Here is a 71,653-nt window from a genome sequence, read left to right as displayed (position 1 = left end):
TAATTTAGAACATCCAGGATTTTGATGTGTACGTAAGATGTGTATCCTCACTGTGGAAGTGAGGATCAGGTCACCTACCAGGCGACCGTCTTAACGTGAGACACCCCCCATGGTAGCACAGATACGCGTCCTGCTGCTGTTTATTATTCCCAGATGGTGTTGAGTTGCTCAGCAGCAGAAGGAGGTGACGTTCATGGCATCAACGAATTAATTGTAGACTTCAGCCAGTTCAGTCCTTCAATGTTCGCGCAACAAAACCACCAAGAAGAAGCTAAGGGACAACCGATAAAGAGAAGGCGAGCACTGACCGGCAGGTCCCTGGACTGGCCGTGAACTCAATGAACAGCAGCCAAGCCAACAATCAATCCGAGAAGATGCCAAGTTGTTATATTTGCTTCAAATGGTGCAGTTTTCTTGGTTGAACAGAACTGCTTCTTAGTTCTTCTTCCACCCGGTACCTAAGAAAATTCAAGAGTTATTTTATAAGACACTTCATAAAAGATCTTGTGCTTTTCTTAAAAAAAATTAAGAAAATCCGTATTGCAGATGCGACGTGGATACATGGTGAACATTGATTCCATCCACAAAAAAGATCGATGGGTTAATTTCTTTTCTCAAACAGAAGAAATGCCACAGTGAGCAGTCGGAACCATGTTTTAGGCCTTTCAATATTAATTCCACAATCACTCGACCAAATCATTGCTGTCATAATGGCAAAATTTAAATTTGCATGTATAATTGATCATGGCGGTTGTTTTCTTGAACCCCACATCATTGGTAATAGGAATAGAACAAGTCAGGCAAGAATTAACAGCTACTGATCACGGTGGTGGTGGTGACTGCCGGCTGCCGCACTCACTGCTGTTGGTGCCTTTGATTTGAGCAGGAGCTATTACCGCTGCGTGCATCACACATGCAACGTGAAGAAGCAAGTTCAGCGCCTCACGAGGGACACCAGCATCGTCGTCACGACGTATGAAGGAGTTCACAACCACCCCTCCGAGCAACTCATGGAGACCCTCAACCCCCTTCTCAAGCAAATGCAATTGCTCTCAAGGTTTTATGCTTGAAAGTAGTTCAGTAAATGTATATGTGTGTGTGTGTGTTGCGTGCGTGCGTGCCTGTGCGTGCATGTAAGCGTGCACCCTCCAGCTAAAGCATCTGCTGTGAACGTCCGTTGATGAATCGCAGCAGAGCTGTGGTGGCACCGTTCAAGACAACGGTGACGAACGTTCACGGAAAACACAAAAAAAAAAAGTTGTTGATAATTCGGAAAAGAATGTATTTGCAAGAGTGCTTTTGTGATCAGAGACACTTTATGATCTTCTTCAAGAACGAAGAATTGTATATTATTTATGTTCATGCTAATAGCAGGATTCTGTTGATTGTTAATAAATCGAGCTGCAGGGACGTGGTTTGGCTGTTGATCGATCCAGACCATAGGCTAAAAAAAACCAACCCACATTCGGGATTATTTTGAGGGTTTGGGGATTTTTTTCCTGAAACATACAGATGTGTAAGAACAAATGAAATTTAATAACGGATGCCAGTTCTAGGGTTGGGCATCCGGTCTGCCAGGCCAGTGCCCGCCCAGCTTGATTTTAGTAAGAAAAATATTTAAAATACATAAATTTAATATATGTATATCCTATATATATATATATATATATATATATATATATATATATATATATATATATATATATATATATATATATATATATATATATATATATATAGGATAATTTTTTTATATATACTGCTGGGCTCGAGTAAGGCCCAGCCCAAAAAAGTTGCCTGGCCGTTTTTCTAATGCCCGTGCCTGGCCCGAGTAGCTCTTTTACGTGTCTTTTATCACTCTAATTTTCTCTTTGTTCCCTTTTAACATGTCTCCCGAGTCTCTAATTCTCTCTTCACTTGATGTGATTAAATAGGGACCAGAAAATGAGGAGAGTGACAGAGATTGAAGTTAAGCTACGTCTTTAATATTTAGAAAAATCAAGGACGTTATGTACTAATTGTTAAGAAATTTAAAGTAATCACTTGTTGATTATTTAATGATTATGATCATAATGTCAGCAGTGATAATGTTAGCATTCATGAGTCATATCCAGCTAGCCGGAGGAGTGGAGGACTATGTGAACCAAGTGTAATGAACTAAGCAAATATGAGAACTAAGTTGACTGATTGCATACCTCAAGGGGTTGTAGCACACTGGCGTGGGGGAAGTGCTCTATCCGCTAAAAACCTGGGTCGAATCTTTGGGCATCACCTGCCCGCTCCAGACGTGACGAGAGGGGGGCATGTGGCCTCTCTTAGGGCGGTGGAATGAACCACTCACCCTAAAAAAAAAAAGTTGACTGATTGCATATTATTTAATTAATTTCATTTATGTCTTAACGAGATGTCGTGGGTAAAAATTCATTTATGTCTCACGAGATGTCGTGGGTAAAAATTCTTTCCCAAGATAATTAAAGTACCGCTTACCATTTGCCTTTTTGGAAAGGGAATTTTATACGAAGCGACTTGCGAACCATTTTTGATGAGACATAATCAATGTATATACTGTAATGCCCCAAAATAACTTCTAAATTAATTGTTCTTTTCTAAATACAGTACTGGATACAAATTCAAATTGGCATTTTGATAGGATTGCATTCCTCGATATAATATACAAAACCAATTTTAAACATGCGTAGCTAATTCGTAAACAACCTTTGATTTCAGGGTACTACATACAAACACTTGGTCTCAAGTGATCTCCACGCAGAAAAAGCAATCTTAGCTTTAAATTGATTTAAATTGTATCATGGTCATCAAGATTTCGTCCCAGACAAGACGCATGCAATGGGTGGCGCTCTCTCCCTTGGTCAGTTCCTGAAAATAATTTGTTAATGAATGGAATAGCCCCTTGTATCGTAGACAATGTAGAACAAAAGATTAGATAAAGTATACAACCGCAGTACTCAACAAAATATGTATATCTCCATGGCAGTCAAGAAAAGATTTCAATAATATAATTATTTGAATTTCTTGGAATTTATGAGCAATAAAACAATCAATAATTTGGTCCAAGATTTGCCAAAGTTTTGGAAAAAATCATATAATTGTTTGAAGCACATAAACGGGCACCTAAGGTATACAAATGATCAGGAAGCCCCCACAAGATGGGCAAAATTATATATAGTGAGCTCCCCATACCCCTTGAGGCATCTAGGTTTAGGGGACCACAGAGAAGCGATGCTTTCTTAATTTCTCTCCTAATAGGCATACAATAATAATGTCCACACGTAAGAAAATAGTTTGCAAACCTTTTAATGCTTAATTAGTATATGATACCATTGTTCTATTGTGTTTACTCTATCTTCTTTTTATGTCAAGGATGCTCGAACCAAAAAGACATTCGCTGAGGGTGTTCACAAAGGAGATATGTATGCTATTGAAGAATCTCCAAAAGTGACTGAGTCATGTGTTCCAAATTTACCTTTTTTCAGTCATAATAAAGTCAATTTAACATAGTATGATAAATCATCCATTTGGCATGGTCGTTTAGCACATTGTAGTCGGTCTTTCATTGAAAATCGTGTTGCAGATGGATTATTACATAAGTCTAGTCTGAGTCTTGTCAATAAGTCTAACATGTGCTCAAGCTATCATATTTGTAAGAGTCATACCTTACCTTTTCAGTCAATAAATAAGTGAACTTTGAAGTTATTTGATATCATATACTCTGATGTTTGGGGGTATGTTCCTATTTCTTATTCTAAGAGAGCAGATATTATATTATTTTTGTTAATTTTTATTCACACTATACATGGATCCACTTCATGAAGAGCAAATCACAGGTTTTTTTATTGTTCACTCAATTCTATGCCTCAGTCCAAAATAATACTCTTGTAATATTGTGCATTTTCAATATGATGGTGGGGAAAAATTCATTTCTAATGAATTTGTTGAGTATTTACTTATTTATCATTATCACTAGATAGATTTTCTGCCCTCACACAGTACATCAGAATGATATTGCTAAAAGAAAGCATAGACACATAATTGAAAGTGCATTAAGTATGATACATAAACAGAAATGTTACTATGAACCTATGGACTATGCTTACCGTACTATTATTTATGTCATTAATTGACTGTCATTATCTCTACTTGAAAGGAAATCTTCATTTTTTATTTTACACCAAGAACAAGCAAATTATGATCAATTACGTGTTTTTTGATGTGTCTGTTATGTCCATGTTTGATGTTTCCTTAAAACATAAGTTTCAAGATCGAGTTGTCATGTGCAAATTTGTGGGTTAAGTAGAAAACTATAAGGGCTATAGATGTTACAATATAAAAAATGGGCATATGCCTATTTCACGACATATTGTTTTTGATGAGCTGGGGTTGAAGGACCTAAATTAGTAACATGAAACATTTAATGCAAGGGATAAGACATATGATCCATAGTTGAATGCTGAAATATTAGGCCAAGGAGCTAATGTATGCCAAGCACACAATGACAAGTCTATTGATGAATTCGAGGTAGCCTCAGAACCTCAGATGGACAGCACGTCTCTACCTAATCATTTTTCAGTGATGATATATGCTCGACGATCAGTTACAACGACCGCTCCAAAAACTATCATTACTTGTCCACGAAGATTAGAACGTGTGCAACACCCCATTGATAGGTAGATAAGTTATGACAACTTTTCTTTAGATTTTCAGCTTTTTATGATAGGCTTGAACAAAAATGTAGAGCCAAAATGTTAAGAACACGCATGCAAGAACAAATATTGGATTGAGGCTATGAATGAAGAATGACTGCTTTAAATGAGTGTCAAACTTGAGAGATTGTTATTCATCCAAGTGATAAGAATGTAGTGGGTTCGAAATGTCTTTACAAACTCAAATATAAAACGATGGAAGTATTGATAGATAGAAAAAGTATACATGAAACAATCTCTACGTTATGCTACCAACGATCCAACTCCGTGAGTGTCTAAGTTACAAAAATCATTGTATGGACTTAAACAAACATCTCGCTTATGGTTCGATAGGTTTTCTTTCCATGTCCAACAAGCAGGTTTTCTCAAAAGTTCACTTGATCATTTCCTATTCATGTACTCAAAAGTTCACTTGATCATTTCCTATTCATGTAGTATACAGGTGAAATCACAACTTGGCTACTCATATATGTAGATAACATAATTCTTACAAAAAAAATTTCACGTCATATGTCTCATGTCAAGGAAGTGTTGATGCAACAATTCAAGATGAAGTCAGATATTTTTTGGGTATCCAAGTTGATAGAAAGGATGATGTGTTAACTCTTAGTAGCACAAATATACTCTTGCTATATTGGACAGAGCATGTATGACAAATTACAAGCTCATTTATACTCATAGTATTCTCAACTTAGGGAACTCTCCCTTCCCATTGCCCAATCGTTTCTATTTTGTGATAACCAAGTGTCATCAAAATTGCTTTCAATCTTATCTTGCATAATCACCAACATTTCATACGCCAAAAGGTTGAGGAAAGCTAAATTGTTCCTACTTATATACCTACATCTCAACAAGTGGCTGATCTATTTACCAAACAGGGCATCATTTATGGGAACTACAAAACAAGTTGTACATGATCACCTCATGCACAACTTGAGGGGGGTTGTTAAGTTATGGTTTGATTCAAATCAAACCCAGACCCAATCCATTTACAACACGCCTAAAGCACATGGGCGGTTTCAAACTTGTAATATGTATTGTTATTTTGTGTATTTCATTTGTAACTACTAATGTGATTAAGCTTTAAGTAATGAAAGGGGCGGGTGCTAACCCTCGGGCCCTTTCTTTCCTCCCTCTCTCTTCTCGTCCAGACTTGTTCTCTCCTCTTCCTCTTGTGTCTTTTTTAAAAGACTCCATTTAAAAGACTCCATTCGGTGGTGATCTGACAGAACTCAAATACCACATCATTATCTCCCACAAACCTTTTAGACCAAAAGCAACTCTTTTTAAATTTGTGGAACAATATGTCATTCAGCTTGAAAAAATTTCACTGAGATTTTTTGAAATTTGCGGAACATGTAGGATGTCATTCAGCTTGAACAAATTTATATCATGAGTAATAAGAGCTAATCCAATATTAACAATAGGTAAAGAGGAACCGTTATCTGTTTGAATCCCATCCATCCCTTCATAGGAAGACTGCATAGACATGTTGCTAAGACTGTGAAGTGATAAGGTGCCCGAATCCAAGTACCAGTTCTCTTCACCAGAGAATAACGTTGAAGTAGAGGAAGCCTTGGCCGACCCATCTGAATTCAATAAATGAGATGAACTCTGGATTGATATTCTCTGCAGATCCTTTATCATTTTTTTCTGGAAATGGCTTCGAGACATCAACAAAGGCTGTTAGCCCGTACAAACTGATAATGTGAGTAAATTGCAATTCACACAACAAATAATTTTCAGACGTGATTTTATAAAAGAAAGTACTGCGATGTATTAGGGGCTTGAAAGAGACCAGGAAAGACCACGCCTGATTCAAAAAGCTTCAAGCCACTTGGCCTTGATCCAGCCACGAGAAAATCCATGATAGCACAGATGGATTCCAGACAATGGCAACATGCCACAATGCCGGAAACACACAAAGGATGAGCACGAGTGGCAGAATACAAGCAGCAAACGTTACAGCCTCCGGATTTGATACCATAACAAGATTTGAAGAAGAATGTAAAAACATTCAGCTCACCAGTCTGTCGGATCACATGCAGGTTCAAAACGTTCGGTATGAAACATGACCTACATCCATGGCCTAACTTTGTTCCGCCCTTAGGCTAGCCGTTTTCCTTAATGAGTTTCACTTTACAATCACTTTATAGATTTAGGGTATTCCAAGTAAGCAAAATTGAAATCCTAATTTTGATAATCTAAATTAACCATTTTTGAAATCGTCCGGCCTGAGATACGTAAGATCTCCTTGTTTTATCAATATCCTTATCCTTTCATTTTACAAGCTTTTTTGCCAAGCCATAGAATATCGAGAGATTCAGAGAGAAGTCGGTGCACATCGATATCCTCATCTGTTTAGCTATGAAACACGGGTGCGGCACAGGAGGAGTGTCCGTGTCGACTCGGCCGGACCTGGGTTCTATGGAGGCACATGCTCTTGAATGAGAATCGGCTCGGATAGGCATATCTTCCCAATCAAAACACCTCCATTAGCTCAGAGATCTAGAGAGAGGCCGGTGGTGCACATCCATATTCTTAATTTTAGTGCTTGAATGAGAGCACACACTTGTTATTTAAAAAATCGATGGAAGGCATTCAGACAGGCACTGTCACTGTAAAATACAATTTCATCCTCGAACCATCTAAGTCTGCAATGTTTTTTCTCCAACGGCCTCCATGAGAATTTTCACAAAAGATTGGAGGAAATGTTGAGAACTTAAATGATGGAAGGACTGTTGACCTGTGATTTCAACACAATCATCAACCTCTAGTCTTGAATGAAAATAGCCTAGGATAAACATGTCTTTCCCTATCAAAACATCTCCATCAAATGAAGACTTTGTCCCTCGCCTTTGCTGTTTTTGGGATATCCAAGGGGGCCAAAAGGCCCCTAAGTGTCTCTTAAGCTAGATTAATTTTCTGTTCTTCAGATGCATTAGGAATCTTCAAACCCACAGCATACATCTCAATGGAAAAGCATTATGGTGTATTTACATGGACGGGCATGGAGTTTTTACCCTGGCCTTTGCTTTTTTTGGGATACCCAAGAGGCCAAAAAGCCTCTAAGTGTCTCTTGAGCTAGACTAGTCTGTATAATCTAAATCAGAGTAATTAAACCAAAAAATAAAGGATATCCAATGGCAGGCAATAAACACCTGAACCATCAAATTATGTGAATCCTACACTGCCGTCATTCTTTTAAGATCTTCCCTTCCTTTTTATCTACTTGGGGAGCCACTCATGCATTTCTCATGCCTACATAGCTTATTTTCTTTTGTTAAGGGAAAATGGAAGTAGATAAACCAATACAGAAACAAAAACCACTTTATCCAGCCAAATTTTAACAATGAAGACTCATTGATGAGTGCAACAGACAATTACTCAACTTCTACATATATGAATTGTACTTGAAGCTTTCATGATCTAAAGATTAAAAAGAAATGGAGAACTCCAATATGGATCAGATGAGATAAATGAAAGGACGATTAACAGCAAATCAAAAAAGCTTTGGATATTGAAGATTCAAGAGAATTTTCCTTTTCTTATCAATTGAGACAAGAAAAGACGTGTACAAGATAAGATGGGTACAAGTTGAGGGTTAGAAGGAGAGACTAAGCATAACAGTTTTTCATGATTATGGGCTCAACAATGTATGAAGAAATAGTTCCAACATTCAACAGAATGACATATCTACCTTCTGTTCTTCAGATGCACCTGAAATCTTCAAAGACGTAGCATACATCTTTGTGGAAAATCATTGTGGTGTATCCAAGTGGATGGGCATGCTCCCGACACGAGTATCCATGGCGAACCAGGTAGGTATACTAACCTCAAAAGATTGGAAAAGTATAACAAAAAATGTTGAGCGCTAATTTGACAAACTAAAGGATCTGACAGAAAAACCAAAAAGATATAAATGAGTACCATTTCAAGCAACTCCTTCCTTTTTCTTTTTTTTTTTAAAAAAAACCTGTAGTTAAAGAACACAGCCCAGGATTATACTGTTTCCTACACAACATCTAAGATTATCTTTTCGACCTTCTTATTCAGTCACCAATCCCAATATTATGGAAAAGATTTTGTTAAGACAAACCTTGCCATAATCCTCAACAACAACACGTGGTGATCTGCCCACAACTTCATAGACCCAGCAGCATCCTATCAAGAAAGGCTCAAACCATAAGCTTCCTAAACTCAAGTAAAAAAACTTACTCCTCATGAATCGTTTTCACCTATTCAAGAAGGTGAATTGCCAAGTTGATCTTGTCATACCAAGAGACCAATGACATCCAACTGTGGTTAGCAAATATGTTGCATGAACTTAAAAACGAGTATAAGAAACGTTTTAAGTACAGGGAATCTCATGGTAGATTTAGCCATCTGTGAAGAAATACTTTTTGCTTCTAATATTGCGTTGTCAATTGGGCCAATCCAATAGTTCCCAGTAGCCGTGCTTGGGGGTCACTAAAAAGGCAGATCATCACCCTCATAGTGGTGACCATGCATCAGAAACAACAGGGAATTAGAACTTACATCACTTTAAGAATTTGTTTGGCAGACTATGAAATGTGTTTGGCATAAACTTACATGTAGCCAAACAAGCATATTTTCTGCCTCACTTGCACTTCAGAAGCCGTCCTCAACACATAAAAAACAAAATCTAATTACAAAAACAAGTGGAGGCTGTACCTGCAGCAGCAGGTACTAACGCAGAGTCTGCTGGTCCTCCAGGCTCATTTTTGCAGGCCTCACCAATTTGTACCCCACACAAGTTGTGGTTCCCAACAAAACTATTTCAGAGAAATTAATTAAATTAGACAATAATGAAAAAAAATTGAATTCATGAACGAACACCATTAAGAAAATATAAGTTCTAGTTCTACCACCTTGAAACCTAATCATTTTGACATATTTTAATAATTGGCCAGTTAAGGAAAAACAGAATCATTTGTAACAGAATTATCAGTTCATTGTGATGGGAATGTCAAAATAAGAATAAAACATCTCTTACATAGCATGTTGATTGTCACCAACAAAAGTAATGTGAAAATGCAGATAGAATGATAAACTATAAAGTCTCAGCATCAATCACCAACAAACTTCACATATGTTTCCATACAGTGATTGGTAGTTGTTACTGTCTAGAGTTCAGATCGGGAATCGGGTCTGTAGCGGGTCTGCTGGACTGGAGTAGATTACTATAAATAATGGAATTGGGGGCTCATTAGGGTTATTAGATGAAATTAGGTTTCTCGTCTGGTGAGGGGTTGCTCTAACTGAGTTAGGGCAGTGCATGTGAGTGAGTTTGGGTGGAATTACCTTGTATGAGGAGATAGTTAGCAAGTGGCTGCTAACAATGGTATTAGAGCCAGGTTCTGAAGGCAACCTCATGAAGGACGTTGCAGAGAATTTAGGTTGAATAGATCAGTGGAAGGTGAAACTGGAAGATTCTTTCGATAAGATCGAGCAAAGGATGCTTGACCTCAACCAGAAGCTACAGGCGATGAATCAGGGCAACGTGTTCTCAAGGAACTGCTGCTGCAGTGGCTTCACAAGGACCACGATGTTTCTGAGCAGATACAGTCCAGGATGAAGAAGCAATTTAAGTCTCTAAAGTTATCCATGGGAAATGCTGCAGAGGATAAGCCTGTAACCCAAACAAAGCCTAGAAACACCCAGATGCTTTCTAATGGTATGGAGGAAGCTGAAGGCGCTCTAGTCGATGGGTCGATGAGCCAACGAGAGGATGATAGGACGCAGAGGACTGCACATATCAAATTTGGCATGGGGTTCACAATTGGGGAAAGAAGCATGAAGAGAATGGATTAGAAATGGAGAGTTGCTTGCCTGTTTCACTACTGCCATAACAACCAAGTATGCAACAATTCCATAGGAACTCCATAAAATCCCAGTTATGCAACAGGAAATCGATGGAGGCGGCAGAACTTTCAAAGAGGGGAGCCTCAGCCTTCCTTATCAAGGGTCCTGTTCACTTGGCTCTAAAGGATATGCTCTCGATAAAAAAGATGGGGCATCAGCAAGATGTATGAAGTGTGGAGGAGAAAGTGTAAAAGGCCAACCAAAAAACCTCCATGGCGTTATCAGTTGATATGCATAGCCATGTACCCACCCTCGTCTAGGTCGAAGTTTCCACGATGCAAGAAGGGAGGGTCAAGGACTTGCTATGTCATGTGCTTAGTGAGTGAGTTTGAGGAATTAGGCATAGATGACCATGGGGTTTTGGAGACGACTCCTCTTAACAGTTGATGGTTTTCTACAACAACCACTTGTAGAGGAAGTGAGGAACTCTCTCAGTCTGATTATGCTACTCGTGTGATCAATTACTGTGGGAGCATTTAAGAGAACTAGAGCAACTCAGCACCATATTCAAAAGAATTTTTTTGTTAAATGGGACAGGTTAAGCAATGGCTCTGTTCAATGCTTAAATAAGCATGTAAATATTCATTTTGCTACAGTTGATAACCCCATACCGAAGAGACTGTCTGATCGCCTTATATCCACCAAATACTTTGTGGGTGGAAGGCGCCTTCTTTTAAAGGCAGGGCCAAAGGCGAAGGGAGATGAAGAAGGCCAAGAGGATGCATTCTTAAGGATTAAGTCTCCTAAGCATGCGGAAGGTAACAAAAGTGAGGCCAAAGAGGAAGATGATACAGTTGAGGCCTTGACCAGGGAACATGCAGAGATTGACATCTCAAATTATGAAGTTGGTTTTAGTGAAAAAGTGAAGGAGTTCCAGGAGAAGACTAGTTCCTCATTGAGACAGGTCATCACTCAGGCTCTGATTCAAGCGGTTAAGAGTGAAAGTGTTAATTGGATAGTTCCTGATGCATATACCCCATATCTGATAGCTAGCTACTACATCAAAGGCAGATTTTACGAGAAGGCAGATGCAATCTTAAAAGAAATGGAAGGAGATCTAAACATGGTGCTTGCATAGGTTTACTTTCTCTCTACACTGCCCTTGGCCGATCTGACGATGTCAATTGGATCTAGAAACTCTGGGGGTCAAATCCATGACACGTGGTGTTTCTTTTTGCCATTGAAGCATGGAAAAAGCTGGGCCAGCTAGAGAATGCAAAGGCGGTGTCGCATTTTCACAGCCCATATGCCGAAAATTGAGTGTATATTTGTTAACTTTTAAAAGTTAGGCTGGCCTAAATATTAAAGGGCTTTTTGTGTATTTATTCATACATTTAATATAACAATCTTTTAAAATCACTTCTAAATGCTGAAACCCATTTGCCTATATGACTCGATATATCGGATTGTTTAGAAAAACGATGCGGCTTCAGTATCAGTACACACAGTACTGACTCAGAGACGGTAATTGGATCCACCAAGATCCGAAACCCAAGATTCGAACAATTGGATCAGATCAAGAAAAAAAGTTTGAACCACCAATACCCGAACTTACATGCTGACCCGACCCGTTTGACTGGGCGAATCAGATCTGATCTGGGTACAGTTCCCGGCTAGCAAACGCCGGGATCCATCGAGTTCCGTGTAGCTGCCGCCGACCAAGTCCTCCTCGGTCGGATTCTTTCCCGTCCCAAATGCCGATCGCAAGCTTGAAGTCCTCCTCATGGGAGCCAAGATGTTGGAAGGCACAAATTTTCTTCGCGCCAAGGAAAAAGAAAACCCTTGCGTTTTTCTTCCGATTGATCTCGATCCCGGTCCTCCGCTTGCTGATCGATTGTTGTTCGTTTTCCTCTCGATCTTTAACTTGTTGCTTTGACGGATCGTTCCCGTTAATATTGGTTTGTCTCTGTGGTTTTGCATCGGTTTCTGATCATTTATCCTTTGAAGGGTCCCTGTGGTGTTATGTGCATACGAGACAACTGAAACGATCAATCTCATTGTCTTGTCTTTTTTTCTTTTTGAATTTTTCTAATGCCGGTAGATTCCGTGGAACCCTTTTTCTTTCTGATCCAGGTACACAGCGGATGGTGGCGATGCGTGCCATTCATTCGCTGATATTTATCCTTTCTCCTGTTGTCTGGTCGTTTTCTTTTTCCGAAATGTTTGATTTGAATGGTATTTTCCTCATACGGCATCTTTTTCCCTCTGAAACGATCATTAGAGAGTTCCTTCTGTAATATAATCTTATAAAGAAACACATATTCCATTTAATTGTTTTTTTAGCTTAATAATGTTCCCATTATAACAAAAAAGAAAAAACGGCTCGGCTCCAATGACGACAATTTTTTGAAAGCAGTATAATCAACAGTTTTGATAAAAACAACATAAATTAAAGCATGTTTTATCTTAAATCAGTTTTTATAAATGCATTAGCGGTGTTTAAATTTTGTTTTAAATATTCTTTCAACAGCAATTTGAACAGGAACAGAAAAGCAGGTGTACTATTCACTCAAACATACATAATTTTGAGACAAGATGAAAGCACGGCCAAAGAATTTCCAGAACCAGAAGGGAGAGAGGTGATGGCATTCTTATACTATATTATGAAATTTTGCATGGGTTTCTTGGGCTTAGCTCATAAGACATTAATGCTTCTCTTTGCGAGTGCTTTGTGGGCACTTTTTAGATGAGTTAATGCCATATTCTAAGAGTGCTTTGAGCCTTTGACTCTCTCAAAAAAAAATGGCATTCACTTGATAGTGGTTTGTTTGGATATTGAAAGCCAAAGCCAAGCGAGTGTGCTTCAAAAAAATGCCATGACTAAAACAAAGCCAAAGCGAAGAGAATGTGCTTATCTTCAGTTTTTTTTTTTATGAGTTCATTTGATAAGACAAGAAGGCTTGAAGAGCTGTTTCCTTTAAAATTCAAATTAGAAAGTCATTTTTCCATTTTAATACTAGATCAGGAGGTCTGTTGAAAAACTACGCATATTTCCATGGCTTGCTTTAAATTTTTGACTTTTATCCAAACAAGTTAACTTATATTTTTGTGAACTAGACATCTTCTCAAGGGAGTGATGTAGCATAGCTAGTCAGACAAATAAGCACATTGAAGACACGTTGTGTGTTTGATTTTCGTGGGTGCTGCTTACTTGAACCATAAATGAGTGAGATCACGACACTTTAGTTGGCAGGTGTACATATTAGTCCTAATACAATTGAGAACTGAGGAATGAGACAGTATTCATGTTTTTTCAAACAATAAATTATTAGCCTCTTGCCCACCCAAAAGACATTTTCTCGGTTGTAGGCTTTTCTCTTTCAGCTAGGAGTCCTATATTACAAAATGTGATTTTCTTATGAGTGAAGTTTGGTCAAATGATGGCTCTGCCATTGAAGCACCTCAACCATAGGGTTCACTTGCAGATAGCCGGTGTTGTATGCGACCGTGCACGTCTTTCTTACACCAAAAGTTAGATTTAATACCGTGATGCAAAATATATGGTACGCAACAAAAGTTTAAAAATTCAAAGAGAGCCATAGGTTGGAACAATTCTTTTTCTTATTCGGTTCTATCCACAAATAAGGATGGATCTCAAGATAGATGGTGAAATTGATTGGAGTATTTCTGCCAAAGACTGGTCCATATTTATTTCAACCAATGATGGCAGCTGAAAGTATACGTCATTCACTTTTCAAAATGTAAAATCACAGCAGAAGTTCATTGCAATGAGGGTACTGCCATGGTTTTTACGTTTGGTCCACAAATTTTGAAGCATAGGTAGTCAAGTTATAGAAACATATCTTAGTCCAACGCTTTGTAGTTACTAAAAATGTAGCCTCAAAGTCAAATCATATAGGTTCACTACATTGGGCAGTAGACACTTATCTAAATCTTTCGAAACGGGTTATCATTTGTGCAAAATCAAGATGAATGAAAGTTTCTACTCTCACCCTGGTCCTGAAGCAACTCTTGACCCCGGGGTCAGGCAAAAAAGAGAATGGGCTTCAACCTCTTAAGGATATCTTCCCTAAAGCTGAAGGAGACTTATGACTCAAAAAATGTAGGGTATAATTTGTGTTCGGGTTTGCTATATTCTTTACGTAGCTGATCTGATGTTAGGGTTTCCTAAAAAAACTCCTGTGCAGTATTCTAGGAAACTTTTTCGGTGTGAGGCATATGGAAACCATTCACTCAACAAGTAGATAACATGGATCACATTTAAACTTCATCTCATACGCTATTCGGTAAGTTAGGGGTCGTTTGGCAAATATAACACTTGTTACTGTCTTATAAACCCATCTTAGAAGTGGGGGCAAGTTGACAGGACATTGTAACAAGCGTTCCGCAAATCCAAGGGACATTAACAATGTGTTACCATGGCCAAACAACCTTTTAATTTCACAAGGTTATGGGTTGAAATCTGAGCAAAAATTGTCTTCCCCTTTCTAAGAAGCAAACACTAGCAATAACGCACATATGAAATATAAGCCCTTTTAATGTATGTATTTCCTATGAGATAGGTAGGGATGAATCCACAAAGAATTTCACCGAAACAATCAACACAAGACATGAGAGGTTCACACCAGTTCTTCCCTAAATGTTTACCTTTTGCTTCTTAGGAAGAAAGCACAAGTAAATTAACTTGATTGGTATTCATGGGATCTGTGCAACAGTACACTCACAAGATTTTCCTAATGCCAAATGGCCGCTTAAGGAATGAGAGATTTTGGATTAATACCCCTTCGTCCAAACTTATATGTAAAAAGTCTGCCACTGCTATACAATAATGACCTTTAATAAGAAAATGACACAAGAGTTGAAGGCTATTTGTACCATTAGAACTGAACGCAAAAACTCATATGAATTGCAGGTGCGGGATGACAACCTGATTGAGACGGCAATTCAGAGATTCCATGAAGCAGATGCCATCAATACATGAAGCCAGAAATCTTGGTGATGAGCATTCAGACGCAAATTTATAGTTGAAAGGGGCATTAATTTATTCATTTAAATTTGTTCGAAAAGTTAGGAAAAGCAGGTGCCTTCCGTAGCTTGTATGTGGCTCCGCCGTTAGATGCAGTTCAAACTTCAAAGTCATATGATAATGCAATTTTTTGTGGTTGGAGAGATTTACTTGGAAGTACTTACGTCCTTGCATTCCTTTCTGTCGATTCCTTGATGGAACGGATGCCGAACAAGTGGACTGGAAAAATGCGGCCATGGCGTGGCCTCCTGTGTCGTGATGGGCATATCATTATTCCCTTATCTTCAATATCAATATCAAGAAAAACAATAATAAAAATCATGGCAAAATATTTTTCACAACCAATTTTTATCCTATTTTTGGCTTTTGAATTTCGAATGTTAGGTGGATTTATACCAATTCATAGGATCATAATAACTTTTTAAATCATTCAGTAGTGTTATAAGAACTCGTATTTGAATCTTTGAATGATTACTGTCATGTTTCAGTGCTATTTGTGAACCGTAAAAAGTCATGCTATGTAAACCCAATAAAGACACACTGGCCTCTTTTAAGAACGGTAAAATAAATAACTCATCCTTAAATAAAAAAATAAAAAAAATAAGATCGTTTATCTACCTTAAAAATTCTTTTAACTCAAAAAGCTCAAGCTATGTTGAAGAAGTTTGCAGCTGATTTTTTGTCTACCACAGCTGTGCATCGAGATAAGAGATCTGACATAGGGTTCCTAGAATCTATGGGCTATTCACATGGATTTTCATCAACTTGATTGTGGATAAAGCTATCTTTCAAAAAGAAAAAATTATGTGAATGACTTCAGCACTTTTATTTTGAAAATTTCTGTTAACTACATCAATCACGTATCAGACACCTCATGATAAGTATATAAATTTCTTGGTTTCTTACTTTAAATATTCCATAAACACTGTACGGAATACTCGCTGGTCTATTATATACATAAAATATTGAACATGGAAATAGAAATCAATTCAAAAAAGCAACTGTTTCACGGAGTCGGTCACCACGATTGAGCATCTAATGGTTTCAGTTTGGTCGGGTGATAAACTTGAAGGCCACCCATCGTGCCAACCTGAACTTTTATATATATATATATATATATATATATATATATATATATATATATATATATATATATATATATATATATATATATATATATATATATATCAGGTACCATCTTTTTTTTTCTTTAAAAAGTGCCAGACTACCAGCTGGGGACGAGTAACAGGATAGAGTCAATGGATTGGGCTCTACTCGAGCTCAGGTTTTGGTAAAGAGAAGTAGGTCCGACTAATGTTCGAGCCACTCTTGCATACGTGACTAGCTTTTGGACCCTGGTGCGGTTTCATTGCAGCTAACGCTTTCTTGCCTCGGTGTGGATTAAAATTTTTAGGACCACGAACTTTTTAAACAAGGAAATTATTTTAATAGTAACTCCTATGTTGTCTTGTTCTGAGCTATGCTTTGGTTGTTTGTATAGTAGATCTGTTGGGTTACATCCAACTTCAAATAATACCAGTTTCGGTGCAGGTTTTGCAAGCTCATGTGATCTGCAAAACAAAAATATCTTCTTGTTCGGACACAAGATTCGGAAAAAAAAAAAAAAAAGAGTCCGACTTCAAAGTGGAAGCATCATGGGTGTGATGGTCTTGGATGTGAAAATAGATATTGATATTGAATCGATTTTATATGATATAAAGAAGTAAACAAATAGTGGATTTTCTATATATCAGGACCTAAGGGTGTGTTTGAAAGTTTCAAATCTCAAATTTGATGTTGATCTTTAATCTATCTTACGTGAAGCCCGTAAAGTAAACAAACACTTGATTTTACCGTTACTTAAAAATAACTATTTGAGATCCTCATCATACGGTTAAAACCTCATATTTCAAACTGGATGATGGAGATCGGACCTAAAATCTTTGGATCTGAGATCCCCAAGTGATCTCAAATCATCTCGCATCTTGGATCGGAGATCAAATTAATTTGCGAATGACTCCTCCTCCCAAGCACATCTTCAACATTTTTCCAGCGAAAACTGTTCCCAATGCTCGTATGAAGGTTGTGTTTGAACGGTCGAAGAAAATGTCTTCAAAGATACTTCATCTCATGCACATATCCCATTCAAACAAGACCGAAGACGCTCCATGGCATTCTCCAGAGGTGTTGCTGGCAATTGCAGTAAGAATATTTACGAACCAATGTGGGTTAGGGAAGACAAGAGCACCTGATACAGTTTCGGGCATTCACCCAATTGTTAAATAAGAGTGGGTCTCGTGTTTGTACTGGGTGGTCTCGGATGAGGAGGCCCACAATCATTCAATTTCATTCGTTATGGGGCCAAAAGAAAACAAATGGAGACTTGGTCAAATTGCTAAGTCATTAAATGAATTAAAATGACTCTCTTGCCCTTTGGTGGCCAAAAGAAAAACAAACGGAGAATTGGTCAAACTGCTAAATAATTCAATGATTCAAAATGACTCTATTGCCTTAGTCAATATTTATATTCAAGTGAATTGGTACAACGGAATCAAATAGGGGTTGGCTTGTGATCAGTCTCCACTTTGAAACACGAAAACATATCATGTATCATAAAAGATGTGGAAGATTCGGCTTTCTTCAAACAATGGGTCAAACCCTGTTGACCCAACAATCGAAACACCAAGCTATGGACCTGAGTCCAATAAAGGATGCACCTCATATGACTGGAAGGAGGTTTATGTTTTATAGGGACATGTGGGCAGTTGCCCACACGAGCTCACATGTGCTCGGCCTCGGCAAAAATCAATGGTCAATGTGGGTGGACTTCGACCGAACGTAACGTTGTTATTAATTCCCTTAATACCAATCAATAGCTCCAACTTGCAAAAGCCACTAGAATCTTTTTTTTATATTTCGTATTAAATTCTACTCCAAGCTAAGATGGGTGTGGTGCCTTTGTTTTCCAATTTTATATAAAACAGCTAGACTAAATTTCAGAAAACCATTTAGATTTCTTGCTATTTACAGAAATGCACCTCGTTTCCTTGATATCATGCACACAACCATTTTGAGTGGAAAAAGTTGGGCGTAGTCGTCTGGTAAAAGGTGTTGGACATAACATTCCGTAAAAATGATCGGCCAAACATTTTTAGGATATTTAACGGAGCTATAAACTTCCTTCCCCGTAATGTTCATGTTTTAAAAATGCCGTTTATAATTGTTTGATTTACCTATAAAAATGGTTCGTCTGTACATAAATAGCCACACGTGCCAAGACATGGAGAACGTAAGAGACTAATAATTACAAAAAAGGGGAAATGAGTAACCATAAATAATACGAGACAAGTAACAATGACAGAAATTATTAACAACCTACCAAGAGAAACATATATGGTCCATATGGGAGCAAATTTTATGTCTAAATCAGGTTCCCAACATACTTTTAGGTTCATGGTGTGTAGAGCGATGTAATGTAACTAAGGCGACACACTCCAAAGGGGTATGTATTACGAAACTTGTAGTTATTGTCACTACCCAGTGTGTTACTTTTCTAGATCATAAACGGGTCTTAAAACCTACATACAACCTGAATCATAAAAGGTCTTGAAGTCTGCATTGTATTGTAAACCTCAAAAAGTACTACCACTTAAAAGTTATTAGTTTGGCCACTTTTTTGCCCATTTCTGAATTAACTTGGATTACTCATATATTTGTCGAACATACACCAACCCATGTAAGTATAGAATTATGTCATTGTCTATAACAAGGGACCATATATGTTGTGGGCCAACTAAATGGAAGAACCCAAAAATGGAATGAGTAAAAAAAAAAAAAAAGCTCATGAAAATAACCATGATGGCCCAATACTTTTTTCCTATGATAGCAGCGTAACATCGAAATCGTTCTTCCAAACGGGAAAATACGCACGAATGGTAATACTAGAAAAACTATCGGCGTTTCTTAAAACGGGTATAAAATAAAGGGTCCTTCTGTAATTTGTTAACTCTGAATAGCCGCCTCCGGGCATTTATAACATGCGTCAACAGAAGGCTCTAGAAAGCCTCCGACAGCGCCACCTTTTGTTTATACACAATGACATTCATGTCCCTCTACGCCGTAACGTTAAATTAAAGCCGAGCCGGACTTGATAAGAACCGGTAGCACACTCGATCTAAGCCAGGATATGGAATCCCACTTACGGCTTTCCATTTATCATCGTTTAAACTGACCTTTTATATATATATATATATAATAAAGGTAAAATCTTCCAACCATCTAAATATTTGTCTACTCATTCAGTTGGTATGCTGTAAAAAGATTTATCTATTCAAACTCGAGTGAGAAATCCAATGACATATGTTCCTGAATGATTATGAGTATCCAAAGTCACGAGGACACTGTCCACCAAGACTATTGGGTGGCACTGGCAAGGTAAAGAGGACGGCCTGGTTGGTAGATTCGGATCGGTTGAAGGCTGAGTCATGGGGGGGCAGAAAGTTGACTTGGTGACTCAGTTGAGTTAAATCATAATTTCTATAATGCATTTTATATAAATAGATGAAAAATGTAAGCATGTGAGGACTCTATGGTTGACTTTTTTTTTTATCAACTGTGACAAAGTAACATGTAATAATAAGCAGTAAAGTTTGTGATATTTCATAATTCACAAAATAATAAAAAATAATAAAGAACATTTCATAGGGCGGAGCCAGGATTTTCTTGAAGGGCGGACCGACAGTCCAACCTCTGCATCCGGGTAGGGTCAAATTGAATTTAAATCCAAAAAATACATAACGCAATTAAAAAATTTTATTTTTTTCATTGGCCAGGGTGAAGCCATGGCGTAGGCGGCCCTCCCTCCCTCCGCCCCTATCTGCAAAAAACAATAAGCTTACATCGCTCCACATTCACACATATTTTCCCAGCCATGAGACATGAAACTTTTTATCCTGAAATAATTTTTCCTACTCCTAAAGCGTAGGTGGCCCCCCTCCCTCCGCCCCTATCTCTCATAACAAAAAACAATAAGCTTACATCGCTCCATATTCACACATATTCTCTTAGCCGTGAGACATAAAACTTTTTAGCCGTGAGACATGAAACTTTTTATCCTGAAATAATTTTTCCTGCTCCTAAACTCCCCTTATTGGACAAGGTCCGGGCAAAAGCCAAACTTAGTTTGGGCTCAAGTTTTATTAGGACGGATGGCTAAAAACACCCGATGCCTTCTCCATCTCTTCATGCTAAATGAACTTCGTATTAGAAAATTTGGAAATGTAAGCCCCTTTTGGAGATCATACAAAATTGAGGACCCAAATAAAAATTGCCAAACATTTTATTTTCCTGCTAGCGGTCAGCCTTCTAACCTCGTAAAGTAAATGAAGAATCCAGAATTTGGAAAGTCCGAACCGTTTCTGAAACTCACCGACCTCTAACGGTGACGGTGTCCGAGTTGGAACGCCGTTGAGATCTGCAGACAGCAAGCTTCGGTCTCCAGGAAGAGGACACCAAAGTAATTTCAGGTATAGACAAGGATGCGCGGGAGAATACGATTCCATAAAATGCCGCAGCTGAAGCTGCCGTCTTCGTCAATTCGCGTCTGCTTGACTTGCGAAACAGAGAGGGCGGGGAAGGGGGAAAGGATCACAGAGTTGTGGGGAGTGTCGGAGAACGCAGGTGTGGAGAATTCATGGCCGACGAGTTGGAGAAGAAAGCCGCTGGGGCCTTCGTAGACGATAACTTCGAACTAGCTTGCGATCTCTACTCGCAGGCCATCGACATGGACCCGACCAACGCGGACTTCTTCGCCAATCGAGCACAAGCCAATATCAAGCTCAAGAGATACACAGGTTTCCCCCTGCCCAACCCCTGCGGTTCGGTGCGCTTTGTTGGTTGTTTGGATGGAATTCTGGGGTTGCGTTATCTTGTAATCTAGGGTTCCGGTAATGGGATGTTTATGGACTCCTTGTTGCTGTTACCGTGTTGTTCTGCATCTATTTTTCTATTTTTGGCGAGATCTGCTTGATAGGGGTGTAGTTCATGGTCTTGTTGCTGCTGTTGAATGGAGGCGTATAACTCAGTTCTTTGTTCATGCACTTTTCAAGTGAATCTAACCAGTAGGAATGTCAACAGATTTCATGTGTTTGCTGTCAAATTTTCTCGAGAAGGCCATGTTGGTTGGTTTTTCCTAGAGGGGTAGGAGAAGCCTATGAGAGTTGTATGCTGAAAAAAAAGCTTTTGGTTTCCATAAATTGGTCTGTCCTCCATTAATTAACAAAAGGATGGACAGATGTCTTTTTCTTTTGAGTTGATAACGTGATACTTGGGGAACATACTATTAGTTAGTTTGGCTGGGTGCATTGCTATTTGATATTATGCCTGCGTTATGCTTTCCTTCTGTTTGTGGGTCCAATGATGCTCAAGGGATCGGGAAGAAGTTCTCTTTTGGCTGGAGCTGGTTGTTGGCTTCATCCGTCATTTGTTTCGGAAGACTCCGTTTTGGTGAATGGGTTCGATTGAGATTTACGAGGTTTCTCGTCTACGCAATTTCATTAGCCCACTACGTAAGGAGCATAAGGGGTAGCTGACCTTCTTGTGCTTGTTACGTAGCGAAAATTGCAATAATTTTTCGTATTTCCTTTTTCATTTTGTCTTGGTTTTTGCTATGTTCTTAGTTTCCCAGAATGGTTATGGATGTTATGAGCTTAAAACTTTCTTTGAGTAGGTGAATTGATGGCTGATCTTCTTTTGGTAGTATCATCATTGTACTAATTGACAAAGATTATTGTACAGAGGCTGTTGCTGATGCAAACAGGGCGATTGAATTGGATCCTTCAATGGCTAAAGCTTATTTGCGGAAAGGGTAGGCATGGGAGTTTGATTGGGTTTTGTTAGCAATTCTTATTCTGTTTTTACAGTTCATACAGGAAATTCACAATAGATTAGCTCTGTATCACTTGTTATTGCGCTAGTGGGTCCGAATGATAAAAAATTTATGGATAATCCTGAGGACTGTAAAGCTTCTTAATAATTATTGCTTATTATTTTATATTGACTTTCTCAATATCTTTTTGAAAAGCTTATGGCATGTGTGGCTTCCATAGAAAAATATGCACTTGTTTCATTGAGGAAAATTTATCCCTTGTTGGTCGTTTATTGTCAGTGGTCAACGATTGTGTAGCCATGCAAAAGTTAGGTGTTGGTACCTATCAAATTAACATGGTGAATGGTTCCATTTACATGCTTCAACATCACAGGCAGCTCTAGGCCATTCTGAAACTGTTTTCCTTGTTGTTCCTTTATTCATTTCTATTTTTTTTTTACCTTGTTGTTGCTTTATTGATGTCCTCTTCTTCTCTGGTCAATGGGCCGGGGGCATTTCTTCTGTAACTAAATCTTACTGTTGCTGCATTTGGCTCCAATAGTAGGTTCTCTTTCCTAATAATACGTTGAGCTTACTTCACATGGCCTTCAAAAGCTGTCCTAGCTGATCCTTAAAAAAGAGTTGCTAACCTAATATGAACATGCTGAAGAGATGCCTTTCTTACTAGTAGTTTGATCCATTGTCACAAATATCCCGTTTTATTAAAAAATAATGTGATAAGTATGTCAAATATAACTCAGCTAAAAAAACCAATAAAACATGTATTTTTGAACAAGATGCCAGAAAATAAAAATCACGTACCTCTGCAAGCTTTCCTCCTTTTGCGTTTTGTTGTTAGTTGTTAGATATTATTTGCCAGATTGTTAGTTTCGATTTTCTAATTTTCATTTGTTGCTTATCTAGCCACTTTTAAATATCTTCTTATTAATTTCTAATTTATTTTATTTTTACCCAAATTTTATGATTTTTTTTATTTTTTTTACTTTTAAAAAAATTGCCAAGATTTCCCTGATAAATGCAATTATGTGGTACTATACCCTAGAAAAACCTTGCTGTTTAATTTCTGTAGGCCTTAAACGATATATGTGACAATGGTTTGATCAGAATTTTGTTCTTGACACCTTGCTATGTAGTTGTCCTACAGTGGCTTCACAAGAAATCTGTATTGAAATAGAAGATAGGCTTCTTAGAAAAAAAAATGTGATTTGTGGGTTGCCCAAGCTTAAATTAAATGAAAGTGGTTGATGGGGTGCAACTCGGTCGATTTTGAAATAGAAGATACGCTTTCTCTATTCTTAGATAAAGTATTAAATCATGACCTTGAAGAAGTTAGACACTAATGCCACATATCCTTGCCTTGTAAAGGTTTACAAAGATAACCTTTATTCTTTCTTTGCCTATAACGTAACGATCTTGTAGGCTTAGAATAACTAAATAAAGAACATAAGGACCAATGACGCATAAAATTAACTATAATCCAAGAGGTACACAAGAAATAGTATATGTTTTCTGAAGTAAATAGGAAGTTTCTGTTCTTATCAAGGTTAAATTAGACTGCTACATGAGGATACTACCTGACAAGTGGAAAATGGGTATGAGTGCGGACATGGTCGCAGATGTGCAGAATTTGAAAAAAGACTTGCGTGTGGAGACATAGTTGTGTATAGATATGTTCATGTGTGCAAACAAGTCAAACTGAAAATATGGTTTTTAATTTTTAAGCAAGAAAAATAGCAAGCAATACATTCATGAATGACAAATTCATAATTTGTAAACTAATAAACAATAACAAGGTAATCAACATATATTAAATTAATTTAATTAAACACAAAAAATTAAAAAGGTAGAAATGGACTTGGCCAGAGTTGACCAAGTCCATGCTTTGGATCACTATAGCCATGAAGGCATGGACCAGTACCACACTTGACACACCATTGACCATGTCCATGGTGAGTCCAGAGCCTGCACCCATGTTTGCGCCTGTTTCTGGCTGTGCCAGCATGGTTGTGGTGCCTTCATAGCCGTTTCCTTGTTACATAGAAAAATCGTGTTCACTTGGTCTACTTTTTGTCATGTTTTGCCGTTGTTGCTGGTGGAAAGATGCCTATGTAGTTATGTGGCTCTGTTCACTGTTGACCAGTTTCTTCTTCTTTTTCTTCTTTCATGATTTCTTTTGTTTGGTCCAGATTGTGCCAGTGCATAATAAAGATGCTGCAGTATGTGTGTGTCTGTGTGTGCATGCGTGCGTCTATCTGTCTGTCCATCTGTATGTTCATTTATACGTGTGCAATCGATCTGATTCTATCTACCTTGAAGAGAGAACAATTTAATTCCTATACCTAGCTTATCCTTGGTGTGTGATTTTTGAACAAAGGCTCCTTTCCTTCCATGTATCTACTATCAAGGAAATTTGCTCTTTTCAGAGTGCATAACCTATTTTGAGTCTTTTTGATACGTGCCTTTTATATGGCTTTAATTCTTCCATGAAGCAGCTTGGGTCTATAGTGCTTGGTGACCCTTTGCCCAGCATATATGTATGTGTACATGTGTTTCAAGAACATTCACATATATTTGTTTTAATGTTCTGCAAGATTTATTGGTTAATTACTGTTTCAGTTGTTGATTCCTTTTTTACTGTCCGGCTTTTATATTTATAATGGACATTGGACAACATAACAAGCCTACAGAATTATACCTTGGTCAGTTTGCTAGTTGCAGCTACCTTGATTTTTTTGTTAGTATTTTCTAATCTGATGACTTTCAGTTTAATTACTGAGTTCTGTGTCCCTGTCTCTGTGAATGCTATGCTTATAAACGGTTGTATTTCTGCCCAGTACTGCATGTATCCAACTTGAAGAGTTTGAGACAGCGATGGAAGCACTTAAGAAAGGTGCTTCGTTGGACCCAAAGAACATGAAGTTCGGTGATTTGATTGAGGAGTGTGACAAGGGCATTGCAGGTATCCATGTAGTTCTTGATTCCATGCAATTAATTTCTGAATCAGGTGTCATTTCAACTAGCTTTTTCATTTCTTTGAAAAAAAATCTGTTGAACCCTGGCACTGGCTAGAGGTTTTCTTAATCATTTTATTTGTAAGATCTTCAAGTTGCTATGGTTCTCAAGGTGACAAATGATGCTTAGCTTGGTTTCTCTCAGTTGTGTTTTCAGTCAACCAACATGTGGGAAAGAGCTCATGTTTTCAAATGCATTATTTGAACTTGCATTTTTTCTTTTCATTTGATTATGCAGAAGAGGTGAGTAATAGCTGTAAGTCATTGGTTCCCAATAACCATCTGACTGCTGTTTCTTCATCACTTGGATTTCTGTCAGACGGTACCAACACTGCAAATGGACATGATGTTAGACATGGCTACAACCATACAAGTTCAGAAGTGTCAGTTCCGAAGCCAAAATATAGGTTGTTATGTTCTATGTTGACATTTTTTTTCTTCCTTTTTTTTTGGGTGTTTGCCAAGAAAACCTCTAACCTAGTTCTTGATTGATATGTCTGTTTGGGTGTCTGCTTCTTTGAGTTAGTAGTGACTTGTTTCTGTGGATTTTGATTGTTCTGCATAGTAAAGCAAGTGCTTGGAACTTGTGTTTTTAAAATAATTTTATCAATTGGTTTGGCTTTTAAGTTTTATTTTGCTAAATCTGTATCTGAATAGTTGCGTTCAGATACTTATCTGCAGCCATCGCGAAGAGAAATACAGCAATTCATGTTATTTTTGTTGGTTCATCTGCTTAATTACCAATCATGCTTCTGTTCTTGATTCCAGTATATTTACAGGGTGCAACTTTGTTTCACTTTTATCTGCAGACATGAATACTACCAGAAGCCTGACCAAGTTGTCTTGACCATTTTTGCCAAGGGAATATCATCAGAATATATTAAGATCGATTTTGGAGAACAGTTGGTCTGTCACTATTTTCTTCAAGCTTCCACTATTGTATTCTTTTCGAAGTTTTCTTCCTTTTATGCTTATTCTTGTACTTTTCTTTCTTTTTTTCCCTTTCCCAGTTAAGTGTGATCATTGAAGTTCCCAATGAGGAGATTTTCTGTTTTCAGCCACGGCTATTTGCCAAGGTATTAGGAATTTTCTCTTGTTTTATTTTGGAATTTCAAATGCTTTGCTTATTGATGGCTTACTGTATCATGGGCATAACTGAGAGAGGTGATACAAAGAAAATAGAAGCTTGATGGCAAGAAGCTGCTGAGAGGAATTGGCAAGTGGAAAAATTTATCATTGCATTCCTGTTATCTTTTTGGTGCAAAGGTTACAGATAATGTGTTTTCTGAGGGATTCGGGTGTACGATGTTTTGGTACTTTTTCAAACTCCTTTTTTCCTCATTTTGGCAGATATAATGGTGTAGAATTCCTGTAAGACAGTACTGACATCAAGGAACTCAGTGTTTATACAACCATTGCATCTCTTTGGCTAGACCTAGAAGTTTGATTTACCTTTTCATGATTTCATTTAAATGACCAATACCACTCAAATCAATGGATGTAACAAGTTGAATGCTGAAAAAATGTATTGATTGGAGTTCTTATATTTTTCTTATCTTGGGTCGACCGTGACTACCAGACAGCCTCAACTTATGTTAGCAATCATCTGCACGCATTCAAATTTTGCTACAAATGGAGAAAACAGTTACATGAATTGGAAAGCTTTGTGGAAGTAGATTGAGGTTGGGAAATGAGGATTGTATCTACATGTGAGTCTTTAAGCTGCAGGAAATATTGTCATCATGTGGACAAGACTTGTGAGTAGTCTTTATGTGTGGGAACTGGGGCTTGTTGGGTCCTGCTTGACTGGTTTGCAATCTCAAGAATTCAATGTTACTAGTTTGGTTATCCACGGATGCTCTTTGACTGTACTGCCATTTTTGAACATTGGGTGTATGTGCTTTTTAGAAAAGGCTACTTATAATCTTATATCCAAATTGAAGGTCCTGTCCGAAGTTTTTATCAAGTGTTACGTCCTGAGGCCTTTAGGGGGCTATGCTGACCTGGAAACTAGCCTGCTCAGGTCATGTTCAACCTTGTCATTAAGAGCTTTTTCCCCCTTTCTGTGCAGATTTTGCCTCAAAGGTGCAGGTGTACCATTTTGTCAACAAAAATAGAAATTCGTCTTTTCAAAGCTGATGAATCTATTAATTGGACATCTCTCGAATACAAGGGTGGAGTATCTACTTCGCAGAGGCTGCACTCATTGTCTGGTAAATTTGATTTTCATGAGTTGATGAGTTTGTCTTTTCCTTTGACTTTGTATTGCCACACATGAATCAAAGATCAGGTTTTAGGTATCTACCTCGGGCAGGTTTCTGTTTTTTCTACACGTGCATGTGTGTGTGCATGCCTGCATGTCTGTGCGTGCATGATTATTCGTGTTGAGACTTGAGAGAGAAGGGGAAGAGAGAGGCGATTGACAGCTGGAATCTAATTCGGTTTTCTTTCTTTTTGCCAAGTAGAGACAAGACCCCGGCCTGCATATCCATCCTCGAAAAGCAAGGGAACCGACTGGGATAAGCTGGAAGCTGAAGTTAAAAGAGAGGTGTGTCTTTAAGAATCAGGTTATCTGTAGTGGTTCTCTTCTCTTAGGGGTTTACCTGATTGATTGTTGAAAAATGACATCACACCACCTTTGCTTCCATTGTCTTTCAGGAGAAGGATGAGAAGTTGGAAGGAGATGCTGCTTTAAACAAGTTGTTCCGTGATATATACCAGAATGCGGATGAGGATACCAGACGCGCGATGAAAAAATCTTTTGTAAGTAACTGCATCAACTTTTTGGCATCATATTGAGATGTTTGCTTTTTGTGTTAACCTGTTACTATCTGACACCTTTATGCCACTCGAATACGTATTATATAACAAAGAACCATTGATTATGCGATGATAATGGGAATGATTTGTCCCTTTTTTGCTGCTTTTTTTGGGGCTGACAGGTGGAGTCAAATGGCACAGTGCTGTCAACGAATTGGAAGGACGTTGGCTCAAAAACGGTTGAGGGCAGTGCTCCTGATGGGATGGAGATGAAGAAATGGGAATACTAGTGGTTTTATTCTCCATCTCTGTTTTCATGGCATGGAGTGTTTCGGGAGCAATCCTGTTTTGTCTCTTCTGTTTTCGGTTTAAATGTGATCAATCTGTTGGACAGAGACTTTCCTGCCTGCTAATTTGTCTGTCCATAGTTGATTTTTTGTCAGTGGGTTTGAAGAAATAATTTCCATCCTTCTAAGGTTGATTATGTTGGTCTACTGGGGAGGGGCCTGGCTTCTCCGAGTCATGTATCTTGGGATGTTGAGAAATTTATTTGGTGGTCAAGCTGTGTTCATTTCAATGATCGTTTATTTTGTTACTAGTTAAATATCTTTAATTTCGAACAGTAAAAAGAGGACCTTGTTGTGTGTATCCATCGAAGCACAGGGATTTTAGGTTTTGCGGAGGCTCGTAAGCGAGGGATTATTGTAAAAAGAACAAATCCCATTACTTGTTTCGCGTTTTACATTGACATTTTAATCCTCATATTAGAGATCTTTCTTAAGATCTGATTTCTATGGGGTATAGGGCATTTGAGTTTTCAGACATGCAAGCAAAATTTTTATTTTTTGCAACCGCAAAAATTGAAGGTTTGTTTATCGACAATGTGGAAAAATATCTCATGACATTTTTAATGAATTTACCATATTGCTAATGGTATAGAAGTAAAGTTCTCAAAAACTTACACCATTAAAAAACAGTGAGATGTACAAAATCCGCATATCTTTTAAGACAAAATTAACATATAAAATAAGCTTATACACGATATGCTGATATGATTCCAACTCGTGTTGCTGTTATGAAGGGTCAATTGAACCTGTTCTTCCTACTGTGAGTTAATCAGGCCTGCTGTAGGAGTCCGACGGATTCGAGCGCCGCAAATGAATCTTCCATGCAAGCGTGGGACGAATGCCGCTCCATATAATGAGTGAGAACAAGGTAGACACGGTTTTTTCGTGGTTCGACCATTGGGCCATGTTTTGCGTGGTGAAAGAACTCTTTTATGTTTCGGTATATAGGGGCCATAATCTGTCACAATACACAGATCTCTCAGGTTAGAGATTTTTCCTCACTCGTCCTCATCCTATTACCGCTGACCTTGGGTCCGTCATTTCACTTTGATGCTTTCTCTCTTTTAGCGTAGACAAATCCGTTTAAACTGTTAATTTCGTCCAAAGTGACAGTTCTGTTGTACGTGTGGGCTGCTATAAGCACTTAAAAATCAGCAATTCAACTTTCTTTGGCTTAACAAATTTTATTTATACCATATTTTTTAAAAGTAAGCTTTACATCATCTTTTAAGTTTTCGGACATGAAAACTGCATCTATATGGTTAAATCTCTTGAAAATACCAACATGGATATAAAGAAATCATCTTATATATTATGTATAATTAAGGCTGATTAAATATCCAGCTTGCACTCAATTAGCAAACTCGTGTTAGCCTCTTGTCTTGGGCTGTCTTAAGTGGTGGTTAGCCGTTAGCGGATAGGAAGGATGTGATCCAGAGTTCCAAACATCTAAAAACAATAGGATGAAGGAGGTACCTTTTCGATGTGGAAGCTCCTGCCTCTGTAGTCTCGGTGGCTTGGGTGAACTTATGGTTACTCTCTTCAACTCGAGAGTAGCGCCTGCTATTGTTTGCAGTCTAAACTATAGAATACAAGAGAATCAAACTCTAAACTAATAGAATACAAGAGAATCAAACTGTTGGTTGGGCTTTCATCAGTCCTCCAACCTCATCGGCGATGCTATGCCTATCGGTTTATATGTCTTTTTGGTCTGCTATGCTACATGATCTAACAATGGACAATGGGATCGACTTAGAGGTTTTCCAGAAAGCAGAGACAGTTGGATGAGCAAGGAATCAAAATCCAGAGCGCTGATAAAGAAAATGAGGTAAGGCTTATTATGGAAAAATCAACGACGATATCTTTCTTCTTCATAACGGCCTGATCCTCTTTTAACATTTTATGTCTTCACAGGGTGGCAGCATTCACTTGTACGCCCTTATAAGAATCCTTGAAATCTTCCCTGACCTTGGGTGAAGATGTACCATTAATGCGAGGGCGGAGGGCCCAAGTTACAGGGACTACCCCCGCTGGCTGGGGTCACCAGCATTCTACTGGCGATCTATAAAGCATATATAACGACAGAGAAGGGCACAGAAAGAGCGAGAGAGAGAGACCAATGGCGGAGGTGGCAAAGAACGTATGGCACTTCCTCCTTGTCTTGTCTGTGGTGTTGCTGTTGCCGGAGAGGGGGAAGGGGAACGTTGCGGCGGCGAAGGATAAGCAGATGATCTTCGGTCTGTTTGATGTGCCGAAGGCAGCCCTGAGGAACGTGGCGCTGAAGAAGGTGACCACAAAGTCGGTGACGTTACAGGGCACCGTCGTCGTCAACAACCCCAACTTCTTCAGCATCCCCATGGGAGAGGTCCCCTTCGCCTTCAAAAGCTCCGGAAGGTAGCTAGTTCGAAGCTTCCCCACCTTCTTTCGTTGTTATTATCATCATTATTACGTTTAGTTCTGTGCGCCGGAATATTATCGCTATCTCCAAACGGTAGTGTCTGAATTCGTTGGCTGTTGACAGGGTCATCGCTTCAGGGGTGGTTCCCGATCAAGGTTCGCTACCGGCGTGGAAAGAAAAAACGTTTGACGTCCCGGTGGAGATTCCATACAGCATCGTCAAGACCATGACCCTGGACGTAGCCGGCGATGGAGATATCGACTATGAGTTGGACGTCACCCTTAAATTCCGCATGCCCATTATTGGGAAGATGATCACAATTCCGCTCAACAAATCAGGGGAGATCAAGATTTTATAGGACAGGGCAGATCAAGCTCTTCCACATGCATATTAACTTGGAGGGTAGGTGCTCAAATGAATGAAACAACGGTCTTTGCTGCAACTCCCAGAACATGCGGCCGACTCATAATTTCTTTCTAGTTAATCGTGCTTGTGTTTTTGCTTATATATTTGTCCTTTGGAGAAGTGTGAGATGCCAACAGATGTGATCTACATCTGATTCTCTGTGTTTATAACATTTCAGCTTTGCGGAACAAGATTTGTTTCTATCCTTGCATTAGTTTGGACGATCTATGTTGTCTCCTGCTCTAGTTTTGATTTCTTCTTTTCTTTCCTCCTTTTCTGTAGAACATGACTGAATGTAGATGACGCTTTAGATAATGTTATTTGCATGTAAAATCATGGATTTTCCGATTCAAAAGATTGAAACTCGGGTCTTCTAATCATATTTTGCATTAAATTTGTAAGATCCAAGGCATATTTTCTGCCATAAAATGCATGCAGACTATTTTTATAAAATTGGATCAACAAAATCTGACAAGGTTGAGATCTTGCCAGTGGGTGAAGGTGCTGTTCAGAGGACCAACGTCCCTCTCTTCTATATATAGATATATGTATTCACAAGCACAATGGTAAGACCTGGACAGCCAGCAGCTCAAAGCTTTAGGCTGAGACAAATCCAAACATCAGGAGTAACACCCTTAAACGTGCATTTTCAACTCATCTGGACATGCGTACGTGTTGTTATCATCTTTAACTTTAAGTTCATGAAATTATACATTCAATGTATATATATATAAAAACATTTTCACATCTTAGAGGAGATGGAACAGGAAACAGGTGGTGTTGAACATAAAAAGAGCCTGGAAGCAAGAGGAATTCATAATTTCTGAAGACAAGACTCAGTTAACATTGAACGGGCAGCTAATTTTCTCTCCAACGTAAAATATCCTACAGTCAAAATAAAATTGAATCCATTATTAACGATTGGGATGCTTCTCCGTTTGACTGAATAGTCTCTCTAACAAAGGAGGGCCACCATAGAGGTCAACAGAAATCGAATTCACTAATATACTCTCTCCCCCAGGTCCAGCAAAAATCTTGCTAAATTCTCCTGTTTTTCTCCCCAAGAGATCTCATTGTTGGGATTTCCCCATCTGGATAGTCTTGCGTCGATACGGGTCCATATCTGTTTCAGACCCTAAGTATAAACACTCGTGTCTTGTGATGGTGTGAGACACATTCAATTTTTACCGTCTGGGTAATCGGTCCCCTTAGCCATACGTGAATTGCCTGTCCCCATTACTGGGCTGCCATGGCTGAGGAGAGAAACCCATTGCCGCCACCGTCACCGCCGCTGCCAATGCTGCTGGGGAACGACTCTATGGGGACTGTAGCCGTTCTTCCAACAGCCGTCGACATTCAGTCGGCGGTCGCCTCTACAGGTTCTTCTTCCGCCCTTATGAAATACATGAATCATGAATGCTTATTTTCGATTTCTGTATTTTCGTTTTTTGTGCGCGGTCTTTGATTCCTCTCAAAGTTCCAACAATGGGTTATGGGCCCACACCACGCTTCCGCTGCGCGTGTTTCCCTTTGCATTCTGTCTTCACGCAAAGGGAATAGGGCAGAAACTAGGGGCGCCGGATTTCGGCCTAAGGCAGGCATCGGCCGGCCATTAGGCGACGACCGGACCTCTGCGTCCTGGCGCGACCCGCTGGCAGCCACCCACGCCGTTGGGTGGCCTGCCGGTGGTCTTTTTCGGCGTCGTTTCAGCCGCCCAACAGAAGGAAAAGAACATGAGAAGGAACAGGGAAGAGGTTGGCCTTCAGTTAAAGGGCGTCTGAAGGAAGGGAGGCCACCGGCGGGTTCACCGTCATCGGTCGGCCCCGACAGCACCCGCCGGCGCCCACCCAAAGTCGCCCGTCACCCTCCCCATTGCCGTTTTTTTTTTCAAATCATGCCCTAATATGCAAAATAGGCACAGGGAGGGCGACGACCGGTCATAAGTATGCTGGCGACTTAGCCGTCGTCGGACGGCGCCGTGAGAGTCGCCGGCGCCCACCCAAGGCTTCACTCAGCCCGTCGGAGAAGAACCCACTGTTCCCTGCGTTCGGTGTTTTGCAGAGGAGCGGCAGTTTCTTGCTGCCTGAAACCGCTCGCTCGGTCAAGCGGGATACGGTCGAGTGGGAGACGGTCGGACCTGGGTCGAATCATGTTGAGCCGACCCGGATCCATAATGCTTAATAAAAAAAAAAATTTCTTGTTGCCGCTCGTCTTCCGCCGGCTCGCCTTTTTTTGATTTCCTTTTCGGGTCTTTTCGAACTGATTCAGAGTTGTTTGAGACCAGTTCTTTTCCTTTTCGAACTGGTTCATCTAGTTTTCCACCGATTCGGTTCATTTAGGACTGATACGAGACCGGTTCTAAGCTAGAGGAAGCTGGTATATGTGTTTTTATGCTAATTTAAGGTGATTAATGGATTGGTTCGATCATTTTAGATCGATACGGGACCGATTCATTATGTTTTATGGAGCTTTAATGAATAACTTAGATAGCATTAAGTTGATTATGCATAAATGATTCATGTGTTTCATTTTATATGTGATTTTATAACATATTCTTGTATTATGTTTTGTTTAGGATTATGCTAAAGTTAATTTTGTTGCATGATCATAAAGTTTGTACGATAACACTAATGTAAAGAGCCTATGATTAGTTAAATCATGTGATACCTCACTAAAGTGACTACGCATAATTTAAAGGCACATTAGTGTTTCATTTTGTACTTATTCTTATTTGAAGTAACATAATTACCCAAAGGTAGTGTGTTATGTTCAGAAGAATAAGTAGAGTAAAATAGGAAAATAGATCCTTACATAGTTCTGTCATTTTACACCCAAATGTATTATGCTTAGCTATAGTTTGGATTTACATTTCCTAGTTTTAGTAGATAAAGTTAAGACGGAATACATGTGTGTATTAGGTATATTACCAAAGTAGTATCCTAATGACCCCGGATATTTGTCTTGAAAATAGTAGACATAAAGAGCCTTTTATTTAGTTTACTGTTCCATATGGTTTGTCTCATATGATGCATGTCAACTTATCGATGTCTTTTGTCATCTGCAGTGCCTGGTTCTATTTATTTTAATGGCTCAAATTCTATCCATTTACTTGATAATTCAAATTATGCTGAATGGAAAGAAAATTTTGTGTTTACATTGGGGTATATGGATCTGGATATGGCTTTGAGGTGACCTGAGCCACCTCCTCTTACACCACAAAGTACACATAATGAAACAGTGTACTTTGACAAGTGGGAGCATTCTAACTGACTAAGCTTGTTGCTTTTGCAATCAAGGGTCGCTAAGAACATACGTGGTGCTGTCCCACATTGTAGAACGGTGAGAGAGTTCTTGGATGCAGTTGAGGCTCAGTTTGTCAGTTGTCATAAAGCCAGAGCCAGTACCCTAATGTCAAAGTTAATATCTATGAAATATCAAGGTTGGGGTAACATTCGCCAATATATGTTAGAAATGAGGAACATTGCTTCTTAATTGAATGACATGAAGTTGACTATTTCTGAATCTTTCTTGGTATTCTATACTTTGACCTCTTTACCAGCTGAATGTACTCCTTTTAAGATCAGTTACAACACACATAATACTGAATGGACATTCAATGAATTGATGTCTAAGTGTGTTGAAGAGGATGAAAGAATGAAGGGTGAGAAGTTGCAAAGTGCACATATGGTTTCTCACTCTAGGGCTAGTAAATTTGACATAAAGAAAAGTTTAATGAAAAAGAGTGCCAAGAAGAAGTCAACATTGCAAACTGCTTCTCAAACTGTGCAGACTAACTTAGCTCCTATAAAGTGTTTCTTTTGCAAGAAAAAGGGGCATAAGAAATTAGACTGCATCAAGTACAAAAATTGATTAGAGAAGAAAGGTAACATGTCATTTGTTTCACTTGAAAGTAATATGTTATATGTTCCTATTAATAACTGGTGGATTGACTTTAGTGCTACTGTGCATATTGCCAATTCTTTACATGACTTTCTGAGCCAAAGGGAACCAACACTACATGAGAAGAACATTTTCTCAGGAAACAAAATGCGCTCACATGTGAAGATTGTAGGACAATGCCAGATTAGGCTTGATACTGGTTTTGTTTTGGATCTTCATGATATTTTCTTTGTTCCATCATATAGTAGAAACTTAATTTCTGTATCAAGACTGGACAAATTTGATTTCTGCTTAAAGTTTGAGAATTCAAAGATGTTCATTTATAAAGATCTTGTTGAAATTGGTTCTGTTATTTTGTGTGATGGTTTGTACAAATTGAATGTGAAGATCCAATCTCTTGAATTGTTGGTTTCTAGTCATTGTATAAGTGGTAATAAGCGTAGTACCATAAAGAATGATTGATACATGCTATGGCACCGCCGTTTGGGTCATATCTCTGAAAAGAGAATAAGGAGACTCATAAGTGAAGGGATCTTACGATCTCTTGATTTTACAGATAACGACATATGTGTAGATTGCATAAAGACAAAACAAACTAACATATATATAGAAGGTACCGAGCGATGTACTGAAAAAATAAAGAATTGTTCACACAGATGTTTGTGGACCTTTCCCTCCTTATTACACAGGCAAAAAGTATTTTGACACCTTTATAGATGACTATTCTTGGTATTTGCATCTCTACTTAATCTTTGAAAAATCCGATGTGTGTCAAGTTTTCAAGGACTATAAGAAAGAAGTAGAGAAACAAACCGGTGAGATTATCAATATAGTCAGGTTAGATAGAGGTGGTGAATATTATGGTAGGTTCATTGAGATGAGACAAAGGGAGGGACCATTAGCGCAGTTTCTAAAGGAAGAAGGCATTGTGCCTCAATACACTATGCCAAACAGTGCCTACCAAAATGGTGTTGCTGAAAAAAGAAATCATACGCTTAAAGAAATGGTTAGAGCTATGTTAAATTACTCTACTCTCCTTCTAACCTTGTGGGGTGAAGCTCTCAGGACAACAGTGCATATCCAAAATAGGGTTCCTACTAAAGTTGTTCCTACAACTCCTTACGAGTTATGGACAGGTAGGAAACCTTCTCTTTCTTATATGCACATATGGAGATGTCCTGCTGAAGCTAAATTGTATAACCTATACATAAAAGCTTTTGATTCTAGAATAACCATTGGTTTCTTTATTGGTTATCCAGAAAGATCGAAAGGCTATAGGTTTTATTGTCCATCTCATACACCACATATTGTGGAAACAGATAAGGCTAAGTTCCTAGAAAATGATTCATTTGGGTTAGATGCATTACAAAACCTCACTTTTGAGGAAATACATGATACTGAATGTAGACCTGATAAAGAGAATGTAAATGTGTATGATTATGTTGTCTCTCGTGATGACATGAATGCAAATCATACAGACAATGCATCAGATCCCTGTTCATAGAACTACAAGGGCCAAGAGATCTGCCATATCATTAGATTATGTGGTATACGTACAAGAGCCTAGTGATTTCATAGATGTTATCCTTTCACGTTCATTGAAGCCGTTGAAAACAAACAATACAGACACTGGATTAACGCCATGAAAAAAAAGCTTGACTCTATGGCTAAAAATCAGACATGGAGCCTTGTGTCGTTGCTTGAAGGAGTAAAACCTGTAGGATGTAAATGAGTCTATAAGACCAAGAGGGACTCTAAAGGCAACATAGAGATATACAAGGTAAGATTGGTTGCTAAAGGATTCGTACAAATAGAGGGCATTGACTATATTGAGACATCATATTGTCTCTGATAAATAGTCAATTGTCTCTGATAAAGAGTCAATGAGGATTGTCCTTGCACTTGTAGCTCATTTTGACTTAGAGCTACATCAGATGAATGTGAAAACAGCTTTCTTGAATGGTGATTTGGATGAAGAGGTATATATGGATCAACCTCAAGGGTTTTCTGAGAGTGGTAAAAATCATTTGGTTTACAAGCTTAATAAAGCGATTTATGGACTTAAACAAGCCTCACGTCAATGGTACATTAAGTTTTTCGAAGTCATTACGACTTTTGGGTTTACAGAAAACATCATTGATCGATGTGTGTATCTTAAGACATGTAAGAGTAAGTTCATAATTTTGAATTTATACGTGGATGACATTTTGCTTGCTTCAAATGATCTTCAATTGCTAATAGAGACCAAACATTTTCTCGCATCTCATTTTGAGATGAAGGACATAGGTGAAGCTTCATTTGTTCTCGACATTGAGATTCGTCGAGACAGATCTAAATGTGTTTTAAGTCTCTCCCAATCAGCATACATCAATAAAGTTCTTAAAAGATATGGGATGGAGAATTGTTCTCTTATTTCAGCACTCATAGCTAAAGGTGATAAATTGAGCCTAAATGATTGTCCAAAGGGCGAATTTGAAAAGGCACAAATGATCAACATTTCATATGTATCAGTAGTTGGCAGCTTGCAGTATGCGCAGATTTGCACTAGGCCTGACATTTCCTTTGCTGTTGGCATGCTTGGTAGATTTAAGTCTAATTCAAGCATGGCACATTGGAAGGTCGTAAAGAGAGTCATGCGGTACTTGCAAGGGACAAAAGATTACATGTTGACATATCGCAATGTGGACCATTTAGAAGTGATTGACTATTCTGATGCCGATCTTAGAGGATGTACCGATAGTAGAAAGTCTACTACTGGTTTTTGATTTTCTTCTATCAGGAGGTGCCATCTCATGGGGGAGTAAAAAGCAGACTGTGACTGCTGCTCACACCATGGAAGCAGAATTCATTGCATTATATGAGACTACATCACAGACAATTTGGATAAGAAATTTCATTTCACAGCTCAAGGTAGTGGAATCTATTGATAGACCACTTAAGGTTCACTGTGATAATGAAACTGCAATGTCTTTTTCCAATAACAACAAAAGTACTACTTCTTGTAAGCATATGGAACTTAAGTATTTTGTTGTTACGGAAAGGACAGAGAATCAACTAGTGTGTATTCAACACATTGGGACTACGGATATGGTTGCAGATCCTCTTACTAAAGCGCTAGCATCTGATATGTTTTTTGAACATGTTAAGAGGATGAGTTTGTGTAGTTCAATGTAAACACACTATTATGCAAACATTTATGAATGTGATCACATACAGTTTGTTGATTCTTATTAAGTTTGTTGTCTATTTATTTTGTCTTCTCATTTGTTTGTTGAGAAGTTTTGTAAGACAACAAGGTGAGACCTTGGAATGGATTTTAAGGCTAGTCCATTCATTTTGTTTACCCTCGATATCGACTTGGACTAGTGGGAGATTGTTGGGATTTCTCCATCTGGATAGTCCTGCGTCGATACGGGTCCATATCCGTTTCAGACCCTAAGTATAAATACTTGTGTCTTGATGGTGTGAGACACATTCAGTTTTTACCGTTTGGGTAATCGGTCCCCTTAGCCATACGTGAATTGCTTGTTCCCATCACTGGGCTGCCATGACTGAGGAGAGAAACCCATTGCCGCTGCCGCCATCGCCAATGGCGCTGGGAAACGACTCTATGGGGACTATAGCCGTTCTTCCAACAGCCGCCGACATTTAGTCGGTGGTCGCCTCTACAGGTTCTTCTTCCGCCCTTATGAAACACATGAATCATGAATGCTTATTTTCGATTTCTGCATTTTCGTTTTTTGTGCGCTATCTTTGATTCCTCGCAAAGTTCCAACACTCATCACCAATCGTTCTCCAAGCATGCATAATGTCTTTGAACAAGGGCAAAGAATTGGTGCCAACACTGCTAAACCAGGCCCCTTTCTTTTTAAAATATATCTTCGTGCAAATGGGATGCCAAAGACTAGTGGCAGAGATCAATTTACAACCCAAAAAGATCAAGTTGCCCGCATTGACCTTTCTTATTCTTCCGATACTAACTCCTCCCTCCATTGTTATTTGCCGGACAATATTTGCACTCACGCAGTTCGACAGGATTTTTTAACCTTTTTACTGACTTTAATTGCAGAAGGTTGTTCTCTTTATAAAAATGAAAAATAATGCACCAATCAAAATTTTATAAGGGCGCATTAAGGTCAATGGTTTTGAATCAACTGAAAATTAGAGTCATGAAATCCAATAGATCCGTTAGATGTCAGTGATTTCCAAGCATTTATATTCATGGATTTGGTTTGTACATCTTAATGATGAAGGCAGATCTGGCCATGCAGAATATACATGTTTGAATCCATGAATTTACATTATGGAACATGATGAATTAAAAAAAAAAGGCAATGGGTAGTTTCAGTTCGTATATTTTTTTCTTGTTTTTCTTTCAATTATTCATTTGCTTTAGATGATTACCGCTGGTTAAATGGTTGGGTGACTTTGAAAACCAAAATCATCTTTTACTCACACAAACTCTCTCTTTCACTTTATATATAAATCATCATTTACTCACACAAACTATCTCTATTTTGTGACGAAAGAAGATTATTGAAAGAAAATTGCTGCTAAAATTGAACATTATGACCTTTATTAAAGTTTTAAAATGGTCACTATTTTCAAAATCTATAAGCAAAGACGGGGTTAAAAGTAGAAAGCTTTCCTTTCCAAAGTTTCATAAGGCCGTGCAAATAGGCACTAAGACAACCCTTATTTGTGCCATGCACCAGCCTTTTTAGCTCAGAAAGTGCATAAGGTGAAGCAGAAATTTTGATGCAAATAAATTGGAAACTGGGAAGGAAAGTTCAACAATATCAGATCGAGTATCACAGTCTCTCTAATCTCTAAGAATAAGGAAAATTATATATATTATGTGAGATGCGACACATATTCTGGTGAAAAGTTACCAAAGACAGATGTGACAAATTGATTATTCGAGCTCATCTGCATCTGAACATTTAGCGGATCGCAATATGGTCTCTTTCAGAGAGAGAAAGAGGGAGGGAGAGAGAGGAGAATGGGATCCATAAATGCTCTCTAACGTGTCCCGAAGTCATGTGGTTACGGAAACTCTACCGCGCCATCTTCTTACACGCATGCTTGCGAACCGCTTCCAGATCTCACGTCTCCGAACTTACAAATTATAAATTCGACGAAAAAGATAGGAGGCGGAGACGAAGGGGAGAAGAGGGAGAGAAAATAAGAAGAAAACGAATTATGGCTCAGCTGGTAAACAAGGCTAAGAATTTCGTGGCGGATAAGTTGGCGAGCGTGAAGAAGCCGGAGGCGGAGGTGAAAGATGTGTCGTTCAAGGGGGTAACCCGGCAGTTCGCTACCTTCCACAGCACCGTTGCCATTGCCAACCCCTACGACCATGACATCCCCATTGGCAAGATCTCCTATTCCCTCAAGAGCGCCAAGAGGTCTTGGTCTCTATCTCTTCTCTGTCAGGCTGATCGATTTCTATTGATTAGCTTAGCTTTATTATATCATCTAACTGCAAGTTTTAAATAAAGATTGGAATATGAAAGCTCCATTAACTCCCGTGTGCGGCTATTATACATCTTAAAAGGGATATGCAGGGCATGTACGCTTTTAATCATATGTATGTTTCAATTTCAGGAGATCTTTAATGGATTTTGTCATTTCTTGGCAGTATCTACCTTTCCTTGCTGGATATTTCATGTATGCTTGTTCTAGCTACGTTGGCTGTGTTAATTTGACCATCTCTCATTCTATTTGTTGGTGCAATGTCCAGGGAGATTGCTTCAGGGGTGATCCGTGACCCTGGTTCGATCGTTGCGAACAAGTCAACGAACTTGGAGGTTCCTGTGAATATTCCCTATGACGTCCTGCTGAGCTTAGCGAAGGATGTTGGCAAGGATTGGGACATCGACTATGAACTGCATCTTGGGTTCTCTATGCACCTCCCCATTGTGGGGCACTTCACACTTCCCCTTACCAATGCGGGAGAGATCAAGCTTCCTACTCTGTCTGATATCTTTTAGCTCATGCTCCCTGCAGAATAAGTATTGAGCTCCTTTGGAGAGCTCTGTAGTTGATAAAGATAGTTCTCTTGTTAGAACTTTTAAGGGACAAGTTGCTGAATCCTTTGTTTTGTCTTTCATATGATAATGTCTGTATCCTTCTACTGTTTTTATAAATTTTACTTTCTTTCTAATTGGTTTCCCCCTTGTTCTTTTATAGTTCCTGTCTGAAGCAAAAAAAGACACATTAACAAGAAATACACAAAAAGTTTTATGTGGTTTGATCACATATGACCTACATCATGATGAGCCGCTCCTCCCTCTCTTCACTTGTTTACTTGGAAAGAAAGGAGTGTGTTTGTCAAAGAGGAAACCTATCTACATCCAGCTGCACTCATGGAGGGCATTGTTATAAGGCAACAATCAAGATTGATGTTGCTAAAACTAATAGACCTGTAGCGGATGAACATGGAAAGTTCTCTGCTGTAACAGAAAATCTTCCTCCTGTAATTGCTATCTCCAAGTGATCTGATCTCTGATAGCTGTAAATCAAAATCAAAGGAGGAAAACTTAAAAAAACTGTATTCAAAACACTACAAAGGAAACAACAGAGCAATCTTCAATCACATGAAAACGTTATAGTGAGATTGAGATTGTGTTCTTTTTGTGCTCTTCTTCTTCCTGCTTGCAAAAAAGTTACATGGTATCGAAGCACCAAGGCAGGTCAGCGCTTAACAAAATGCTGCTGCAATGTCCCACAGCAACACAGCAGAAACTAGTTCGGATACAAAGAACATTGGAGGCCTAAATCCTAAAATCAGGACAGCCTCAGGTTAGACTACCCATTCTTGTTGCCCGTTCAAATCTACACAACACCTTTAGCAGTTAAGGATGGAGCAGATAATTTCTTGTTATGAGAACATCAATTTCTTCCATACCTTATGTAAAGGGTTATGTCAACAGGTCTAAACCTTGTCCGAATGAATGGATAGGACAAGGCCTCAGAAATCAAAAGTATCAGTTTTTAAGAATGGCAAAGGATTAGCTCTTGCTGATTTGGATCTTCTCTTCCCTTAAAGGCCCAAAATTTTAGCCAAGTTATTGGCCTTTACATCATTTGGAGTTTGGAATACAGTAAAAAAAGTTATGCTGCTAGATTTGAAGCTTGAATTCAGCAAATCACAAGGATTAAGGACAGAATCATAATCCATTGTTGATGTGTGTACGGTTAAACATCTTTGTCCATCAATACCATTGGCACTTGAGCCTGAACTGAAAGCTTTATATCTTATTCAGTTTACCTGCTCATGTACATGGATCACTTAAAACTGCTCTTAACACTCAAATAAATACTGTTTCCTTTGAAGACTTACTCGGTGCACTCCTTATACCTGCGGCCCAACTTCAAGAAACTGAAACTATGACTGAGATTGAATTGTCGATGGTGAATCTCACCTTAAAACTATACATCCAACCTCATTGATACTAATTCAAAGGAAATCATGGACTTTTCCTAAAAAAATCATATGGTCAGACTTCTAGCTTCAGGAATCATACTTCAGGAGGAACTTGTTTTTTTTTTGGGGAAATCAAGACCATATTGCAGCAAACTACTGTACTGCCTGTCGGGTTTGTCGTAAACAAAGTTATGGTGCCTTAAAGTGCATAATACATGTATTCTTAGGGCTGCCAAACAAACTTGAAGCCAACTATGTCATAAATGAACTAAGGATTGAAGATGGCGGATGGTACTGAATCATGGTGTCACATAATGCCAGCTACATATGATGGCAATGAATAAAGTCAAGATCAACAACAGTACAGGTGATCTGGTTATTTCTCATGTCGGAAATTTTATTGTGTGATTCTCCTGCAATCAGTTCTCTTTAAACAATATTCTCCATGCATCTTCCATTACTAGAAATTTGCTATTTGTCAACAAATTTACCAGCGACAATAGAGCTACTCTATTGTGGTCTTCTATTAATAATTTCTCCATGTACAAGATTGTTTACAATCTTTATTGACATCATGTAATGCGATCTAATTCCTTGATTTTTGCTGTTGAGAACCATCTTTCCATGATATTAGACTTCGTCGTCCTTGTAGAAGATTTTCTTGTTTGACAAGGTGGTGGTTGTATAAAGTAGGCTCGTCCTTCGTTTTCTTCATCGGCGTCCTAGTATCCTTCCTGGCTTCCTCAACTGAAACTGAAAAGATTTAGCTTCCCTATAAAATATTCATAGAACTTTCCAAAAAACAAATATTGATAGACCTGTAAATGGCTTGCTAAGTATGTTTTGGCAATATGATGTTATGAAAGAATAACCTTTACTTGAACTCCTAGTCTTGATACTTAATTCTCAAATAAAACGACTATATATATATATATATATGTCCCGCTCTGACATGAAATACAGGATTAACAACACGACAGGTTGCCCCACTGTTGGAGCACCAAAAGGGAGGGGCTAAGTGCTTGGCATGCCTAATTTAATCAGTATTTGCTTTAGCCAAATGATTTCAAAGTCTGGCCCTACTAGTTCTTTTTATATCTAGCTAGCTATTGTTTGTTGCTTATTAATTTACTTCCATGAAATAAGACTTGGTGCGAAGGAAGACTGCAAAGCCCCTATTGATGTGTTGTTTGCAATCAAGTTGTCCTCCCTAGTCAGCATCAGAATATGCTGAGGCTACAAATTTACATGAGGAAATTTCAAATATTTTTGAATTCATAGCTAATGGTGCTTCTAATATATCTTAAAACACATTTAACAATCTGCCAGTGTTCTTTAAAGAGATGGTGCAACAAGCTTTGTTGGAAACACACACACACACACACACACACACACACACATATATATATATATATATATATATATATATAAGATATTTGGTTGTGAAGGTAACATACTGAATGACCCCAATCGCACTTCTATACTGCATGGGTCTTCAAACGTCTGGTGCCCGTGTTAAGAAAAAAAAAATTGAGAATTACATTGCGGATCTCTCTCTCTCTCTCTCTCTCTCTCTCTCCACTTATTCATTGATCTAGAAAAGGTTCATGGCCTTTTATTAAGTAATTTCTTCAAACATAAGGTACTATGATATGTTTCTTGCTTACATGTTTCTAGGCGTTGTCTTTTACCTGTAGAAGATTTTTCTAGCTTAATAAGACGGTGTTCAGGTAAGGTAATCTCCCCCCTTTATCTTAATTAAGTGTTTCAGTAAACCCATTTTTACCAGTCAATGAAAATGATAGCGGAAACAGGGAATTGAAAGGTGAAACAAATCTAACAGTAATCAGAAAGTCGATTTTAGAGGTAGAAAATGAGTTTACTGGTAACTGTCAATTTGGTGATGTGGGTGGACATGGTTCGATAGAAAGAAAGGAACAAAAAGGACTTCCTGGCTTCCCCTTTTTTGAGCACCTTTTAAAGATGAGACCACTTTTTCCTGGCCAGTACCGTCAATTGGTAAGGTGGTTGAATATACACTGGTCGATGCCATGGAGGGTGGCGTTTTCTTAGTTTTGTCTGCTTCTTTTCAGGACGAGAAGAATTAGCTTCCAACCAGCAAGCCACTTAATAGACGTACTCATTGATAGAAAAGATCTCACATGAAAAGATTTCACATGGGCTCTCTTTTGGCTGTTTGCTATCCTTCCAGTCCCTGAAATTTAGTGGACCCCATTTGTCTATAACACATCTTTCAACTCGAATGTTCCATACCTATTGTTTCCAGTTCAGAAAAGGTACACAACACATCATCGGCACAATTCCCATACTAACCAGCTATGGCACGCCCTTGAAAGCCACCTGAGCTCCCTTTTGAAGAGAATTTGAAATCAATGAGTGTTACCCACTACTAAGGGTGAACAATGAGTCGAAGAGCCGAGTCATTTGCTTAACGAATCAAGCTCGAGTTTACGAGTAGAATTGTTCAAATAATAGAGTTGAGTTCAAGTTTATTGAACTCGAACTGTTAAAGCTCGATTTGGCTTGAAAATGATGTGTAACAATTTTTTAAATATCCGACTACTTTTTGTTTTTTAATTTAAAAACTGGTATATTGACGTTAATTACTTATGTAATGTTTTATAATAACTCCTTCAAGTTTGTCGATCCTTAATCGAGTCGAGCTCGAGCTCGAGCTCAACACGTAATTGCTGAGTCGAGCTCAAGGTTTCATTAGTCGAGCCGAGCTCGAGCTGGCTAAACTTAGGCTCGACTCAGCTGGTGTTCACCTTATCCACCACTCCACAACATCTTGGAATGTTACTGGTTTGAGATTCAGGGTTAGACCTAATGGAATCTTTCTTAAGTGGATTGGCAGAGCCCAACTTGAATCTCTGAAATCAAGCTCAGATCTGAAGAGCGCAAGACCCGAAACTTGCATATAATCGGGCGGGATCCGTATTGGATCTCAGTTTTGGCCACCATAAATGAATGCTGAATCTGATTAAGATACAGTAGAGGTATTCCTCCATTTTCTTCCCTCAACGTTTCAAGGAAATACGAAAGATTTTTGTCTACCACAGATTATTTGGTCCATGAGTTGAAGTTGGCAGGTGAAGAGATGCATGTGTTCTGCATCAAAGATGGAGAAAGATTGGCAGCTTTTGCGAGGGATGAACGCTGAAGCGAAGGCTGGCCTCTGAATCGAGAATTTTGTTCTTCTTTCTCCTCCGTCCCTTGGCGGTCGGTTTGTCAGCATATGAGAGATATGAAGCCGTGTCCATCGGATTTTTCTCATCGGTTACACGCGTCGATCTGTTCTGGTCGTTCCTATTCCCCTTCCGTCCATGGCGTCCCTTTCAGTTCCGACTTTCTAGCCTTCTTGGTCGGTCACGGCAATCTAGGGAAGATCTCGATGCTTGCATCTACGATTTTGGGCTTTCTGATATTGACGAAAAATGTGTCGTAAATTATTTTCCAAGTATGTTATTACATTAAAATACTGGTTCACGATTTATGCTTCAAATTAGACGTTCCGTTTAAAACCGATTTATTTACTTTTATCTCGCAAAATAATGTGTTCGGGATGCATTAATTGTTTGAAAACAATTGATATGTATAAAGTTATAGACCAACGTGATTAGGATGCATTTGTCGTTGAGTTGGTTATCAATGCAGAGCTATAAGTGAGTCCAAACACGGTGTTTGATAACATGAACACTGGGACATATTCATGGCCGCGTTTTAAAGAACACAGCACCATGTTTGATTTCTGATAAGGATATATAGATCACGAAGTTGTAAAGCTTGCATCTTGAAATTATAGTCATGGCCTTGCGGCAGGGTGCAATTATATTCATGGTCCAATCATAACTCGGAAGTAAGCTATGTTTGGATGAGAGTAGCACTAGACCTCGTGCAGAGTTTTCTTGTTACATGGACTTGAGGTATAAGGAGAACTTTGTTAAAACTAGACATAAAAAAAGTATTTTTAAAATATAAAATATATTTTTAATATAAAATATATTTTTAATAATAAAATATATGTGATTAATAAAACACTATTTGTATCCACAAACATAAAAAACATCATCTTCAAGAATTTTTAGGAAGGAATATAAGAGCACTTTATCTCTTAATTTCAAACGCCGACTGCTTGTGGCTTCCTGTGGAGTTAGAAAATTAATACTTTACAACAAAAGCAATTATATTAAGCTTTTTATAGGCACCAAAACCAAACCTGGTATGTTGGGTGATATAAGAAAAGAGATTGGAAAAGATGGGAGGCGGCAGGATAGAACACTCCACCTTCTCACCCCTAATCATGTAAAGGTTTTAGTTTTTAATCGAACTCCTTCGTAAACATCCAAAGGCTATCTCATCTTATGAACACAATCTTTGCCAAAGCTGATGCGTGGTCATCTCACCTGTTTAGCAGCTAGAATTCAAACCTCAGACTGCTAAATCTTATTACTTTAGTATTTATACTTGAATACTTCCATTGCTTCTAAATTCTGTTAAATAAGTGCTCGTTAGAAAATTACTTTTTAAGTAAAAAAAAAAAACTCTTTTAGTTGTTAAAAAAAATAAAAAGCCACGTCATAGCTAGTTTTTGAGTCCACCAATTAAACGCAAGCACAGAAGCAACCTTGAACCCTAAAAGACATGAAAAAAGAATGGTTCTCATTTTTATGATGGGATAAACCTTTGGCTCAATCCCATTAAATAATATAAAATCTTGTGGCATGTGAAAAATTTAGGGGAATCAAATGCTACGACCGATGACTCCAATAACTCATCCTTATATTATTGCACGTAGAAATGTTACATTGGAAGAACGTGCAAAAAACTCTCCACTTTGAAATAGTAGAGAGAGAGAGAGAGAGACGTATTCAAAAAGAGTTATTTTGTGGTCCTTTTTCTTTCTTTTTGGATAGAGAAAAGGAATCCCTCAATCGATCAAAATTTGTTTGGTACAAGTCTGACCTCAAATCATTGTCTTGTAATAGTAATAACCACCCTTACAAAAATTGACAATACTACGGCGTGCTTGCTTACGTTCTTCATATATGATCACATTATGAACTCCACGTCTTAAAGTTGTATAAAAAATATACACATCACTGACGCATAGATTTTCATTTATACGCATCACTGACAAGCTAAGAGGAACTTTCCAACTAATGCGCCTCGTAATTATGCTCAAGAAATGAATTTGGTAAAGTTTGGAGTTTCACCTTCGGTAGGTCGCCGATGAAGCTACGGCTACAGAAATTACTGAATGAAGAAATAATTAAATATTTTCATGTTTAATTTGTTTGACCGGTCGTTTTTACATTTCGAAATAAATATTAAATTATAATGGGAAGATGAGCGGAAAGAACAACAAAAGAAGTCATATCCGGAACCCCGTCTCCCCACCTTTCAGGGATTCTTTATTATTGTGAACGCCTTTTTCCGGTGGCACAACGGAGGCCATATAAATGTGTACGGCCACGGGCGGGACGTCTTTCTTTCTTTCTTCTTTCCACAGTGGTGACGCCACCGGGAAGACCCTACGCTTCAACTTCGCGCCCTTTTTGACGCCGAAAATATCTCCCGTTCTCTCGAAGCGATCATCGGCGCATTAATTTTTTTCTCTCTCTTCGCTTTTTGCTCTGATGCAAGCATGATATCCGTGATCAAATCGCTTTGTTTTGGTTGTTTTGATCGAAATAAACTATCGTTAATTTGAATCTAGGTAGGACTTGGGACTTATGTTTATTATAAAGTGAGCCCAAGTTATTTGACAGTTCGCAAACTCAAATGTCGTACATGCCACCATTTACAATACAAATGAGTAACACTCACACAAAATAAGGAGTGCCATCAATGCAAAACTTAGAATTCAAATATCGTTACAGTGCAAAAGAGTAACTCTCATAAAAATCGAATTAAGGACATGCCATCATTGCAACACTTAGTACGACCAACTATTATAATATGGGCCTTTGGACCAAGCCTGAGTCCATTGATAATGAACACATGAATATACCTTATTTTGAGCTTGTTTGACGAAACTCTGATCTATACAATGGGTTGAGCTTCAACTCCATCCAACTTGGAGCTTAAGGTGCATGTACAATTTAGTCTCGAGTGAACGCATCTTGCAAAGGAACCCTTAACTGGGGCAGTAGATTCTCACAAATGTTTGCACTACTCAAACGTTTCCTTCTCAACTGGGCATTGGATTCTCAAAAATGTTTGCACTACTCAAACTTTTCATCCACACCTGCCCATGGGTGTGCTTCGCCCTTAAGGGAGAATGCTTGACATCCCACAGCTTCTGCGGATCACTTAGCCATGTTCATCTTCGATGCAAGAGTGCTTGATCTCAATTTGATTTTCTGTTCATGAGTTAATTTGTATGAGTTTACATTAATTTAAAATTTAAACTAAATATACTTAACTGGCTTGGTAATTAAATCATAATGATTATGTTTATAAAAAATAAACATGTTTTAGGCTTCATACATACGCATGTTTACAGCTCATTTTATTTAAGAGAATCAGGCTAAGTTGGCTCATGTTAAGCCCATTAACTTCTTGAATTGAATTGAGATTTGAGACGAGTTCAGAACAAGCTGAATCCATTCAAATTATTAACTCTTGGCTCAAGTCCTAGCGTTCCAATTAAATAACGCAAAATTTTGAGGATTCAGTGTTTTCAGTGAGTGAATGAATCAAAGATGACGATTTTCTAGAAAGCAAACCACCATGGATGTTGAAACATGCTTCCTTATTGCCATCATTTGCAGCTGAAACATGTTTTCCTTCTTGTCCCCATAATACACATCATGGTGCTTTGCACTATATGATCTGTCAAGTTTGAATGCTCCGGGATGCATATATCCACGCAATTAATTCTCAAGAACAGTGGCTACTGTTGGAAATATGTCGTCAGCGTCTCAGAAACTTGTTATTTTCGACCGAGTCACTGACAGGCAGTGAAAATGAGAGGGCACTTCAACATTTTTATAATTTTTTGGAAAAAATGAGAATAAACCTTTTCCGAAAAATCTCATGTTCATCTACTGGTATAACTAATATGCTTAAGTTTTAGTTTGAATTTTCTTCTATTTAATAGTCTATTTCTTATGTTCAATCTAAGCATTTAAATTAAACGAAACTTGCACGTGATAATTTTTGTGTAGCTAATTCATAATAACATCTGACCATGTACTACAAAGGGGTGTCTGACACAGCCTAAAATTTGAAATCCATGGATCTAATGTAGATCTGACGTGGCATATATTTCCTTATGTAACACAAGATCCATGGTAAAATTTATGGTTTGATCTTAGGATCTTAGTTCGGACCTATGATCAACACTTAAGATCCTTATTTTACCATTTTGCTTTGATAAAATATCAGACTTAAAGATCAAGGGGGAGAGTCGAATTTCAAATCCATGGTTTTCAAATCTTGAGGATTTGAAATCCGAGGCTACAGACTTTGAGCTTGATAGTTTCGGATCTAACTCAGTAACATGAATTTTAAATCAATGTTAAAAATCATGATTTTAAAGTTGGATTGGAAGGGGGGTGTGGTATGCTCTTAAATCCATAGAGTGGATCTAAAATCTTAGATCTGCTGTGAAACAAACACAACCTAATGGAGATCCATTAGAGTGTCTTCTAGCTGTAACATCGCTGGTGGGTGGTTTTTCTCTAATTTGTGGGGAGTTTGGTCCCTAGAATCTATAAACCAAGGAACCAATGTAACAAGGGCACATGGTAGATCCCTATGTTTGCAGACACTAAACCTGTAATCCTGAGAAGATAAGAACTGCACATCGACAAACGAGGCAATCCATGTTTCTTATGTTCCTCCCATCTTAATTAGAATCATTTAATCTGAAATTTTCAACGACACCAGAAAGAAATCATGCATAAGACAGAAGATTTTCATTTGTCCAAACGGTAATCCAAACCCGAAACAGGGCATGAATAAATGAACGACATGATTCTTTGTCTTGAGATTGTTAATTCATCGGTAAGCAAGATCATTGATCTATGCTCCGATCACTTTGCTAGCCAGTGCGGTTTGGGACAGTTGGCAGTGGCGTAGCTACATGTGAGCTTATATGAGCGGCTGCCTCTGCGAACCGACTCACTGACCTGAGCCATTCATATTAGCATCACTTCAGATAAAAACTTCTAGCTCTACCACTAATTGGGGGGCAAACCAAGCCAAGAGTTCAAATTGGGGTTTGAGATTTGACAATGTAGGATCATTGACCTTTCCTTTCAAATTGGGTCCATGTTAGGTTTGGGGCTGGTGGACTTGGTAAAGGTCTACATCTTACGTTAATGTTCGGGACAAAAATTTACTGTCATATAAACAAACCTAAGAAACTTGTTTTCTTCTCGTTATTGAAGTCTAGATGGAAGACATTAAATTCCTATTAAGGAACATGAGCTGGTTGAGCTCTACTTCTCCCCTTAAGGTAAATCTAGATAAACTTGGGTATGTATACTTCTTCTAGTTCTTACTTCTTCCTAGTTATCTTGATAGCTGTACCTCAAAAGATTCACCAGCCGCACTTGCCGAAACGTGTCGCCTAGACGCACGGCCACGCGCTGTTAAAATCTTGAGCAGCACCCGACTCGTACCGGACACCACCACGTGCCTTGCTCCCATGTTTGAGCCCATGGCCCAGACCACCTTCATGTTAAGCCCCACCCTTTGTTGGACATGGCTGTAGCTTCTACCACTCGCTCCTGGGCCAAGCAGGCATCCTCTTTGTTGCATTAATTATCTCATTAAACCAGAAACAATGACAATACGACATTTTCTTTTTCCATGAGAACAAGGGCACGACAGGACCCATGACTAACTTTGTGGCACATGTACACGTGTTTGATGGCCAGCCCAGTGAATGAGAATTCAACAAAGAGATGCTTGGAAGTCGGCCGGATGATCAGGATCACATAATATATAAGTATGGTTGTCACCAGAAATCTATAAAACTGAGAGAGTGGTTGCAACTTGCAAGCAAGCTGAGAAATCATTGAAAATATCTCTTCGTGTTGAATATTGCTGGAGTCACCGGAATTTGATTATGATGACGAGGGTACATTCCACAGTTTCACCGGATGAATCCTTGCCTTCCAGCAGCGGATGCAAGAGACAGGATGTTCTTACCGTGTGGAAGAAGTCTCTGCTGCTGAACTGCAGCGGCTTCACTGTGTTTAACAGCAAAGGAGAGCTGGTCTTCCGAGTAGACAACTATTGCAACGATAACAGGGAAGAAATGGTTCTCATGGATGCAGCTGGAAAACCGCTTGTTACCATGAGGAAAAAGGTAGGCATGAACGGACCGAGTGCTTTTTCTGCTTATTTTAGCCAATAAGGAGAACTCTTGAATTTATTCTTAGGATCTGATTCAACACTCGGTTCAACAGCCCTGCGAAGCTGGAGATCCAAGTCATTGAATTTTAAGATCATGGCATCAGATAGATAGATAGATCTGTGTTTCTTTTTAAATTAGTTTGCTTGTTTTTTTGGCTTCTGCCACCGTTATTTGCAAAAGCATGAATGAGTACTTCCAAAATACAGGAGAGGTCAGACCTTTCGTCTGAGCTAGAGAGACAAGTTCCTATCTTCTTAGGATTGATAGAGTCTCCAATCTGCATATTGGGAACTGGAAAATTCAGGACTATAGGCTTTTTATAGCAATTGATTATTGTTCTTATGAACGAGAATGTGTGAATCACACTCCTTTTGCCTCATCTTTGGCAGAAACTGTGCTTGGGAGATCAATGGCAGCTGTTTGAAGGGGAACCAAAAGAGACAAGAGGATCACCAAAACCAATCTACTGTGTGAAGAAGCATTCCAGCATTCTGAAAAACCCAAAGAACTTGGCTCACATATTTGATGGATCATGTAAAAATTTTCAGTTTGTTGTTCATGGTTCGTACACCAAGAGATCATGTCAAGTCATCGATGAATCTGGGAGGGTTGTTGCAGAGACCAAGATGAAAGAAACTGTGTGTGGTGTAAACTACACAGACGTCTTCCAGCTCATTGTGCAGCCAGATTTCGATGCAGCCACTGCCATGGCTACCGTCTTGTTGTTGGACCGGATGTTTTCCTCTAGATGGTCCCCAATTTTTTGAGACGCATCGTTTTTTCCTGCTTTTTACAGACATTCATTTTGTTTCTTCGTCTATGGCATCGTTTTCTGTCTGCCATTGACGATTGTAAATGCTGCAGCAGAGTTCAATCTTTCTTTTTCTTTGTATTTTCTTGTGTTTGTTAAACTAGACAGGTACAAGAAGTCTAGGATTCAGTGAAATTGGTGAACTTGACGTGACACCATTTAGAGTTAATTTATACGATACGAGAAGTTTTTCTCTTTTCTTCTGGCATAGTTCTTCACGAATCCTCCACACAACCAGAAATCCTAATTTTACGTTCAATGAAATCAGGCTGGGAGGGAGACTTCCGCTCTTTATTGGAAGAGAATGGAATATGAACAGAAAAATACAAAAACACGAAAAAAGAAGGATGCACAGCATCAGAACTAATGAAAAAATAGGTAATCTAAACACAGAGAACCCTCACAGAAAAATTTTGAGGATAGTTGGTTTTGGACCTTCCTCTTTGTGAAGCCAAGCCAAGGATTACCATTCCAAAAGAGTACTGTTTCCACTGTGCCCAAGTGGGCTCAGGTCTGGGTTTCTTTGGACTCGGACTCCAAACCAAAACATAAAAGATCGTAGGTGTCTAAGCTTAGGGTTTATCTGGATGTGAGTGCTTAATATGTAAAGTAAAGGCTAAGTTGTAGCCAGCCCAACTCATGGGCAGCTGCCAAATCGAACCCAAGATCAGGTACTGGAAATAGACCGTATAATGTGTCACATGTAATGCTTCAATTTGTTACTCTACTGTTTCCGCCTGCATCTAAATAATTAAATGATGCTGCAGATTTCCTTGTCCTTTCACAAGATTCACGCCAACAAGATTTTCATCTACCTGACGAAAGCTGCAGTTTTGTCAAATCTGCAGTAACATTGGTTCGGGCTTAATTGGGTTAAAAAATCGATCCTAGCTCGGCCTAAGGACTCAGACCTGGTCCGCCAGTTTACTACACGCTCGCCCGCAGATGAAGTGAAAAAAGAAACCCTATCCCATGGACCATTAAGTAATTTTACAGGACTATATATATATATATATATATCAACGGCATCACCGTTCATCTTCCCAATTTTTTGATGCTAGAAACCCCACTCGGCAATGAGATAGGTATGAGCATATCTTTTTGTGTATATATATATATATATATATATATATATATATACCAACGGCATCACCGTTCATCTTCCCAATTTTTTGATGCTATAAACTCCACACGGCAATGACAGATAGGTAAGAGCATATCTTTTTGTGGGTGTACATATATATTAAATGAATCCTGACTTTTACTATCTAAAGTCACCCAACTCCCTCATCAACATCATCTTATTCATCACGATCAATGGTTGAGAGGAAAACAATAAGAAAAAATATGTAAATGTTCATCACTTTTTTTTTTCCTCAACTATCCATTACAATAGACTGAATGATCCTCATGAGTGGACTGTAACTCTAGATACCCAAGCTACTATTCAATTTTCCTATATATATATATATATATATAGACTCTTTTGTGAAAAACAGTTTCAAATCCTAACATTGAGGATATATCTACCTGCCGTTGGTGTTGGTGTTCTTTCAGATGTCTATGCATTTCGCCTCTCCACTGAAAATTCTTTCGACAGAAAAGGCCAGGGAAGTGGACGTGCTTTAAGAGTTTGCCTTCTTTTTTTACATCGTATCAAAGCCAGCAGTGGCTTGGCGCAAAAGAAGTGCAATGTTCCACCGGAGGATTGTCGTGATTGATTCATGGAGTCATCAACTAGTATTCATGCAGCATCAACCCAATCCAATGTTAAGTCGTCAGTTTCCAGCAGTCTAATCAATGGAATGTCCTTCCAAACTTGGTGCCTATTAAGCTCGATCAAATCAAACTATGTTATGCGGAAATCACACATGGAGCCCATAATGTGCTCCCAAAAGTTGAAAAAGAATGTTTATGGCTCATCTCAACCACCTGTTCCAAAATGTTTTCAGGATGGCATCATCTAATCCGACTTTTTGGAATAAAAGAGAGCTAATCAACGTGCTCTCACCTCAATCAATCAAGTCAACCACGAGTGATTATGTCAATAGTGCTAAATGCATGTGCCTTTTTGAATGAGCAAAAGGTTAACAACCAATTTTTAGGTTCCTGAGTTGTGTCAAGACCTGGTGGGTCAAATGGTTCAAAATTACGTGCCTTTGAAGTTTGTGAGTCTAAATAAAGATTTGGAGACCATTAAAAAGAATGTGAAATCTATGGTTGACCATCTCATTGAGGTACAAATTTCTCGCGAACTCCTTAAGTTCAGCTAATGAAGAAGTTAACAGTAATTACTGGTTATGCATAACTTAAATCCTTGCATGAACCACAGGAAGGTTTTGTTGCCATTATAATTGCTTACAAGACTTTATCTCAAATCGATGACTTGCTTTTCAATAACAAGATGTTGAATTCCAAAATCCCCGTCACAGTCTGAATTAAAGGTTAGGTCCTTGTGGCTCAACAAGAGGAGGGATGGAGTTTTGGGCAAAGGAAGAGGTCAAGGAAGAAAATTTCAAACGAGTTTTTTTTTTTCTTTTCTAGAACAATGATAAAAAACCCCCAAGCAATTCAAAACTAGTTCACAAATCAAGAAGGACTATGATATGTTAATTTTGTGGAATAAAAAAATCTAAGCAGTACTCCAACAGGCAATGCTGCGACATTCCCAAAGCTTTTGTCTCTTGGCCCATGAGTTCAAATCAAACATGGTATGTGGACAGTAGAGATATGCATGATGGATGATGACTCAGGTATAGCTAGCTAGTCGATCTCAACCCATTAATGGATCTAAAAGATGAACAAAGTTGGAAATGGATCACCGTTGCCTTCCATTTGCTCTGGTAGCACCCTTCTTAAACTCCATGATAAAACAATTCATTTTAACCATTGCAACACATCTTCTGCAAACAAAGAAAAGTTGATGATTGGTTACCGACAAGTGTTACTTTGAGTTTCATTGTCACACATTCATTTTTCGGGTGAGCAAAAAGAATATTTCATCTTACAGTCAAAGACTCCTCTCATTCCTCTTTTTTCCAGGTTACCAGCTCTACTTTTGATAACTCAAGATAGTGCATCTGCTATGCTTCAACTTGTATATTAGTGCCTCTTTGTTTGCAGCACAAGGTGTGAGCTCGAAACAAAGACGAGTTTCAACTTGTATATTAGTGCCTCTTTGTTTGCAGCACAAGGTGTGAGCTCGAAACAAAGACGAACTTCAACTTGTATATTAGTGCCTCTTTGTTTGTAGCACAAGGTGTGAGCTCGAAACAAAGACGAGCTGTCTACCAATCTCTGCTCAGTTCGTTGTGCCCACCCCTTTGGAGATCATCCTCATAATTGTAAGGAATGCCGACAAGGAACTTATGTTTATCTGTATATTTTGTTTTTTTCTTGCAATGAGAGGGACAACTTTGTGCTTAATGTTGATATCCCTTGGCACTTAAGTTGCGTGATACCATTCTTGATGGTGAACTATATTCGTTTTGAGTCTTTGCATTACAGACATGCCCCATAGGTAAATGAGATCATGCCAACCATATAGGTAACAACTAATTTACATTGAAATTTGAGTTATTCTCAACAATTAATTTAACGCAAACAAGTGAAGATGCAAGGAACCAAGACATGAAGTACGGAAAATGTGTCGGCAGCCTTATAATTTAAGTCGGCGGAGTTTTGAATGCTTATCGTTAATCTTGTCCCCTTCTATTCAAGTCTTCGGGCCTTTGGCTTTTTCTCTCTTCGTAGTAGAATAATGACAAAGGATAATACGACCAATCTGAAGAACACTGCCAATATAAAGCTTGAGAGATAATGATAAAGCCCATATTCATGGAACTCTTGCCATCCCCACATACTCTGTTTCTGTTGAGAGACATTTTCAGTTTCTCTCTTCTTCCACACAATCTTTTCTTTCTGAAAATCACATGGTATCAAACTACGACTTCAGCATCACCTCCCTTTCTTCTCTGGCAACCCATGCCAAAAGACTTACAAATTATTTGATCTTGAATTATGGAATATTTGCAAGTCTTCTTCATGAAATTATTTTTTCTTGCAAAGTTATCTCAAAAAGAGATTACTTCCTGCATATACCAATAAAATGTCTGAGCTGGTATATGTTATAGTCGATAACAAGGGACCATGTGTTATGGACAGAAATGATCAAAATGCCCCTGTTAGAAAAATGGTGATAAAAAATTTTATGTAAAATTACCAAGACACCCTTTGGTTTAAAACTTTAAACTGTGGGAACACGATTTTCTGTGTTTGGCATAACATAGAAATCGTCCTCAATAAATGTTGATGACCCATCAATGGCTCCATCTAATGCGGAACCGTCTTTCTCATCACCTTCATCCAATGGCTCACCTATTGCACTTGAACTTCCTAGCTCGACCTTCCTATTTCGTCTTCCCTGCTCATCTCATCCTCCTCTCATATTCGTCAGCCTAGCTCTTCACCGCAGGAATTTTATTGTTCATTGCTCTCTTCTCCTCATTCTTTCACTTCTTCAGTACAATCACTTCCATCAAATATACACATTATCGTTTTCCAATCCCTTCATCGTCTTTTATTTGCTTGTATAATAAGATCTGGCTCCGAGCAGTTACATAGAGATAGAAGAGTTTTGCATTTACAATGTTGTTCAGAGTTATCCCTTGTGATCTTGTTTACTTTTGGAACCTGGGATGAATCCAAAGTGTAACGATCCATCTGTTTGAGTTTGCAATATGCTCCGCCTTAGTCTTTATTAGCATTGTTTTCGTATGTTTGAGTTTTAAGTTTATTTGAGTCATTATTTAGTTTCAATAATAAATGATGTAGTTTTTGTTTATATTTTATTGTGCAGGTGAATGAATGATGATAACTATTTTCAATAAATACAGTCGCAAAAACTGATTTTGTTACATAGAAAGAATACAAAACTACTTGTTTTAGGTAAGTAACATGTTTTGGTTTTGGAATTTATAGATGTATTTGTTTGCTATATTTTGAGTTGTGATATTTGTATGTCCACCTTATGCTCACTGCTCACACTTATGTCACTGTAATAGAAATAGAGCACCTTATCTGCTGAGGACACATCGCATTTTATAATAATGACACAAGTAATTATTAAATGTGTCGTATGACAGATCGCGCTTCACGTTCATGACATGGGTAATTATATACGACCTATGTTCACTTTTACTATACTGTGGTTTGCAAATATTATATATATATATATATATATATATATATAATATTATATTATAGTTCGTTGGACCGTTTGACCTGCCCCTGAAAAAAATCCTAGCTCTGCCCCTGCATAAAAGAGTTTTGCATTTACAATGTTGTTCAGAGTTATCTCTTGTGATCTTGTTTACTTTTGGAACCTGGGATGAATCCAAAGTGTAACAATCCATCTGGAAAAGTCCAAACCTGTATGGTTGGATTTAGGTTCATCCATATCTGGACTAGGCCTAGGTCCACAGATCCACTTTTCTATATTTAAAAAGTCTAGAGTTCAGACGTAAAGAATTTTGAAAGTTGGAAATGAAAATTTTATCAGTTATTTCTACTTTAGTTCCAGTTGTAATTTCCAATATTTTACTTTTAACCCTTATTTTCCTATATTTACTTTAGTTTTTTTTATGTAAACTGTTATTTATGAAAGTCCATTTTATTTTCCCCAGGTTCTAACAGGCAGTTAGGTTTAAGAAGTAAGAATCCTATTCACTTGCCAGACTATGCATCAGAGCTGTCCGCTGGCAATTTTCACTGCATCAAATTGGTATGGGAGCATGTACTGTACTTATTTTACATAGCATCAAGCCTAAAGCAAGCTCCATACAATATGGGAGCATCTACAATTGGTTTTCAAAATGTTTTGCTGTCTTAGCAAGATTTTATATATATATATTAGCTTGGTTGTTATATATGGACTCTGGTGTCGTCATGGGCCCATTTGACTTTAAGAACTCCATATGAGTGTTTTATGAATGTGCCATAACCAGTGAGGTTTATTTTTCCAATCTTTGAGACAGATCTATGAAAACTCACGTGGTGTTCCTAATGCCCAATGCTGAATGACCTATAACAATAGAAAAGGTAATTGAAAATTTGAAATCTTATTTATCTTGTAAATTCCACATGAAAGGTCTTGGAGCATCAAAATGTTTATAGGCATAAAAGTTGCACGTTTTATCTCCAAGTGTACTTGTGTTACAACAAAAGTAAGCAATTAAAGCACCCGTGGAATAATACGAGGTGAATTAATTAATTAAGTATTTCGAGCATCTACCTCCATTTCGGGGTTTGGAACACCCATATAATGTTTCAACTGCCAAATAACCCTTAATTGAGACAGTTTGTCCTCAAACTAGAAAATTAACAAGTCACAAGTTACGATATACTTTTTGGGTTTTTAATTCCTGAAGAACAAGTAAGCTTCCCACACATCTAAGTAACCAAAGTATAGAACTATGACCAACAGTGGTCAAAGACTCGCAGCCTATCTTCAAGTCAAGCATTCTCTCCTAGCACACTATTCAAGACCACCAAGCTGCATCTTCATTGCAACAAATTAATCTTAGTGTATTTTTATGTTCAGGCTAAACAAATAGATATTAAATTGTCATAGCGTCCGTGATTGCAACACTAATAAACTAAATAGATATTAAATTGTCATATCGTCTGCGATTGCAACACTAATGAAGTAATGAGAATGTCCACGTTAAAAGAAAAGGAACAAATCAGATTCACCTTTACAGAAAAGATTTAAATTCTCTTGGGTCGTGAAAGATAAAAAAATACCAAAAATAGTTGGAGATGCGGGGTATCGATCCCCGTACCTCTCGCATGCTAAGCGAGCGCTCTACCATCTGAGCTACATCCCCAGATTGTGAAAAACGTCCTAACAAACTAATATCAGTGAATTTTCCTTTCGCCTTCTCCATTGTACTCCATTGGGTTTTCCACTTCTCTTCCGCTTGTGGATTCAGGTTAAAATGGTTTAATTCGAGTCTGACAAACCAAATTGTCAATACTCCACTTTAACTTTCATCATTTGCCATTTTCATACAACCAAACGCCTAAAAAATATATGACGTATAGTTGGTGGTAGGGTCATGCCAAGGAAATTTTATCTTAATACGTTAAGAACTCTACTGAAATTTTATGGTTTGACAACATCCTTCAACATTCCTTGTCAAAGTGCAACAGTGCTGAGTTTTGCAAAAGGAAAACTAACAACCTGGCCCATATTTGGTGCGACACAAGCACATGGATGTGAGTCAGGTCTTAGTTTTATCGATTCAAAGAACAGCAATTTCAAATCCAGCCCAGTTGAACATGTCCCTTCTGCTACCTGGCTCAAATGGAATAGATTGGATAGAAGATTTTTGTACATTATAACTTGAATCCAAAGCCGTTGCTTAACAAAAATGTTGCTTGCTAAAAACAGCGTTTTGTATCTCACCCCTTTTATCAATACTTATTTATCTCCGACCGTTTTCGCATCCACCTATTCTAGATTTGTTCTGCAAGTTATAAATGACTGATTAGTTCTCAGGCAGTGTTATTTTTCATTTCTAAGTAGCATGAGTCAGTTCACATATGTTTGTTTTCCAATGCCCCAAACTCTTAATATGTTTATTCTAAACCCATTTCTAGTTTCTACCTAAATCCATTAAACCATTTCGGATTGTTAAAATTCTGAAAGGATACAATTTCAAACTTACCTCTGACTAGTTCTACCCGCCAACTTATATGGATACAAAATTTTACCTTGTAAAACAACCGACCATGGCCGATAGAGTGAGGGTTCAAGTCTTAGACTTAATGGGTTCGGTCTACACCTGGCCTTTTTACTCCCGACCTAGTTGGTCTATGATATGAACCCACTACACCAAAACCCTCTTCTCAGTGGATGATGACCAGATCCAATTAAGAAAAAAGGTATGACCAGATCTACACAGTCTATTTTAAGCAAACCAACCTTCAAGGATACTTGCAACATTTTAACTTCGTACCCAACATCCTATTTCGACTCCTTCCAGTGAGCTCGACGATCAAGGGTTTAAGTATCGTCTTGTATGCCCTCCACTGCTTGATTTTGTGGCTCTCATTTCGCTACCATGGATTTATCCTTCGAACAATTATTCTTCCGTCGGCTTTTTTTGTTAAATAAAAACTTTCTCTCCGTAAATCTGCATGCATTTTGCACATTAATTGATGAATTTTTTGACAAGCTTCGACTTGAGAAGGAAGGTGTATGAACTCGAAGCTGTCCTTCGGATCTAGGTGATCATACTTTTAGTACCAACGTAAACATACATTGAACGAAATATTTACAATTAAACAGCTGTACCAAGTACTTTAAACGATAGATAAATTGAGAATTGAGATCAGTGTAACCAAAAGGAAAAAAACTTGTGAGAATCTCAGAAGGAATGCCTTAAATCGTTCACTCTGCTAAACTGTACTAACGAAGTCGAGCACCTAGTTCCTCCCCACAGAAAACACATGCCCACCTCAATCTTGTATTGCGAGCATGTTCTGGTGGGGTGGGGATCACAGCAGCAGAAGCAAACGAGATAGACGGAAGGGGGGAGGAGGGGAGAGAGAGAGAGTCTATTTTTAGTTAAATCATAGAACCTTTCTATTCAGCCCAAAACAGCCCTTCCCAACTCAATTGAACGAAGTATAGATTACAATAGCTCCCGTACATTTTTGTACAACAAAACCATCAAGTGCCCAATCCAATCCACCGGTCGAATGCATCGGCCTTCAATGTGGACCTGACAATCAATTGTACAACAGCCTATGCCTTTTCCTTCATGAACAAACCAACAAGTTGAGATATCTCTATTAATGAGCCAACAAATATATTCCTACGAATCACCTCCATCACAAACTGAGAGGATCTGGCTCATGAGCACGGATATGCAAAATATGCAGATATAACATGGCAGATATTACCATGCCTCATCCTTGCTCAAGCTATCAGCAGATGGTGATTCAGTTCGCCTTCCCATCAGTTGTTCACTGGTCACTTGACTTACTGGCTCCGATAGGCTGCCGCACCTGTAGCAGGCCATGGAATTCCAAGTTTTCTCTGCCTGGACTTCTTTATTGATATCTGCGTCACCTGGCTAGGTTTTCTGCTAGAGGAGGGGATTGACCATTTTACCGTTTCTCTCTGAACACTTGCCGCATGAGCACTGTTGCTTTTCCTTTCAGCTGTGAAGACGTCGGGTTTCAGCAATGATACGTTGTCTAGAACGTTTACTGGATCAATCTTCTTCACTGACCTAACTGTTGTAATAGAAGTTTCCTTCCCCACCTGTGATGCTTTAGTTCTTGGTGCTTTCATGACCTTTTGAGATGGTTTGCACGGCCATCTGATTTTACCATATCTTCCACTTTGTTTCCTCATGGCATCCTGACAACTTGAAATCTCATATAAAATTTGAGCTGCAGCCAGCATCCTTGGAGAATGTTCAACTGCAATAAGAAAATAACAAGCTGTTAAGGCTGCAACTACTAATAAACTTTGTAAATAGGGAGTCAAACTGCGGCTGAACATAGGTGGATAAACAGAAATGCAAGACAAAAGTTGGTTCAGGGACTTGGACAATGAAGTCAACTGTTGTTACAACACACAAACAGCCTCCCTCGGGATAACACTGTTGTTACAACTGTTGTTAAATCAGTGAAGGAATCCTGTTCACTTTTCACTTCATGATTCTGTGGATACACACAAACCGAGACACTCATAAGGTGTTTATCTTAACAAACTGGGCACCACATTCATGTGCTTGTGCATGGTATGGAGTAGGCATAATGGCACCTGAATCCAGCAACCAGCTGGAAGAAAAACTTTTCGCAGAACACATTCTACAATAACATAGTAGAGGGAAAATGCATCATAAATTATATGAAGGAGTTATCAATGGATAAACCAAGCATAATGGTCATATGAATAAATAATACTGCTGCCAGAAGGTCACTGTTACCTAGCATTTTGCCAACCGTAGAGTTATCTGAAGCAGTTAAATACTTCAGTTGCAGATCACATCTGCTTACTGAAGGATCAGAATGCAAGCAGCTATTATTATCATTGTATTCACATGTTCGTGCACTGGGACTTTCATTTTCCGTAACCAAATTCCTGAGAACAGAGAAGCTCCTTTGCTCTTCAACTGAACACAACCGTTCACTTGATTCATGTTTGCGACCACCTTCAACATCTTCTATGTGATTGACAAATTTTCCAGAGTGTAACTCAACAAATGGTTCAAGTTGAGAATCAAGGCCACTTCTCCGTAGATCAACTTCTGAAGGACAGCAAATTTTGAAAGGTGGTTTTGTCAGGACAGAGCTAGATAAACAATGTGGCACTGAAGATAAAACATTTCCCTCGTTCCTGTCAATCTCCAGCTTCTTTAAAATAGCATTGTTAGTATCAATCATAGAATCCTGGTTCAATGGATGGCCATGCACATTTCTAATATGGCCATTCCAAGAATCCATTTTGACCCATTTATGAAGAGGCACGTTCTTATTTGCAGATACTTTGCTAGAATCATTGCTTGGTTTAGATGACCCTACAGGAAACAATGACCAAGGAAAAGGTGGTGGACAGGTACTGTTATATGATGGAAAAGCAGAATGATCATAGGATCTCAGTGCAGCCAAATTTTTTGACGTGCTCGATTGTGATAAAAGGGAATCCAAACTCCAGGCTCGTGGAAGTGCTAGCTGCTCCAGAATGTCCTTGGGTCGGCAAAGTGGAACATCAGTAGCTAAAGTTTCCAGCACTCCAGAATGGTCATACGAATCCTGAATTATCGTAAACAAGAGCATGATTGAGCAAAAGAACTTGTGGTAGATGAACTGGCATGTAATTCAGCTTTGGAAAAGGGTTGTGTACCTTCTTTGTTGATGGCATCTCTTCGTTGCATTCTGGTTCATTGTTTGTGGGAGTTCCCTGTGATAAAGATATGCCCTTACTCAACTGGCACGATGGTTCTTGTTTCTCAGTGATCTTGGTTGCAGCATCAGCCAAAGTAGAATATGCACCGGAAGAGGTTGGAAGGAGAGAACATGCTCTTCTAACAGCAGGCATAATGTTGTGCTTTCCATCTATGCCTCTTTTTCCTTTACATTGACTGGTATGATTTCTGTGGTTTTCATCAAACAGGTCACTTATGGAAAGATCATCCATATACCTTGTGATGTCATGGGACCCTGACTTGAGGCCATAGATCCCTGAAACAAGTAGGGAAATGTGTACAGTTTCCAAAAAGATAGGCATGGGAAATGATGAAAAATGACTTACTAAAAGAAGGAAACTGTGCCATTTCTACAATAAATTCTGTTCTGCCAAACACAGCCTGGAGAAATAAATTGAAACTCGAGAAACCAACAGCATTTTTGCAAAAAAAATTATATAAATCACTTAAAAAAAAAACAGTTGAATAGCATCATGTTTGATGTTTCCTACACAAAAAGTGAAGCAGAAAAAAATTGGGAATTTTAAACTTTTAGAAAGTTCAAGAATGTCCAGATGTACAGATGACAAAGTAACTCGTTCAAAAAGAGGAAAGAGAGTGAAACACTTGCAACAATGGAAAACATACAGAAAAGTTAGAATAATCAGGTCACTTTGTGAATGCCATACCAAGAATGTTACTCCCACCCATCATAGCACTGGAGCCAGCCATGCGCACCTTCCCGCTCCAAGCATCATTTCTTGCCCTCACAAGCATTCTGGAATTTCTCTTCTCACCTCTTTGACCATGTATCCCATGCTTCAACTTTACTGGTCCAGTTTTTGCTGGAAATTAGTTGAAACCAATTAAAGCTGTGAGAACAAGGGCATACCATGCCTGGCAGCAGGCATTGACCAATTAAATATATGCCAAAGGAAGATGGAAATAATTCTCTAGATTAGAATATATTGTATCATTGCGTATGTGTATGTCAGTGTGCATTTGTGTTCATGTGTATAAATAGTAATGGTAGTGGACAAGTGCAACATGATAGATGCTGCTTGATTGATAAATAAACAAATAAATGAATTAGGCACCTCCTGCCATTTACATCTTTTATGTCTACAAATTCACAAGCACAAAGACCTGAAGAGTTTGCACCATCAGTATAGCTGATAAAAAAAACGAAGGGATCAGGTCCAAGACCTTGGACAGAAAGCTGTCAAAGGCACCTTGGACCACCATCCATCACTAAGACAAACAGCTCCTAGGAATGCAGTACACACTTCCTGCCATTCACATATTTAATTTGCCGGAAAATTTACAAGCATGAAAACCTTAAGAGTCTGCACTGGGAGTATAGCTGATAAAATATGAGTGAATCAGTTCCAGAATCTGGACAAAGGTTATCAAATGACGAAAGTTATCAAAAGCACCTTCAGAAGACACCCTTCATTTAGTTGTGCAGCTCCCAGAAACTGTTTTGATCTTCCCAAAGATAGACCCCATAAACTTTTTAAGCCATTGGTTTGAACGGGCAGAACGATAAAATAGATGGATATAAATTTTGCGTACACATGGTAAGATTTTGGGAGTTCTTCATCACGATGATGAATGATTTCCAAACTCCAAAGCACCTTGGACCATTATCCGTCCCAGAAGCCTTGGACCTGATCCTTTTTCATATATTAAAGTTGTGCACGGGATAAGCAAATACTTAGTCTCTCTTTATATTGAATTTTTACCATCTGCTCCAGCAGGACACGGAGAATCTTCAATGCCACCAGTCCTGGGTTTCTTAACAGCAGGGTTACTACTTGTTGGTAGTTTCTCTGCCTTCCTGTGAATCTTTTTCATTGAAACATCAGATGCACTTGGAAGAACATTATTTGTTTCTTCACACGGATGTTGCTCACTGTGATCTTGACAAGTGGAGGGGGATGCAATTGCACGCACATTAACGTCATTGTTCTTGCCAATTCTGGAAACCAGTTTTGAAGTGGAACAACGTGAAGCACACTTTGTCTCTGCCACAATAAGAAAAGTTTGAAGCAAACATTAGAAACATGAATGGGTTGTCTGATTTTAACACAGAAAGGAACATTTCAAATATACAGCACGTTCTCTTCAGGAAAAGCCACACACACACACTCAGAAAGAAAGAGAGAGAACGGGTGTTTGACTGCTGACGACAAGCTTGCCACTATATTTCAAGGACTAACATGCTCCTTACATGCTGGTACTCCGTGCCATGGCTCAAATTATCACGAGGTGATCGTCAGCTTTAGCATCATCAACTCTGATTAGGGAACAGAAGAATGAAATTCATTCACACAGACACCGCACACCTAGCAAAAACGACTCCATGGACTTGTAGCCTTAAAATTTGATTACAGGTCGAAATATATCAACCTTTTTCAGACACATTACAGTCCCACTATGTTATGAATTATCCACATTAACCGCACTCTAAGTCTCTAACAAGAATAAACCGTTATTGAATTTGAACATTGTTCAACCTCCGAATGAACAGCACCAAACACCCATGAAAAACCTACCAAGAAAGACCCTTCATTTACATGCATAGTCTGTACGCAAATTGAACAGAACTACTTTAGTGAAATACCACCAAAATCACTTCAAAATTTCAAATGCTTCGGGAAAAAATAATGGGACCAACAGCCATTTTTTCGATGTATCAATTACCGCTTCCACCAAGCCTAAGTCAAAATACATGAAGAAGACGATAAAGGGAACTAGTTGTTCATTCTAACCAAAAAATTCGCCCAGTTCCAAATCAAAGAGAAAGCTTACTTGCACCAGAAGAGCTAGAAGTCCCAGCAACAGAAAGGCCACCGAAGCCCGACGAATCCCCAGCAACCTGAAACCTCATTGCCGGCTCCTCGATGTCAACCACTCTCCGAGTGAACCCATCCTTCCCGAGAATCTTCGACACTACCACGTCCGCCGGCAACGGCAGCTCGACGGCATCCATCCCACCAACGCCAAGATGGTCAATCAAACACGTCCCAAAACCCAACTCTCACTATCTCCGGCCGGAAACGTCTCCAGGAAACCGAATGATCATCCAATTCCGGCACTCCCTTCCTTCTAGGTCACTGCAACCTTCGCAGAATCCATCAACCTCCAACAAATCGAACCACCGTCCCTCGAAAACACTATTCGACACCATCATAGAGAGAGAATGGGAAGGAAGGAAAGAACGGAACGGAACTGTCTTCCTCCCTTTCTCCGGCGGGCAGGACGAAATCAGGGACGGAATTCTGCCGCAGGGAGAACACGGCCGTTCGGAAGGAAGCCGTTTAAGGAGTCGTGAGTTGTGAAGACTGGAATTCGGCGCGCGCCAGAGCGATCTCGATCGGACGGCGGAAAAGAGGCAAGAGGCCGTCCTTACGGAGATGCGAGGCGCCACGGTGGCATTCCCTCCCCTCCCCCGGTCGTTCCGTCTGTGCTTGGAAGCCGGCAATTGCGTTTTCCCGAGAGAAAGAGAGACGGAGAGAGATCGGATCTTCTCATCGGAGACTAGAAAAATATTGAACTTAGGTTTGGATCTATTTCGGGTCGGGTTTCAACATCTCTATGATGAAGCTAGAGCTTGGACCCAAACCTAACTCAATTTGATACGATAGGTAGAGCCTTTGGTTAATTGGTGAAGTGTGTGTTCATTTTGACTATAAACGGTCAAATTCAGTGGTAGGAAATTTTCATAACACTTTTATATATATATATATATATATATAATTAATGCACCAGCCCACACGTTGTCAAATTTTTAAATAGCTTTGTTTTCAGTTGGTTTTGAACCTTGAACATAATCCTAAGAGACTCCTATAGTTAAGCCTGGGGTCGGGCCAGCCCGGCCAGGCAACGAGTCAGTCTCGGGCCACCACAACATCTAAAACTCAGGCCCGGGCCCGGCCTCAAACCCGAGCCCGGCCCGATTATATTAAAAAATATATATATATAATATAAAATAATACCTAAAAATAATCAATTGTAATAAAATATTATAAATATGTACATATATAAATTTAAAAAAAATAAAAAAATCATTATCGAGCTTGATCAGGCTTATCGGGCCCACTCGGGCCGGCCCGATAACAAGTCGGGCCAGCCAGGGTCTTGTTTTTCCCGGCCAGGTACCGGATACCTGGCGGCAGCCCGGCTCGATACCGAGGCTTACCCCTAGTCCACCTGAATCAAGTCCATTAAACAAATGAGTATGGCCAAGCCAAGCTCAAGTTTTTATGCGTCAGAGCGTTTACCCATAATTGAAGCCCTAATAGTCGACAACCTAACATAGTAGCTTGCTTTAGGGGCTGTTTGACAGTAAAAACACTTATGAACTGTTTTGAGTCTGCCCAAAAAAATTAAGTAGATTCATGGAACACTAGAATTAGTGTTTAAGAATCCTTCCAATATTTTTGGGTAGATTCATAGGAGACTCACATAATGTCCATACACTGTCAAAATGACCTCTTAGTCTTACATGCACTTGTATGAAAGTTCAAACATAGGTCTAGTTCATTTTATGAACAAGTTACAATTTGTGTTAAAGTGACTTCCCTACTACTAACGATTGGTTTTAATGTTATATGATATCACTAGAGATCATTACATTTTTAGACCATGTGAGCCTACCTATACACACCCGAGGCCCCATTAGAAAAATAATAATAAAAAAAATTACATGTAATATGTATCTTATGTAAAAATTTTGAAATATGATATTTGGGATCTGCGCGCGAAAAATTGAACATTTCTTATCACAACCCTTCTTCATAGCAAAAGTATTTACTGGTTCTCCGTTCCTTCTTTGTAAATACCAAATTGTTATTCGATGAGATAATGGAACAAATGGTGACTAGAATTGGCTGTATTAGAGAGACCTCCGCTAGAAACAACAGAACAGAGGTGGGCAAGGTCCAGCCCATTCCGAAGTCTTTGATGGATCTACTCGTCGGACTCCCTCTCGTGTTTGCCAACCTCATACCGTCTCCAAACTACCAAAATTTTGAAACTATAATTCGGCCCTCCTTAAAAACCACTGCCCCTGCACCCACCCCCTTCTCGTGCAATCAAATTTAGTGTTCATACATCTTTGAACATTTTTTTGTGACACAGCGTTTCTTTCAAAATATAACTTGACTTATCTTCTTACCATATACATTTTTGTGGTTTTGAGCTGCATGCAATTTAAATAAACTGTTTAGAGCACGAGAAGTGGCACAATGTTGATTATAAATTAAGTTACTAAACAAATACACCTTTTGCTTCAGGCAGATAGCAAGGCTGGTGATGCCCACACTTTTAGTTCAAGGTTAGAATCTCATGGTCTTTGTCATACTCTTTATGTATTACCCTTTAAACGTGCAAATAGTAACAAACACAATACTCAAGTTGAAAAATATATTTCGGCTCTGTCTAAGGTTCAGCCAAAACCTTACCAGCATAAGAAATATAATCTTGGGAGTTTTACCAAAAAAGGCTTCTCCTAAGTGCACATAAGAAAAAATGCATATACACATTTTATATGAACACAATTGCCCTTCTACTTTGTATGCCTTATCATGCACTTAAATCCTAGGAGTGACATAATATCAAGGAAAAAGAAAATGGTGTACTTGTGTTAACAAAATCCCACTAAAAAGGCACCAATTTTAAATGAAAATGATGTTTTTTCTATGACTGCGTCAGAAGAACAGGCGATTCTAAGGATACAACTAACTTGTTTTCATTGTCAAAAACAACCATTTCATGGTTAACAAAAAAAGTCTATAAAATTATTTCTATCAAGTCCAGAGAGTTGTTAATTTTCCATCGAAGCCAAACAGGAAAACCGGAGCTCTTAAATTCTTGTTAAAAAATATTTTAAACAAAATATGAACATTTTAGTATGTTTACAAACACTAATTCAACATAAATATGTCTTAATTTAAGTTGTGTTTAAGAAAACACTGTATTTTCTACTATAAAAACTTTGATGTTATTTGATCTGTTCATTTTTTGTTACTATATACATACTTTAAACTCAAAAAGTGATTGACTTTATGTATGGTTCTCGTCAAAACATTCTTGGTATCACATTTAAACAATTAAATTATATAAAAAGGTACTTTAGCTGATATCGAGTAATCTGGTTTATGACCCCGACCCAGAGGTTTGAGAATCTGAGATTTATCAAATACTCAAACAGAACGTGATAAATATTATATCAAACTTTTTAAATACTTTGGGTTTCTCCTGCATAACTTTATATTGTTTGAAATTGGATCAGATTTGGATTTAAGAACTGACATTCAATAAGATTCGAATTATGATATACATAAATATTCGATCGGAGGTGGATCAGATTTATTTTTAGACAAATATTTTATATCTAATGTTGACAAGTGACAAAATTTGGTTCAAAATTTAGATCTAGAGTTAAATATAAATAAAATCAGATTTGGATTGTAAAATTGGATTTAAATTCAAATATGACTTTTCTTTATTTGTATTTGAATCCTCATTGAAAACTAAACATGTGAATATTTGAGAAAACTAATATGATTAAGGGTATATATAACCTAAATCCGAGCTGTTGACATCCTTGCTATACATATCAATGTTTATATCTTTATTATATTTCCTTTTTCTTGAATTTAAAACTATTTTAATATTTTTAACTGTATCTAAAACATAAGAAAACGTAAACATGTATGAGCCTTGTATCGAGGGATATTAACAAGGTTTTTCGCCCGCTATTTTGGTCTTCTTAGCACCAGCATATCCACAACATATAGGGCTTGAGTTGGCAATTGCCTACACAGTTCTACAAAATTTATTTATTTATATATATTTATATATTAGAACCCCTCAATTATTTTATTATGTATTTGAATAGTGAACATTTTTTTTTGAATTAGTGTCTCAACAAAAAATTTCTAACCCAGCGGCCGCCCGATCCAGATCAAGGTCACATCCATATCAAGGTCACACTTATCACCATCAAAGGTTAATCCACATTAGCTTGACCGGGTTGACTCAACCACTTCCACCAACCAGCGATTGACACGTCTCGGTTTTTGACCTCACTAGCTACGTCATTGGCTCAATAATGTGCGGCACTAATATCTAAAACCAAGTTGAACAAAGTGGGCTCATTTTGATATGACCATTATCCAACTTAGCCCTAAGTTTGAGAGCATTCCACAAATTCTGCCAATGGAAAGTACTTGCAATTGCAATTTTTTAAATATCCAAGAGTACTAACTTCTTTGCGGCTTCGTTAGACCCACGCGTGACTTTAAATTTGATTAGTTAAACAAATCCAACCAAACCTCTTATTGAAAATTAAGCAAAGTTTGTGTCGTATATATAAAAGAAGATCGTAACATATTTCGAGTTGGTGCCTAAATAAGATTATATTTGTCAACAGGCGGCCCATGTCACAGTCGAGTGTTTATGCATTTATATGGCACGGTCTAGTCAAAGGGAGCGAAGTTCTTGGTTCAACTTCCGACAGCTGAACACAGTCCAACCGACCTTCAACTTTTCCTGCCGAGAGCTATTAATTGACTGGTGGGGCCTCTAAGTGGAAAATTGCACCATCTATTGGGTTTCTCATAATTGCCGAGCTAAGGAAATTGACTGAAGCTCACTGACTACCATAAGCATCGGCCGTAGTCATGCATGAAAGTTTCATTTTGGAGCTTACTTCTCATAATTTC

At 38.5% G+C, this 71,653-nt stretch overlaps 6 protein-coding genes and 1 non-coding gene across 9 annotated transcripts in view; 5 read left to right on the top strand and 2 right to left on the bottom strand.

Moving 5' to 3' along the window:
- LOC116267076 (probable WRKY transcription factor 24) overlaps positions 1 to 1,279 on the top strand; it is a 3,009-nt gene extending 1,730 nt beyond the window's left edge. Inside the window, exon 2 of the mRNA XM_031648636.2 lies at positions 887 to 1,279. Coding sequence (XP_031504496.1) covers positions 887 to 1,070 — 184 coding nt within the window. The 3' untranslated portion in view covers positions 1,071 to 1,279. The remainder of the gene's footprint in view (positions 1 to 886) is intronic.
- Positions 1,280 to 21,193: 19,914 nt separating this feature from the next.
- Positions 21,194 to 28,828, top strand: LOC116266961 (protein SGT1 homolog A-like). 3 transcript variants are annotated; one of them, XM_031648501.2, is made up of 10 exons: positions 21,194 to 21,446; positions 22,390 to 22,459; positions 25,315 to 25,439; positions 25,811 to 25,898; positions 26,301 to 26,397; positions 26,502 to 26,567; positions 27,563 to 27,704; positions 27,954 to 28,039; positions 28,150 to 28,254; positions 28,434 to 28,828. In XM_031648501.2, the coding sequence occupies exons 1-10, from the start codon at positions 21,287 to 21,289 to the stop codon at positions 28,539 to 28,541; spliced, it is 1,047 nt and encodes a 348-aa protein (XP_031504361.1). In that variant the 5' UTR covers positions 21,194 to 21,286; the 3' UTR covers positions 28,542 to 28,828. The 3 variants fall into 3 exon arrangements, with proteins under 3 accessions (XP_031504361.1, XP_031504360.1, XP_031504359.1); XM_031648500.2 differs by having other exon boundaries at positions 25,730 to 25,898; positions 27,957 to 28,039; XM_031648499.2 differs by having other exon boundaries at positions 25,730 to 25,898.
- A 1,889-nt stretch (positions 28,829 to 30,717) lies between these two features.
- LOC116267075 (late embryogenesis abundant protein Lea14-A-like) lies at positions 30,718 to 31,354 on the top strand. Its single transcript, XM_031648635.1, has 2 exons — positions 30,718 to 30,992; positions 31,120 to 31,354. The coding sequence occupies exons 1-2, from the start codon at positions 30,718 to 30,720 to the stop codon at positions 31,352 to 31,354; spliced, it is 510 nt and encodes a 169-aa protein (XP_031504495.1).
- Positions 31,355 to 40,383: 9,029 nt separating this feature from the next.
- On the top strand, positions 40,384 to 41,467 carry LOC116267111 (late embryogenesis abundant protein Lea14-A-like). The gene is made up of 2 exons (XM_031648685.2): positions 40,384 to 40,709; positions 41,045 to 41,467. The coding sequence occupies exons 1-2, from the start codon at positions 40,504 to 40,506 to the stop codon at positions 41,292 to 41,294; spliced, it is 456 nt and encodes a 151-aa protein (XP_031504545.1). The 5' UTR covers positions 40,384 to 40,503; the 3' UTR covers positions 41,295 to 41,467.
- Positions 41,468 to 51,739: 10,272 nt separating this feature from the next.
- LOC116267052 (protein LURP-one-related 8-like) lies at positions 51,740 to 53,145 on the top strand. The gene is made up of 2 exons (XM_031648601.2): positions 51,740 to 52,076; positions 52,514 to 53,145. Exons 1-2 carry the CDS (start codon positions 51,834 to 51,836, stop codon positions 52,889 to 52,891), a joined length of 621 nt encoding a protein of 206 aa, XP_031504461.1. The 5' UTR covers positions 51,740 to 51,833; the 3' UTR covers positions 52,892 to 53,145.
- Positions 53,146 to 59,749: 6,604 nt separating this feature from the next.
- TRNAA-AGC (transfer RNA alanine (anticodon AGC)) lies at positions 59,750 to 59,822 on the bottom strand. Its single transcript has one exon. It is a non-coding gene; the product is annotated as a tRNA-Ala (tRNA).
- Positions 59,823 to 61,568: 1,746 nt separating this feature from the next.
- On the bottom strand, positions 61,569 to 67,425 carry LOC116267143 (uncharacterized). Its single transcript, XM_031648728.2, has 6 exons — positions 66,735 to 67,425; positions 65,666 to 65,947; positions 64,610 to 64,765; positions 63,860 to 64,197; positions 62,943 to 63,768; positions 61,569 to 62,430 (listed from the first exon to the last, which is right to left on the bottom strand). Exons 1-6 carry the CDS (start codon positions 66,913 to 66,915, stop codon positions 61,985 to 61,987), a joined length of 2,229 nt encoding a protein of 742 aa, XP_031504588.1. The 5' UTR covers positions 66,916 to 67,425; the 3' UTR covers positions 61,569 to 61,984.
- Between the last annotated feature and the right edge of the window lie 4,228 nt (positions 67,426 to 71,653).

This window comes from Nymphaea colorata, chromosome 13, assembly GCF_008831285.2.
Source record: "Nymphaea colorata isolate Beijing-Zhang1983 chromosome 13, ASM883128v2, whole genome shotgun sequence".
Classification (NCBI taxonomy): Eukaryota; Viridiplantae; Streptophyta; class Magnoliopsida; order Nymphaeales; family Nymphaeaceae; genus Nymphaea; species Nymphaea colorata.
This window is presented reverse-complemented; position numbering and strand designations above follow the sequence as displayed.

Coding starts and splice junctions, on each gene's coding strand:
- LOC116266961 (XM_031648499.2), top strand. CDS start 21,287: ATGGCCGACGAGTTGGAGAAGAAAGCCGCTGGGGCCTTCGTAGACGAT. Junction 22,460..25,314: donor AAAGCTTATTTGCGGAAAGG/GTAGGCATGGGA, acceptor ATTTCTGCCCAG/TACTGCATGTATCCAACTTG. Junction 26,398..26,501: donor TCGATTTTGGAGAACAGTTG/GTCTGTCACTAT, acceptor TCCCTTTCCCAG/TTAAGTGTGATCATTGAAGT.
- LOC116267075 (XM_031648635.1), top strand. CDS start 30,718: ATGGCGGAGGTGGCAAAGAACGTATGGCACTTCCTCCTTGTCTTGTCT. Junction 30,993..31,119: donor GCCTTCAAAAGCTCCGGAAG/GTAGCTAGTTCG, acceptor GGCTGTTGACAG/GGTCATCGCTTCAGGGGTGG.
- LOC116267111 (XM_031648685.2), top strand. CDS start 40,504: ATGGCTCAGCTGGTAAACAAGGCTAAGAATTTCGTGGCGGATAAGTTG. Junction 40,710..41,044: donor TCCCTCAAGAGCGCCAAGAG/GTCTTGGTCTCT, acceptor TGCAATGTCCAG/GGAGATTGCTTCAGGGGTGA.
- LOC116267052 (XM_031648601.2), top strand. CDS start 51,834: ATGATGACGAGGGTACATTCCACAGTTTCACCGGATGAATCCTTGCCT. Junction 52,077..52,513: donor TTGTTACCATGAGGAAAAAG/GTAGGCATGAAC, acceptor CATCTTTGGCAG/AAACTGTGCTTGGGAGATCA.
- LOC116267143 (XM_031648728.2), bottom strand. CDS start 66,915: ATGGATGCCGTCGAGCTGCCGTTGCCGGCGGACGTGGTAGTGTCGAAG. Junction 64,198..64,609: donor GGGTGGGAGTAACATTCTTG/GTATGGCATTCA, acceptor TACTTGTTTCAG/GGATCTATGGCCTCAAGTCA. Junction 63,769..63,859: donor AGATGCCATCAACAAAGAAG/GTACACAACCCT, acceptor ACGATAATTCAG/GATTCGTATGACCATTCTGG.